The sequence below is a fragment of the Euleptes europaea genome, chromosome 3 (assembly GCF_029931775.1).
Source record: "Euleptes europaea isolate rEulEur1 chromosome 3, rEulEur1.hap1, whole genome shotgun sequence".
Classification (NCBI taxonomy): domain Eukaryota; kingdom Metazoa; phylum Chordata; class Lepidosauria; order Squamata; family Sphaerodactylidae; genus Euleptes; species Euleptes europaea.
Window position 1 is genome coordinate 87701648 of NC_079314.1, and position 72089 is coordinate 87773736.

The 72089-nt window shown below is 40.1% G+C and overlaps 3 protein-coding genes and 1 non-coding gene across 5 annotated transcripts in view; all 4 read left to right on the forward strand.

Annotated features, from left to right (window-relative positions):
• Nucleotides 1-230: 230 nt before the first annotated feature.
• On the forward strand, nt 231-46576 carry UBN2 (ubinuclein 2). Its single transcript, XM_056847187.1, has 17 exons — nt 231-719; nt 7795-7884; nt 14343-14444; nt 14952-15089; nt 15805-15917; nt 16554-17052; nt 18376-18446; nt 19194-19323; nt 21397-21515; nt 22532-22645; nt 25492-25635; nt 36485-36535; nt 37823-37865; nt 40231-41769; nt 44555-44801; nt 45335-45424; nt 45961-46576. Exons 1-17 carry the CDS (start codon nt 231-233, stop codon nt 46008-46010), a joined length of 4029 nt encoding a protein of 1342 aa, XP_056703165.1. The 3' UTR covers nt 46011-46576.
• A 10762-nt stretch (nt 46577-57338) lies between these two features.
• TRNAR-CCU (transfer RNA arginine (anticodon CCU)) lies at nt 57339-57411 on the forward strand. Its single transcript has one exon. It is a non-coding gene; the product is annotated as a tRNA-Arg (tRNA).
• Nucleotides 57412-58368: 957 nt separating this feature from the next.
• On the forward strand, nt 58369-59731 carry FMC1 (formation of mitochondrial complex V assembly factor 1 homolog). Its single transcript, XM_056846181.1, has 2 exons — nt 58369-58525; nt 59474-59731. Exons 1-2 carry the CDS (start codon nt 58388-58390, stop codon nt 59675-59677), a joined length of 342 nt encoding a protein of 113 aa, XP_056702159.1. The 5' UTR covers nt 58369-58387; the 3' UTR covers nt 59678-59731.
• A 4416-nt stretch (nt 59732-64147) lies between these two features.
• LUC7L2 (LUC7 like 2, pre-mRNA splicing factor) overlaps nt 64148-72089 on the forward strand; it is a 25392-nt gene continuing 17450 nt past the window's right edge. Inside the window, exons 1-2 of one of the 2 annotated variants that reach the window (XM_056846180.1) lie at nt 64187-64359; nt 70930-71000. In XM_056846180.1, the coding sequence (XP_056702158.1) occupies nt 70943-71000 (58 nt within the window). In that variant the 5' untranslated portion in view covers nt 64187-64359; nt 70930-70942. Of the gene's footprint in view, nt 64360-70929; nt 71001-72089 lie in introns of both variants that reach the window. The other variant, XM_056846179.1, reaches the window with a different exon arrangement.

Consider the following 72089-nt stretch of genomic DNA (forward strand, 5'->3'; position numbering starts at 1 on the left):
CGCGTCCGTGGAGGTCCCGCTCGTACGCATGCGTGCCCTAGTGGCCTGCTTCTATTTACGTGGGGGGGCTCCAAGATGGCGGCGGTGTTAGCAGCGAGGAGAGCTTAGTTTTTTTTGGGGGGGGGGCTGCTTTCACCGGTTTAAGGGGAGGGAACCGGAGGAGGAGCAGGAGCTGTGGGTGGTGAGGGAGGGACACCGGACGGGGGGGGGGTGGGTGGGGGGTTTGGAGGATGGCGGAGCCGCGCCGGGTGCCGTTCATTAGTCTGTCACCCGTGAGGCGACGGGAAGGCGAGAGCCCGGCGCCTGAGCGAGAGCCTGCAGGGATTCGCGAGGCGGAGCAGCCATTGGGGCGTGAGGCCCTGAAGCTGCCAGAGCAGCAACACCACGAGAGCGGTCGGACGGAGCCGCCACCGCCGCAGCCCTGTCCTCGGACGGAGCCCCAGTCGTTACCCTTGCTGCCGCGAGAGATCAGCCGGCCCGAGCCGAAGCCGCTGCTACAGCCCCAGCGCGAGCCCCCAAGGCCAGAGCCGCCGCCCCCACCCACATCGCCGCCGCCGCCGCCGCCCCCGCCACACCAGCAATTACAGCGCGAGAGCAACCGACAGGAGTCGCCGCCGCCGCGTCGGACGGTGCGCCTGGAATTGGTATTGAAGGATCCCACTGAGGAAAGCTGCGTGGAGTTCAGCTATCCCGAATTGCTGCTGTGTGGCGACCCCCGGGTATGGATCTTCACTCCCCCCCTTTGCTTCTCGTGTTTTGTCACTCCTGTCACGCTTAACTGCTTTTTTCTAGGTTGAGAGCTATGTGTGAGAGAGGGGTAACATGGAGGTTGTGCTCCCAAGGTTCGAAAACGCCTAGGAAGAGATGAGGGATGGCCCAGCTATACCATGGTAATGTTCTGCAGAGAACTAGTTTCTCTACTTGGGCAGTGTCGGGAAGCACTCTGACCCATCAAGTAAACTAATTATCTTTTGCCAACCTAATGCGCTTGTCTGAAATGCCAGGTATCTTTTTTCAAGGCCTGCCCATGAGAAGTATTCTCATCTTCAATCAGTGTTTTTTTTTAGAAACCCTTTCCCCCCCTGCTGTATTAGAGTTTGTTTGTTTGATGCATGTAGGTATGCATGCCCCCATGATGAGTTGTATCTCAAATCAAACACATGTTCTGTGTATCTCAGGAACCAAATGGTACTTGTAAACCATTTACATGGATTCCCACCCTACCCACATGTCACTGCAGGGAATCATAGCCCGCAGTGCAGATACTGAGAAAGAGTGATGAGGACAAGCAAAACTGTGAATCTATATATCTTTTTACAGGCACTGGTTCCCACGTTTCAGATTGTGTTCAGATCAAGATCATGGGGAGACTTCCTTCTGCATATACCCTCATACAGGGCAAGATAAAATTAATAAAGATTTTTCAAATAGCCAGTTTGCCAAAGTTAGCTGGAAGCATCTGTCATATAGGAGGTCTAAGTTTATCAAGGCTATTCTGTTAAAGTGCTTAAAATATATTGTGACATCAGTCTGTTATATTATTTAAAGGGCCTATTGATTTAAATTCGATGTTCAATTGATGTAATTCTTTGATGGATGTGAAAAGTGTGGTCATGTAGCACTATGATTAGCTGATTGAATTACTATGAACTGCTTTCTTCTAAAGTGCAGAAAAGTAGTTCAGAGTAAATTGTGGAATAGCTGTAGTAAATACCAGTTGACACAAAGTCACAACCAGTAGTTGATAGTACCACTTTGTTTGAGTAGCCAGCATGAGCTCCATGGAGCCACTTAGTTACTTTGTTTGGAACACATCAAAGTAGTTATGCCAAATCCTCTCATGTGCTGCTGATCCATAGGGAGGAATGCTAGCATTATTACGGTACCTTCTAAACAGAGAGAGGCTTCAGTAAATATACTGCTAATCATTAATCTGGTGAAGATGATGTACACTCCTTCCCCAGTTTGTTTGGGAACAAATGCATATTCAAGTTATTGAGATATCTAACTTGTACTTTGTTCTCTGTTTAATTTCCAGTCGGTGTTTTAACTATTGCATCTTATGGTTTTTAGGATATGCTAATCAGTGTTAAACTCTAGTAATGCAATTATTGCTTTATGCATAAACATTATGTGTTTGTGCTGCTCTTTTTTTATCCAGTCCAGCCTGAGCTGTATTCAATCCATCATCCCTTTATGATGGTAAGAATCTAAACAACTAGTTGAGAATATATTGTCGAAGGCTTTCACGGTCATAGTTAATTGGTTCTTGTAGGTTATCCGGGCTGTGTAACCGTGGTCTTGGTATTTTCTTTCCTGACGTTTCGCCAGCAGCTGTGGCAGGCATCCTCTGAAGATGCCTGCCACAGCTGCTGGCGAAACGTCAGGAAAGAAAATACCAAGACCACGGTTACACAGCCCGGATAACCTACAAGAACCAACTAGTTGAGACTTCATTCTGGGCTACTTTGTTCACTCACAGCAAAGTCCATGTGAGCAATGTAACACATAATCAGAATTTTATGGGTGATCCTTGCAGCTGTGGCTGAATGTATATTCAGCAGCAAAGAAATTGATACTGAATATCTGTGAACTCCTTAAGTACATTGTATATTATACTGCTTGCCTAAGTAGCTGCCACTCAGTGTGGCCCCTGGTCAATAGTCAAACAGTGTTCTGGAGATACTGTTCCAGGTCTAAACTGAAGTAACTCCTACTTTGACAACAAAGGATGTGTTCACACAATCTGTTCTTTCACTTTTACATTGCAGTCTTGCCAAGTGAATCTTTACCATGTTAAGAATTGTAATACTCTTGAATGCTGTGAGGAAGATTTGTCTTCCGCTTATTTGTCTGTGCTTCTTGGTAGCTTTCTCTTGCTGCTTCTTTATTCTTCTGTGCAGGTCAATGTGCCTGACATTGCAGGCCCACATTTATCTTTTAAAAAATCAGAAATGTGCTTGTAAATTAAAGCATCTGAACAGCTTCTTACATCTTTTCATCTGAGTGCTTTACCAAAGAAGTATGAATTTATTAATATTTCAAGGTTTTTTTAGTGGTAGTAAAATACTGAGAACATAAGATTTTTTGGAAGTGTGGATGCAGACATGCCCATGAATTATTTGATAAAGGCCACGTTAGATCAGTGGCCATATGTGTACAGCATAGTACTGAACAATTGTGAACTGTGAGTGAAATAAAGTTATCAAAAGAGAGATTGTAAATAGATTCCAAAGGGGCTAGGAAGTTGTGAATTCTGTAGAACTCATTTCTGTGCAGGCATCAGCCTATTCTAGCGGGAAAAAGACAAAGACTGGAAAATAATTGCAAATCTGTGTGCAATATCCTATATGATGCTTGATTTTTAGCATGACTGGTATTACAACTACTACAGCAGGGCCATAGCTCAGTCTTTTTTGGGGGGTGGGAGACCAGTTCCATTGTCCTTGATCTTGTGGAATTGCTTAATATGAAACTTGTCTGAGTGTGGGTTCCGTGGTTGAAGAGCACATGGTATAGTAAACAATCAATGCTGATTCTATGACCTTAGGCAGATCATGAGAGGGAGGGCACCTTGGCCATCTTTTGCGCATGAAATATGGGTCACTGGGGGTGTGGGGGGGGGAGGTAGTTTGAAATTTCCTGCATTGTGCAGGGGGTTGGACTAGATGACCCTGGTGGTCCCTTCCAACTCTATGATTCTAAACAAAGTGCATTTTCATGGTAAGGCAGGACCTGGATGGAGATTGGGAGTTCAGCTTTATTAATTTTTTGGTAAAGTATGTGAGCCTGCACAGAGCTTCCCAAACAGCTCTATGGAGAGTGAGCATGGGCTCATATTCTCCCTCCCTCTCTGCCAAAAAAACAAGAACAATAGATAGATGCAGTGTTTAGAAATGTCATATAATAAGACAGCATGTATACTTTATGACTCTGACTAACATCTTTTTCATTCATGCAGCAGATGCACAATTATAAATTCCTTGATGGTGATCCAGTACCCTTGTATTACTGGTTGTTTATCTGGTCCCTAATGCAATCCTTCTGTTGTGGGACACATCATTTTTCCAGTACTTACATCTCATGACTTTCTATTCCTTGGCTCCATCATCAACCAAAAGGGAGACTGCAATCAAGAAATCAGAATGAGATTGAGACTGGGAAGGAAAGCCATGAAGAAGCTAGAAAAGATTCTTAAGTATAAGGATGTGTCACTGGCAACTAAGATCATGTTAATTCATGCCACAGTATTCCCTATTACTATGTATGGGGGTGAAAGTTGGACAATGAAGAAAGCTAATAGTAAGAATGTAGGTTCCTTTGAAATGTGGTGTACTTTGGTCACATTATGAGAAGACTAAGAGTCACTGGAAAAGATGATAATCTAGGAAAAATTGACGGCAGCAGGAAAAGAGGAAGATCTGACATGAGATGGATTGACTCTATAAAGGAAGCCTGACCCTCAGTTTGCAAGTCCTCAGCAAGGCTGCTAATGATGGGACATTTTGGAGGACATTGATTTATAGGGTCGCCATGAGTTGGAAGCGACTTGATGGCACTTAACACACACATAGAGAGATAAAATAGAGTTGCCTGTGTGTCATTGGAATAAGTGATATCACTGATAAGAAGCAATATTCTTGTCATTTCATCCCTATGCATACACAATTTTATGATCTTATATATGCACACAAATTTATATTAAAATATTTATGCTTAAAAAGCAATTTTACTGTATTACCAAAGCTACACCTCTATGTAGCAGCAGTGTCAGTCATTTAGTGAACTCTTTCTGGGCTGGTCCTCTTGTTTTTCAAAGGCATCTTGGAGTGCAAATTTCCTCCTCTTAAAAACAAGGAAAGTGGTGAATGTTGTTTCCTCGCATTTGGTCTCTTCCCTCTCCAGCACAGTACCACCCCCATAAGCACAAAGGGACAAAATATATTGCTGCCAGCTCATTTGTACCACCATCCCCAACACAACAGATGCTTCTGTAATATAAAAATGTATTTAGATGTTTGCACTTGAATTCTTGTTACTTTGATTTTTAATTTGTCTTGAAAATAAATAAAATAAAGGCCATCAACAGAAGTTTTCAAATACCATGCCACCGTTTTTGCCAATTTCTGAAAATTATATACTTAACTGCCAACTACTCCTCTCTTATTAAGAGGCCCTCCCGGCTCAACCCTGCAGTAGATCTTCAACTCCCTAACCTTTAGCTACTATGCAGATTTGCTGCTGGCCTATTCCCCCACCCCATCATGACACCTCAAATTCAAATTTCTGTTATTTTATCCTTTTTCATTTAAAATAGTTGTCTTAAATAGCAAAAACCCAAATCCCTGATGATGCCAAAGCACCTTTCCCAAATGGCATAGAAACTTGCTAGTACTCCTGGAGGCCATTTATAGGAAGCTGTTTCCAGAATGCCTACTCACAAAGGGGAAATGGGCTGAGCTACTCACAAAGTCAAGGTAGAATTGAAATATACCTGCGTAGAAGCTGATGCATAGTGCCCTTAGAAGTGATGGAATCTGTAGAGCATGCTTGTTCCTTCTCTCAAACCGCACAGCTGCTCATGAAGATGGTAGGAAGGATTTTTAATCCTTATGAAACAACTTATTAAGCTTTCTGTTCATGAAATATTTCAGCACATCTTGATTTGCACTTTGGCTCTTATCTGCCGGGACTTATGAAAAAGTCACTAAACTAATCAAAAGTTACTTTTTAAATTTTTTGTTGCTTTGTTGATTTTGAAAGGCTGCAGCACTTGAGAACTGCTGATAATTTAAGAATGAGATATTCATTGTCTCTAAAATAAATTATCTAAAGTTTCATGATAGGTTTTATGGAAAGTGGCGAACTCCATAGCTAAACTACTATAAAACATAATTCAACGCCCCTCAATATGTTGGTGGCGTTACTCTTTGTTCCGAGTTTGGCCAAATGTCACTCGAAGCTAGGGCATGGTTGGCCGCCTTTAAACTACACCTTAAACTCTGCTTTAGCACTGAGAGGTTCCTAGCTTCTCTGAAGCATGACCCTTTTAAATCCTCATGGCAAAAATCTTAGATGAGAAACTGTCATTGTTGGGCTTCTTGCAGGATATGTTATTAGATCTTGGGAAAATTGAAGCTTTCACCAAAATTAAAAAGTGCATTAAAGAGCTTGATTATAACCATTACTTTTTGTGCTCACCGCATTTGTTCATCCCAGTTCTTCGGAATACCACCACCATGTGGCTTGCCTGCTTATACATATTATTTGACAACTCGTCTTTCTAGAACCTTCTGTTTAGCTAGATTGAATGCTAACCCCTCTATGGTTATGCAGGGCAGAATTTTGAATATACCATATCCAGACAGGACCTGTCCTTGCTCTTCTGGCTCTATCACTAGCTCATGCCCTTTTGGAATGCCACTTTTACGAGGAACTTTGATCACATATCTCCCCCCCTTTTAACATACAAATTTAATGCCTCTGTGTCTGACATAATGCCTTTTCTACTAAGCGATAGGGATCCCAAGATTACATTGTCAGTGGCAAGATTTGTTTCAGTCCTTATATCCCTCAAACACTAGATATATGCTGCTCAAGATCAATGGATCAAGGAGCTTCTAAGGGATAAAAGGATAAAACATAATTCTTCAGTTCAAATGTTTACTATTTTGCCCAAGGGGTAAAGGGATTTTGGCTGCAACTTGAAAGTTCTTTCTTTATACCATGATATATACATAGTTCTTATATTGTAACTCCTTAATGTTTGAAAGATAAAGGACCAAGGTAAATGGCTTTGGGTTGTTTGTGCCTTAATTATATTTAAAACAAGACATATTTTTTTGTGCCCATTATACTGCTAGGGTCCATATAACTAACTTGTCCGTATAGTAAAATTCCACAACCATGATAAGTTGCATGGCCACCCCCATTGCATAATTATATCAATGTAAGCACTAGTACTCTGATCATGTAGAGTTACCTCCCCTATCAAATCTACACCCCAGTAGGGTTATTGGTATTGGCACAGATGTAATCATGTTAACTGGATGACCATGCAGCTGCCCAAAAGGTTCATTACCACTGACATGAAGCTAGATTACATGGAAGTTTTTTAACAGCTATGCCACTTTATTTAAAACATTCCCTCTCCCCTTTCTCTTAAAGCGTAAGGACTTTTTTTTAAGTTTGGTAAATTTACAAATCAATATTTTTCTGCATATCCCTGCCTTGGGGAGACCTAGTTTTGCAGCTTTTGTGTGTGGGGGGGGGTTGCCTGTTTACTATTGGATATAGTGATGGGCGGGTTTGTAATGCAGGTTCATTTGTAAATGGGTATTTGAGGTATAGGAAGAATAATTTAAAATTGATAAAGCTTGAGGAATAACTGGAGAATTAACTTGCTGTTTATCAGCTTTGAGCTTAGATCATTGTTTTCTTTGTATGGATATTTCATTAACATAACCTATTCACTTTTGTGTTACAGATGTATATGTGTAGCTTTGCCTTCAATGTGTGTCATGCTTTGGAATACTCTACAATGGCATTTTAGTGTGCTAGCAAATTGATCTCATTCGCACTTACCTGAAAGTGAATCTTAATGGTTCTTGAAGTAAATTTCAGTAGAGTTAGTAGTGGTGCATTTGAAAAACCATATATGCTACTGACTCATTTAGCTTTCTAGCCAAAGCTGTGTTCATACAATTAAAGCTATGTACTGTAGTGATGCCATAACTCCTTATTGCTATTATGCAAGTTTTTCTGTAAACAATGACTGATCTTTTGCCTCTTCAGAAAAAGTCCGTACTCGTTGATCCATTTAATGATGAAGAGCGTGAGCGACATGAAGTGGAAATGCTGGCTAAGAAGTTTGAGGCAAAATATGTAAGTACACATCAGTTAACAATTTCACTCTTCTGGTGTTATGTAAGATGAGTTATAGATTAGATAATTGTTCCTATGTTCACTATAGAAGTATACAACATATTTTCAAGAATATGTTGTTTAAATGTAAGTTTGGGCAACAGTCAATATGCTATAAAGTTTTTGATAATACATCGTTGAAGAGTTCAGTGTTTTCAGTGTTATGAAGATCATATTGATGTCCACATATGCTGGAAGTCTTACTGCAACTGTTTCTGTCCAAATAATACTTTCTTTGGTTTACTACAAAATCTGTTTTATAATTTCAATTGTTATTTTTTCCCCTATCCCTCAGATGGCAAAAATTAAGATGTGTATGCTAAGGTAGCATAGGATGCAACAGTTAGCAGCTGTCTCTCAAGAACTGTGTATATTTGCAATTTTTGTTTGTAAAAAATGAAGGCATTTATAATTTTAAGTTTCTTAAATACACCAAATAGTATAATTTTATATGCTAACTAGGTGATAACTGATGCACTGTGTTGTTAAAGTGGTAAAATAAGCTTAAGCTTGATAAGAAATTAAATATTGCATATTTTTTAATTCCCCCACCCCCAATCTAACTTTTCCCCATGGCTTTAAAATTTGGAGATATTTTACATCTCTTTGAAGATTATTAGTACTGGATAAATCTCAGTTCAGGACCTATAAGTAAACGTAATCTGTACCAATTCCACTTTTCCAGAAATTTTCCTGTAGGAAAAAGTCCTGAAACATTTGCAAATTGGTAGGTATGGAGAGATACTGAAGGAGAACTGGAATTGACAGTTGAGGTCAATCCATGAAGGATTTAGTTTTAGGGGAATTAAACCCCCCCAATTAATTTTTTTAAAACCTTTTTAGATTTTTCTGCCGACCCAGGGGATCCTCCGAGTCTGTAGAGAATCCTGTTGGGTTCAGTGTTCTCCCTGTCTGTGGATTTAAGTATCCGCAGGCACACCTGGGAATTAGATATATAGATGTATACTGAGACCAGTATTTATAAATGTTTTAACAGGTACGTCCTGTTCACAGACTCTGCTAGTCCTGTTTCATACTGGACTGGTTGAGCAAGGCCTGCTTGCAGAGGCTCAAGTTCACATTAAAAAGTCCTGTATATGCAGTGGGAGAGGCCAGCCCAAACCTTGCTTCACTGCTTATTCTGTGTATGTTACATCTGTGCCTGAACAATATGTGAATTGCCTTTCCACCTACAACAAATCTGTTCTCATCTTCAGTACTACACATTGTATTCCCAGTGAGTGGACAACAGCTTGTATTGTAACCACTCTGTTCTTTCCTGCACAATGACCTAGTATGGCAATCACAACTGAGTCTAAAACTAGATCCTTCTTGTTAATCCCAAACACAAATGTTCTTCAGAATAAGCTAGTGCTATTGTAAGATGAATTTATATAATGTTTTGCGTCTCTAACCAATTTCATGGCATGTTGGTATGAAAATTGTGGAAGTTGCAAAATCATGCCTGTGGTATGTAATCAAATTGAGATAAATGGAAAACTCTTATGTAAGCAACAGTACTTTTGTGTATCACCTTGTGGAATACTTTGCACTTGCTATCTTTCTTGTGTTTGGTTGTATGATTATTTTAATGCCTACTTTTCTGAAACTCAGGCCCTGAAAAATTCCTTTTCTCTGATTTGGAACCTCCTGAAGAGGCTGTATCCTTTCAGCCCATTTGTAGTCCATCCCTCACCATGTTATATAGCTGGGTCTAGCTATCAAAAGCAGCCAGTGCTGGTACTTTGTATAGCAATGTGCTTGCAGCCTCAGATCTGCTTATTTTACATAAATGATTGATTGCATATATGAACTGAGGCTGCTACTAGGTTGCCGTGGTGTGGGCTCTGAGCCTCACGGCTGCTCTTTGAGTCTTCCAGTGGTTACTCCTTTCCTCCTTGCAGTAAAAAACCAACCAGAAAACACCCCAAAAACCCTTCACTGATTTTATTCAATAAACGTTTTCCTGAACGTGTTGTTTCCTTTTAGTATATGTTTTCTTTATCATATTTGTTCTTTGGTTTATAGGAGTGAAGTGCTATATTTTATGTGAGAACTGTTACCTTCTCTCAAAAAACTGGTACATGAGACTGATTCCCACATACCCTCTTCCCTTGTGCGGGGATTCATACATTTAGGTTTTAGTGTTACCGTGTGGTTTGGAATCTCAAAGAAAGGAGGAGCAGACACCCTTGCACCTTTAAAAAGGAGGAGCAGACATCCTTGTACCTTTGAAAAGTGCCACAGCCTTGCATATTGTTTTCAGAAAGTTGTCCCCTCTATTAGGCAGAGGTAGCTGTTGCCACAGTAAGTGATATCCTGTTGCTTTCTTAATAGCTAGATGCATCTGCTGAGGAAGTGTTGGTGTATGGCAATGGTAGCAGCTTCTGTTCAGGAGAACAGAGGAAGATAAGATCACAGCTCTCTGCTCCAGCTAGAGGAAAGTAGCCTGTTCTCTTCAAGATTCCAAAACAGGCAGAGATAAATATGTTTCTTCATTAAGAGAGAATAGTATTGGAATCATCCCATTACCACTGGAAGATTTTTCTGATTGGTCAGTGTATGTATTTATTTTGGCCCTAGCCTGGATAGCCCAGGCTGACCTAATCTTGGAAGCTAAGCAGGGTCAGCCCCGGATAGCATTTGTATGGGACCACCAAGGAAGTCCCGGGCTCCATAGAGGCAGACAATGGCAAACCACCTCTGAATGTCTCTTGCTTTGAAAACCCTATGGGGTCTCCATAAGTTGGCTATGATGTGATGGTTCTTTACACACCCACCGTTATTTATTTATTTGGAATATTTCCATGCTGCCTTTTCAGAATCCTACTTGATATGGTTTGAAACCACAGTACTAAAAAAAAAGAAGCCAGTAGAAATAAGCAGTATAAAAACTGTCCATAAAACAGATGCAGACCATTAAATCACTGATAAGATAAACCCCCTAATTAAAAGCCTAGGTAAAAAGATATGCCTGGCTGGCATCTAGAAGAAAGTAACGTAGGTACTAGGCAAGCCTCAAGGGGGAAGGCGATCCAAAGGTAAGGTGGCACCACAGAAAATGTTCTGTCCCTAGTTGCTATCCGCCTCAACTCTGAAGTCAGGGTCTCAGGGCTTGAGAGGCAACTGGTGGGCTGGATAGTATCGGAGGTACCCTGGCCCTAAGCCATTTAGGGCCTTAAAAGTAAGAACCAGCACTTTAGATTGGGACTGGAAACAGATGGGTAGCCAATGCAGATCTTTCAGCACAGGGGTGATACGATCAGTGTACCCAGTGCATGAGAGTAGCTTGGGTGCCACATTGTGCACCAATTGAAGTTTCTGAACCATTTTAAAAGGCAGCCTTATGTAGAGCACGTTATAGTAACATGACTTGGATTTGATCAGAGCATGGGTTTCTGTGGCCAGATCCCTCTTTTTGAGGAACAGCTATAGTGGGCAAACCATCCGGAGCTCCTAAAAGGCACTGTGTTCTACAGAGGAGACCTGAGCCTCCAGCCATAGGCCAGGATCTGGTAGCACCACCAAGCTACAAACCTACTCCTCCCCCAAGTACAACCCCCTCCAGGACAGGCTGGCTCCGCAGTCCCCAAGCAGCTTCTCCATTGACCAACAGCACCTCAGTCTTGTCTAGACTTAGCTTCAGTTTATTGGCCCTCATTACCTTCTCCAGGTACCCATTTAGGACTTTCACAAACCCACCTGGCTTAGGTGTCAAGATGAAACAGAGCTGGGTGTCATGTGCATATTGGTGGCACCTCACTCCAGATTCTCAGATGATCTCTCCAAGTGGTTTAATATAGATGTTAAATAACATGGCAAATGAGCTAGAACTCTGTGGGATCCCACAGCTTAAATACTACGATACCAAGCAGCAGTCCCCCAGCACTAACTTCTAGAAGTGGTTGGTCAAGTAAGACTGGAACCACCGAAGCACGGTGCCCCTACTCCCAGCCCAGACATCCTCTCCAGAAGGATACCATGGTTAGTGGTATGGAAAGCTACAGAGCGGAGAATCAGCAGGGACACATTCTCCTGTCAATCTCCTGGTAAAGGTCATCAATCAGATGAACCATGGTCATGTCCATCCCAAAGGCAGATCTGAATCCAGATTGAAAAGGATTTACATAATCTCTCCTTCAAGGCTGCATGAAGATGTGTAGCCATCACCTGCTCAAACATCTTGCCCAAGAACAGAATATTGGCCACTGGGTGGTAGTTGTTTAGGTGATTTGGGTCCAAGGATGTGTTCTTCAGGAGGGGTCTCACAACGACCTCTTTCAAAGCAGTTGGAACTACACACTCTTGCAGAGAGGCATTTATTACCTCCTGGACCCAGTCAGCCAACCAAGCCCAGCATGGTACAATCATCCATTAGGGGCAAGGACTGAATGTGGTGTGCCACACACTTCAAAACACCTTACAGCTAGGACCAGAAGGCACTCTGGAATCATCATGAGATTAAAGCAGTTCAACTGTGATGTCTAAGTTGTGGCAGATGCAAGCAGTTCTCTGTAAAATGAATTGCAAAGGGATCACAGTGGGAGTGTATGTTTTCCAGGTCAAAATTCTCTTGGGCTTGAGATAAAAGCCCCTTCACCACCCAGAAAAGCTATGGCAAATGTCATTGTGCAGACACAATGGTGGTAAAAATAGTAAGCTTGCTTCTCTGCCATCACTGCCACATAGTAGGCACGATAATGTGCCCTTACCTGTGTTCAGTTGCATTCAGTTAGAATTTTTCTCCATTTGAGTTCTATAACTATCTGCTCTGTCGTTTCTTCATCCAAAGCTCCCTAGTAAACCAGGGGGCATTCTGAACTCGATGGAAGGAGAGAGAGCTCTCAGGAGCTACCATGTCCACAGCCCAGGTCAAATACATAATCCACAGGTCAACCAGGGCTGCAACAAGAGCACCAATCTTATTGACTCGAAAATCCCCAAGAATCATCAGGAAACCTCTCTGGATCCATGAACCTGCTGGGGTGGACCATCCTAATTGTCCCCCCATTCTTGTGGAGGTTCCAAGTGTCTGTGAGTCTACATTTCACCAGATAATGGTTGGTTCATGGCAAGGGCAAAATGGAAAATAGCCCCATTACCAAACCATGTACCTTATCTCCAGAGAAAACCAGATCAAGTGTATGACATCCTTATGTGTAGGTACCAGAATGTTCTGGAACAGTCCTATGGGGGTCATAGTGGCCAAGAAGTCCTGAGCTGCTCCTGTCGGGGCAGCCTCAGCATGAACATTGAAATCCCAAAGGACAGCAAACATTGGATCCTCAGTGCCACATCTGAGATTGCCTATGTTCTTATCACCTAACATATAACTGGGGGACCTGCAGGGATGTATGAGGGCATCTCATTTCCCCCTTTCCAGCTATTTCTTCTTTCCATTCCCTGAAAACCCCCATAGTCTGTTCCTTTTCCTGCTTCCTTCTCTCTGTCCCACTCATCAACCAGCCTACCTTTATGTGCTCTTCTGTCTTCAGCTTTCCTTTCTTCCCTCCCCTGGCAGCCTCTGCCTGGGAAAACTGGCCCAGTTGTGTGGTGTTGGCTGCTAGGCCTAGCATAGTGGGGAAACCACAAGGACTTGTGCAGGGCACCTCACTTTCCCCTGGATCCCCCTGCTAACTGGCAACCCCCATATCCTCACCTTTCCTTGCTTCCTTCTTTCCTTCCCACCAACCAACCAACCTACCTTTTATCTGCTCCCCATTTTCAGCTATATTGATTATTTATTCACTTCATTTATATCCCATCTTTCTCTACAGTAGGGACCCAAAGCAGTTCACGTCATTCTCCTCCATGTTATCCTTACACCAGCCAGATTAAATAGGTTACACTGAGAATATGTAATTGGCCCAAGGTCAGTAGTAAGCAGCCAGGCTCAGGTGAGTCATGCAAGTAGCATTCATTTCTTAAAGCTACAAGTACTCCTTTATTATATGAGGGGTGACCTCTGCAATTTTTTCTTTTTTGTTGGTTTGGTCTTTTGCTGTAGATTTTAGATTCTTCTGCAAATCTGGAGCTTTTTTCAGGTTTGTAGAAAGATCTGTCTCGTCTGTTCACGACTCCAGTCTCTGGATTTAGGTAGCCACAGATATGGCCATGTTGCAAATTAGATGTAATTTATAGAATGAGCAATATATTTCTTGTGGAGCAAGATTATAGAATTAGCAGTGATTGGTTGGCTCCATTACTTGTATTCCTAAGAAACCTCTATTGTAAATTTTCACAACTGTATGATGATCATGGACTTTGATTTGAATGTTTCTCATAGCTCTTTTGAACAAGTCAAATAGCATTCTGATAACACTACTTTAGTTTTATGCAGACTTTGAAGCTGCCTCAAGCTCTCGCTTTTATTTTAAATGATCTTTTGCCCTAAAATGCCTATTTCTTTTATATTTCAGGCAGGAAAGACCCACAAGCATCGGAAGGACCGCCTTCAGGATCTCATTGACATAGGCTATGGCTATGATGAAACTGATCCTTTCATTGATAACTCAGAAGCCGTGAGTTAATCTTATTTGTTATATCTGTATCCTTCTCTTCCTCGAAGAGCTCCTGTGGTGCCCACAAAGTCTTCCTTCCAGGCATCAGCTATTTGTAGACCTACTCAGCTTTGGAGAGGAAGCATTAAATGCTATCTGCCTCTTATTTAATGTATTACAGTCGTAAATCTATTTCTCAGAAAGATTTCATCAACTTGTATTAACATTCATGTTTATCCTAAAAAAATGCACATTACGTCACAGCTAAGCCATCATTCTGGAGACTTTGGTGAGAGTGCTCTAATGCTGTTGGCACTGTAGGACTCCTTATCTTAATTCAGTTTGCTTTTAAGCTTTGCTTTGTGGTGTTGTAGACTTCTGGCAACATTTCCACCAATATGGTAGCATAAGCATATTTGGTTGCCTTTATATACCCTGTTCGATGCTGCATTTTGCGGCACAGCAAATCATTTCATGTTAGTAAAGTGGTAGCTACCTGCTAACCTGACTGTTCCATTTCCTTCCCAGTATGATGAATTGGTTCCTGCATCATTGACTACTAAATATGGAGGATTTTACATAAACACTGGAACTCTGCAGTTCCGCCAAGCATCTGACTCTGAGGAGGAAGACTTTACCGAAGGCAAAAAGCATAGGCCATCTAAAGTGAGCAATCGTAGTTTCTTCAGAACCAAATGTTTACAGATTGGTGTGGTTGCTTTGAAACGTCATCATAAAGTATATGTTGCTGCCTAATCCTGAGTGGCATATAGCTCTACAGTTTACTTGACTGGCTGTTTTTTCCTGCTGTTTTTCGAGATCTTCCCAACTGGGGATGCCAGTGATTCAAAATGGGACTGTATGTGTGGATTCCATATACTCTACCATGAAGTTATAGTCCAGCTGATTGTAATGGATGTAATGGTAAAATGGGGAGAGATTATTTGTGAGGCTTGTAGGCTCAAGTTGTTAAGATTGTATTCTACCACCATAACAGCATTTGTACTATGTCGCTATTACCTTCTAGGAACAATTCCAAGTTTGGGTTTTCACTTTGAAAGCCCAAACTTGGAATTGTTCCTAGAAGGTAATAGTGACATAGTACAAATGCAGTTATGGTGGTATAATACAATCTTTGCAACCCACCCAAGCTTAATTAAGTCTAACATCTATAAAATGGCCTATAAAATGAAGAACGATGGTGAGCAAACATAGGTTAGCTATCATCATCGTATCTCGTGTGTAAGTTTCCAAATGTACCTGGCTGTTGAAAACAAAATGCCAGAATAGATGTATCTTAGTCTGATCCTAAAACATTACTGTTAGTATTACGTTATAGAACTGTTTCACTGGTGAAGTAATTGTTCTTTGTCCACTCTAGGTAGCTAAACTGAAAGATGGTGAGGAGCGTGGAATGAAGAAGCGCAAACGGAAAGAAGAAGAGGCAGAGAAGGAGAAAAAGACACGAAAGATGAAAGTTTCTAAGCAGCTGGGGTAAGATTATCTATGTTTATTTTAAGGACAGATTATGGGTAAGTGGGTTCATAGCTAATGGTAAATCATTTATGTCCGAGCTTGTCAGTTGTGAGCTACTTTTTGCTGGGTATATTAAACAAAGCTGTGGCATAGTCATTAATTAAAGCGTGGATTTTGTAATGATTTCTTTAACACAACTCTACTTAAAACTGCCTGCCAGTAAAATAGCAAAAGAGCTTCTAACACCTGCTGTCTCTAAGTTTATATAGACATGATAGTGCTAAGTGTGTTAGAGGAGCACAAAATGCTGAGGAAGCCTGTGCATAATATTTATTTTGCAATTTTCAGCCCTTGTTGAAGACATTGTGAAACAAATTATTTAAAAGTAGCTTGAAAAGCTTTATAAAAAAATGTGATTACGAAGTGTCTATTGCCAACTTTACTGTGGAATTGCAACTGATACCGGTTTAATACATGGGAAATGGTACATTCATTAACAATAATTGGTAAATGTTCTACTACAAGTATACTGAAGATTTATGATGACTAACTAAAACTAGGCTCTTATTTGAGAATAAATTGTTGAGCTGTAGTCAGGTGTGGTTGACTGACTCTTTAACCCTTATCTCTCTCTCTTTTCTTTTTTTTTTGCAGAGTGATGGCCTTAAATTCGCACAAATCTGAAAAGAAGAAAAAGAAGCAGTACAAAGATTCTTTCTCATTGTCTGCTATGATTCGAAAGTTTCAGAAGGAGAAGGAAGCCTTCAGGAAGAAGGAAGTGATCCAGAATTGCACCATGGCAGTTTCCAGCTCTGCACCTAATAAACTCCCTGCTGCTCCAGCCACTGCTGGAAACGATGTCTCTGACTTGAACCTCAGTGTTGCAGACCCAGTTCTTTCTATTTTTGGCAGCACAAATGAGCGTGAGCTCCTGCAGGAAACCGAAAGTGCCCTAGAAATGCTGGGAGACATCGACTTGGATAGGCTGCTTGATGGCGCTTCCAGTGGTAGCCCAATATCTGAACCATCAGGGGAAAATGGAAGTACCACTCAGCCCTCTCATACCTCTGAGGTCCTGACACTGAAACAGGTCCCTGCCCTGCCAGAAGGTCTGCCGGCACATCTGGAAAAGCGCATTGAAGACCTTAGGGTTGTAAGTATTGGCCTCCCTAGTGCTGAATTTTGAGAAGAATTATTACAACGTGAATCAAACTTGGACAGTGTGTGGAGTACTAAAGGCTACGTGGGAAACATTCTTTTTTTTATTAAAAGATTTGTATTCTGCATTTCCATAAAACATGTTCAAACATTATTAGCTGAAAGCAATAGCAGGCTTGTTCACTTTTAGTTATCCCTTATATAATTGACACAGGTTGTATTAAACTTGCAAATGCTGCAGTTCTTCTCAGATGATAATTGTGTTATTACTTATGAGAGAACATGAGTGACAGTGCCTGAAGATCATCTGTTTGCTTATTAAGGTTTTATGAAAGAGAACATTTAATCAGAACTATATGTACTACCAACTAGCAATTCTGTCCTACCTTTCCAAAATGGCTGAAGTGCCACTAGTAGATATTCCAGCTGTCTGTTACTAGAGCCTGGCAAAGATATTTATGTTTCTGATTCAGTACCACTTTCATTAAATGGAAGAGCTCTTTTTTCTTAGTTGAAGGCTGATTTGCACCTGCACTTATTGCTTGATACATCAATCTTATATGATGTACAGCAGAATTAATAATCTGCCGATGTTTTTTAAAAAAATTGTGTTTGAGACAATGCAACAACTATACTGGTATGTTTTTGTGATGGAGGTTTTGCATATGCCCTCCCTTGATGTTGCAGCTAAGTGGTGAAATATAAATTTGACTCATTGCTCTCTGAAATATACTTTTAGATAAGCAGGGTACGTTTTGCTCTTTATCAGGAAGCATCTTGGTATGGTGGGAGAACAATAAGCTATTTTGTTAACTTCATCTCCCAACTACCTGACAAGATCCATTTTCAGAATCAAAAGCAAACACGTAATTGCCATTTTCAGTTCCATTTATTCTTTCACTCCCTTTGGGGTAAATTGCCATTTATATGCAACTAAGAGACCTAGAAAGGCTTTTTTTAATAAATCAAAGCTAGGGTTTCCTGGGTTTCAGTAAGCCTGTATGGTGGACAAAAGTTCATTTGGTAAGAAGCAAGTGATTTGTATGTTATGATGCCTATGCCTGACTTTTACTAAGTGCCAGTGAATAAAATTCAAGAAATATGGATAATTCACATGACTGAGGAAGAAGTAATAACTGTGTGGCGTTGTAAGGTAACAGTGTACACACATAATAAATTGTGGTATTGATCTTTTTCTAAACCACACTGTGGCTTATCCAAGCAATTAAAAGCCAAACAAAGGGCAGCTCAACAGAGAGGCCAGGCATTGTGAGATAAAGTGTACCCAAAGCTGTCTTTTTGTTTTTGCTCTTTCTAGGCTGCCAAGCTTTTTGATGAAGAAGGCAGAAAGAAATTCTTCACACAGGACATGAACAATATCCTGCTGGAGTAAGTGCTTTATTATTGTTGTTGTTGTTGTTGTTATGAGAATGTTTAGTTTAGGAAAGGGAATAAGAGTAAGCTGATGTCCTGCTAAGTTTTTGGATCATCAAGTAGGTGAGTTTTTTTTAAAAGTTAAAAGTTCTTCAGCTATGCTTATCTGCTCAAGGTCTTTCAAATTGAAAAAGAATAATGTGTATGCAAATTTCTGTGGAAGAAGGCTTCCCAGTGCTGTCCATTTCACAGAGAAAAGCCTCCCCTCTGAGCTTTGCTCTGTCCTTGGTCTGTATAAATTGTGTAGTCTAGAATCAAGGCCAAATATTTACATAGCTATGCCTAAATTCACCTACTCCTTCTAGTCATTTAGCTCGCTGTTCTTCCAGTGGCTGTATGATGCAGTTTGGATACTTTCCAGCCTGGTTACAGGACTGGAATAGTGATCCCTTCTTCCTACCCAATATATTAATGGTCTTTAAGTTTTTGTGTGTATATTTTAGCATTGGAATTTATTATTTTAATGATGGGTTTTGTGTTGGTTTTAAAGTTTTTCTAAAATATGTTTTATGGGTGTTTTTAATTTGTTAGTTGCTTTGTTAGTTTTAATTTGTTAGTTTTGCTCCATTATGAGAGCAGAAAGGGGTATAAATTTTTAAAAAATAAATAAAATGTGAAATGTCCTTAGGAAGCCTTTTAAGTAAAAGCTTTGCCTTCCTCAGCTATTTCTCATTTATTGTAAATTTATTTTCCATTTGTCAGTATTGAGCTGCAGTTACAGGAGTTGAGTCCTCACATCTGGAATGGAGTATACTCGCACCTGGAAGCTTTTGTGCCATGCAATAAGGACACGTTGATAAAACGTTTGAAGAAGCTGCACCTCAATGTTCAGGTAAAAGGATCTGCAGCATGGTTATATATGAGGGTGGGCTATAAGGTGCTGTGGAACACAAGCAGGATGCTGCTGCAGTTGTCTTGTTTGTGGGCTTTCTAGAGGCACCTGGTTGGCTCCTGTGTGAACGGACTGCTGGATTTGATGGGCCTTGGCCTGATCCAGCATGGCTTTTCTTATGTTCTTAAGAGATGAGTCAGACATGGTTCTCTGTACAATGAAGCTTTCAATCTAAAAGGCACTGTAGTTTTTATGTATGTCAATTTAATTTTGTATTTTAAATATATTAGTAGCCACAAATTGAAGGAAAAGTGGGATCACAGTGTTTTAAGGACGTCTCCCTGTTGAACCCTAATAATTGTAATTTAGTGAATTTCAAGCCCTTTCACAGTGAAAGTTCACCTGACGAGAACTCATGAGAGTTTAGATTTGAAACTGGCTTAAGTTTGTTTCCTATGTGAGTATTCATGGCTTTTTAGCAATTTTGTCAACATCTTGATAGAAATTTTAGGGAGATTTTTGGGATTAAAAAATATCAAGTGCTCAGTTGAATAGGTTAAAAGGACAATGCTAAGTAGAAAGCATAGAGTTCAGTTGACCAATTATATCTGGTGAATGAATACAGGATTTCCCCAGTTTTCTTTCAAGCTTATGTCCAAGTGTTTAGTGTTTGTTTTTATTACTTTTTTGTTAAATCAGAGCATTTTTTGTCCTGTTAGAGTGGCACCATGGTTTTGAACATTTGACCCTCATACAGCAGCAGACAGTCCTCATCTGTTGCTGCTGTCCTGTTTTTCTTGTTTGCAGCCTCTTCAGGAAAGAAGGAGAAAAGAATATATGCATGTTCTTTCTTATTGCCTCTAGATTATCCAGAACGGGTATGAAAAATGCTGGATGTTATCAGACAGTTATCTTAAGTGATTTATCCAGTTTAACTCTCTGAAGTTGTTAAAGTGGTTGGGATCGCTTCTGATATGCTATTAGAACAGTAGCCAGGGAGGATCCAGCTGCTGAAGTTACCTCATTTCCCACTGGAAGGATTCCTGCAAGGCAAAAAGCTGCATGCCCCTTTATTATAGTCTCCCCCGCATCTCCCTGTACCAAACTGAGAGGCTAAAACTTGATACCATTTCTTAATCTGTGAGGTGCATCCTATGGAAAAGAGTAGGGTACTTGCCAAGTTAGGATCCGTGCCATGCACCCAATCTGGAGAAAGTTGGTGGAGGCAGAGAATAAACTTTACGAGCCACATGCATCCCAGAAGTCAAAATTTGAACATCCCCAAGTAGATATTATGCACCCTCTTTTCTAATATTTTAAAATGCTTTTGATGTAGATAAGGAAAGGTTGCACTGGAGCTGCATTAACAGTGAGATCCACTACCAGGTATGGAAGGCATACAGTTGAAAAAGTGCACTGTCCCATACCTAACAGTCTGTATGACTCAGATGCACTGCGATAATCCATTGCTGGATTATGGAAAATACATTTTTGAAATATTATCACAAGCATATTTTTGAATCAATTCCATTTTGCATTACAAATGTTTTTCTATGTCAGTTTGATAAAAGGCTTTCCAGTTCTATATAATGTTGCTGCTGCTGTTATGCTTTTATTGCCAGTGTGATGGTGGAAAGTGCTGTCAAGTCACAGGCAATTTATGGCAACCCTGTAGGGTTTTCAAGGCAAGAGGTGGTTTGCTATTATGTGCCTCTGCATAGGATCCTGCAGTTCGTTGGTGATCTCCCATCCAAATACTAACCAGTTCTGACCCTGCTTAGCTTCTAAGGTCTGATTAGATCAGGCTAGCCTGGGCTATCCAGGTAAGAGCTTTATTGCCAGTACAGAAGATAATTTCATATATTTTATTTTCCTTTTTGCTCTGCTTTTGGCTAGAATGAAATTATTCAAAGTTTCATTCTAGGCAGGAGCAGAGCAAAAAAAAAAGTTTAATAACCAAATTGTTATTTCAGGCGATATATTTGAGGTTGTTCAGAACAGAAGGGACCATTTGGTAAACATATCAGTTGGCTAGAGTCTTGCATCACTATTCTAATATTTGTGTCTTTTCAGGATGACCGCTTAAAGGAGCCACTGCAAAAACTGAAATTGGCTGTCAGCAATGTCATGCCTGACCAGTTATTCAAATATCAGGAGGACTGCCAGGCACACAGTCAGGCCAAGAATGCCAAGTATGTACTTAAGCCATGGGATATATTTGGCTAATATACAGGATTTATGGAAATGTAAATAATACCCAGGAGAGGGTGTACTTATTGCTTTCTGAAATTGTTTTATGATCGCTCTTTTGAAACTTGCATTTGAAGTTCTGTTCACAGTATATTATGTAAGGAACAAGGAAAAACAGCCATAGTGAAAACCTTCAAGAAGTGGTGGGAAACCAGGATACAAACTAGTTATATTATAGTCCTTGATCACTTGTCATTACCTCTTTGTAGTGTTTCACACAACAAAGCACTTGGAACTCGTTAAAAGCCTTCTTCAGATTACTGCCTGCTGTTTCTTTCATTCAGTTATCCTGTGGGCATTTCCCCTACAAGTTGGAAATGTGGCAGATAGTTGAGATGGAAACACAAAATGTTATTGAAATCTGGGCTGTGTGTGTTCTGCACAATCATCACCCAAGCTCAGAAATTGACATTTTGAATCATTTTGACATCTGAAATACCCTTTTCTCTTAGGGGGAAAACAGGTTTCATGGTATTAAGGTTGTAAAGCAACTTTACACTTTAAGTACATGAACACATGAAGCTGCCTTATACTGAATGAGACAATGGTCTATCAAGGTCTACTCTGATTGGAAGGGGATCTCCAGGGTCTGAGGCAGAGGCCTTTCACAGCACCTACTATCTTGAGCCTTTTAACTGGAGATGCCAGGGATTCAACCCAGGACCGCCTGCATGCCAAGCAGATGCTCTACCACTGAGCCATGGGCCCTGAATGCTCAAACAAGAAAATGTTTAAATATTACTCCCAGGTATCAGGGTGGAATTACAGTGCTTTGGACAGTTCCTTGTCTCCCTTCCCAGTTCACTACTATCTAGGTCCTTACTGACCAGCTCATCTCTGTCCACCCTTTCCCCCCCCCCTTCACACTGATTCAGAACTTTTAACTTCTGCAAACTAATGTTGGGAAATAAGTACACCTATTTTTTTGCCAACAAGGCAGTTACTGGTTTTGGTCTAGATTGCAGGCAGAAGATGAACGAGACAAGAATGGCTCAGAAGAGGAAGATGATGAGAAGCCAGGAAAGAGGGTTGCGGGACCAAGAAAGAAATTCCACTGGGATGATACAGTGAGGTGTGATACAATATTGCCTGTTTATCCACTGGAATATATATTTTAATGGCATGTGGAGACATTGTCACAGCACAATCTTTTTTTAATGATAACTGCTCGTTTAGCCTACAGGCCTTAAGCAATGATCACAGAACAATCAGATGCTAACTGCCAGGAAAATGAATGTTTGCAAATATTCTTAACTGTTTTTCAGACCATGCAGAATAATTTGAGTTGTAGTCAAATTTAAACTTACCGTATTTTTCGCTCCATAAGACGCACTTTTTTCCTCCTCAAAAGTGAGGGGAAATGTCAGTGCATCTTATGGAGCGAATGCAGCGGTAGCGGGGTGCCGAGCCGGGTCGCCGGCCCGGCTGGGATGCCGCCAGCCAGCTGGGGGGGGTGGGAGGCCCCTCCCACCCGCGCAGCGGCAGCGGGGCGCGGAGTCGGGCAGCCCCGGGAGCCGGCTTAAATGGCGCCAGCCAGCTGGGGAGGTGGGAGGGGCCTCCCAGTCGCCCAGCGCAGCGGCAGCGGGGCGCAGAGCCGGGCAGCCCCGGGAGCCGGCTCGGCTGCTGCCGGCCAGCTGGGACGCCGTTCAAGCCGGCTCCCGGGGCTGCCTGACTCCGCGCCGCGCTGCCGCTGCGCTGGGCGGCTGGGAGGGGCCTCCCACCCCAGCTGGCTGGCTGCGTTCAAGCTGGCTCCCGGGGCTCCCAGCCACCCAGCGTAGTGGCAGAGTGGCGCAGAGCCAGGCACCCCCGGGAGCCGGCTTGGACACCTCTGTGCTGCCATCCCAGGCAGTGAGGAGTTTAAAGACCCCCCCGCCCGGCTTCCAGGGAGTCCCTGGAAGCCCGGCGGGGGGGGGGGTCTTTAAACTCCTCTGAGCTGCCTGGGATGGCAGCGCAGAGCACTTTCAAGACCCCCCCGCTGGGCTTCCAGGGAGTCCCTGGAAGCCGGGTGGGGGGGATCTTTAAACTCCTCTGTGCTGCCTGGGATGGCAGCGCAGAGCACTTTCAAGACCCCCCCGCCGGGCTTCCAGGGAGTCCCTGGAAGCCGGGCGGGGGGATCTTTAAACTCCTCTGTGCTGCCTGAGATGGCAGCGCAGAGGAGTTTAAAGACCCCCCCCCCCCCGCCGGGCTTCCAGGGAGTCTCTAGAAGCCGGGCGGGGGTGGGGGAGGTCTTGGAAAGTGCTCTGCGCGGCCCTGCCCACCTCCCAGCTGGCGGTCGGCGCGGGGAACGCGGGCTTGCGCCATCCCGACGCACCCTCCATAAGACAAGTTTTAGAGGAGGAAAACAAGATTTTTTCTTGTTTTCCTCCTCTAAAAACTAGGTGCGTCTTATGGAGCGGTGCATCCTATGGAGCGAAAAATACGGTATATATACCTATAATTAATGTAATATACTTATACGCTGCTCTTCCTAATATATGATGCTTGGAAACTTCAATTGGTACAGTCATGTTGTTGTCTGGAGTAGATTGTAGGGTCCATGTCACATGAGTCTTAGTCCGTCTACCTTAGTCCGTCTGGCTCCCAATTTATTTTTGGGCTCAGTTCAAGGGGGCTGGTGCTGACCTTAATATATGCTGGTTTGGGACTAGCAAACCTTAAAGACTGCTACTCTGATGCAAGGCCACTTGACCACTATGATCCTCTTATGAGGGCCTGCTTTGGGTGCCCCCCCCCTTCTAAGCTTAGACATGTGGGAACCTGAGAGACGTCCTTCTTGGTTATAGCACCAAAATTATGGAACTCCCAAGGAATGTTTGTCTCCTTCCATCACTGTCTTTCCACAGTGGATGGAGACTTCTTGTTTCATTTGGTGTCTCCTCACTGACCCTTCCTTCCTGCCCTATTTTTTAATTGCTTGTTTCTGTGTTTTTATATATGTATCTTAGATTTGATTTTATTGGTTTTCTGATGTGCTTTTATAATTATTTGTTTTTAATTGTTAGCTGCTTTGGTAATCCTGATTGGGCAGAAAGACAGAGTATAGATTTTGTAAATAAATGCAATAATAAATAATCTCAAAATGGTTATTAGGTGATTAATGTGGTGCAGCTCTTGAATAGATGAAAACTGTATGAAAGTCTATGTATTAAGTTAATGTTGCTAATGAGATACTAGTATCATTAACCCTGCCTTGCAAACTAACAATGTGGGTTCTGTTTTACTTGGCTACTCAGTATACTTTCCAGGTGCTGTGCCGTGATCCATTTGTGCACCCACTGAGTAATGGTTCCTGCCTTTAATTATATCAGCAACCTTATCCTAGAACTTTTTGATTTGTGTACCATCCTGTTGTGCTTCTTGAGTATATTTTCTTCCTAGCACAGTTTAAATGTTGACAGCCTGCTGCTGTCCCTCATCTTTTAGGTGGTCCTATCTCCTATTCCAGTTATTGCAGAATAAAACTGCAAAAAATATGTGGATGAACAGCAAACTGCTAATTTAAAAGGTAAAGGTAGTCAGTCCCGTGTGCAAGCACCAGGTCATTACTGGCCCATGGGGTGATGCCACATCACAACATTTACTAGGCAGACTATGTTTACAGGGTGGTTTGCCATTGCCTTCCCCAGTCGTCTACACTTTACCTCCAGCAAGCTGGTACCCATTCTACCGACCTCGGAAGGATGGAAGGCTGAGTCAACCTTGAGCCAGCTACCTGAAACTTATTGCCTAGCAAAATATGGGAATCTTCCATTTTAATTTTTTTATTTATTATATAATTTACAATAGGATGCAGCAGTGTAGATTTCTGTGCAGGGAGCAGGCTGGGTTTTAGGGCATGGAATCTGCACCGAGAATAACTTTGACATACTAATGGTGAGGGCTGTTGAACTCAAGCCTCTGTCCACTCTTTTTTAACAGATCCTTGCTGTGTAATCTTGTCAAGATAAAACTGGGTTGTTACAAGTTGGAGCCAAATAGAAGCCAGTCTGCAGAAGATTACCTCAAGACCTTTATGGAGACAGAGGTGAAACCACTGTGGCCTAAAGGCTGGATGCAAGCTAGGTATGGTACCTGCTTTGATTCACTAGTTGCTTATTCAAACTTCAGTATAACTTTGACTGTATTAAATAGGCCTTAAGAATATAAATAAATAAATCACAGTATATTAACTTGTTAGTTTTTGGGCCACATCCCTAAGATCTAGGATATTTTCAGTTCTCAAGCAGCATATATGAAATGACCAATGAAATCAACTAGTGCCTCACACCCTTAAAAGTCTAACAGAAAATCAACCTAAATAAAAATGACTTGTTTGGAAGATTCTGGGGGTTTGAGTCTCCCAAGTAAAGAAAGTTCAATAATTATTGCTCAGAGTGCCTTTTGCATGTCCTTCTCTAAATGTTATACATAGATGGAATAATCAAAAGGGCATTTTTGGTTGATTGATCAGTGAGTCGTGGGGAGGAAGAACCAATGTTTTGTGTACTAGAGTACCAGATAAGGTGGCAAAAAGGAGGGGAAGATTCAAATCCCCACTCATCAATGAAGTTTACTGGGCGATCTTGAGAGAGTCAGCCCCAGATTAACCTTCAGAAGATTGCTAGGATGATAAAATTGGGGGAGGTGAGTGGAACAGGTATACCACTCTTTGGAGGAAATATGAAAACCTGAAGAAAGTGTACGTGCTCATGGAGCTGAGGGAGAGCGCTCCTTGTCATCACTGCAGCCTGTAATTCCAGGTATGGCCATGGATCTAGGAGCACCTGAAGACTGCAAACATGAGTGATCAAAAACGGCTCAGCACGTTAATTATGAGAAAGGTATTCTCTCATGGACCGGATGATTTCTCACATTTTACAAAACAACAGTTTTGTGTGGCTTCAGTCTCAGCTGGCTCTCACAGTTCATCTAACCAGCTATTGAGAAGCCACATGATTTCAATATCTGGGACATTTGAAAATGTCGCATTGACGGTAGGGGTGTCAACTCCTCAATTTCCCTGAGGGGGCATAGGGCTGCACCTGGCCCAGGACCAAATTTGGGAATTAGGGTTGCCTGGCCACAGTCTGCAACTCCCAGGAGCAGTTGGGGAGCAAGGTTTGGCATACTGGTGCACCTATATCACTTCCGGTTTAAAACAAAGTGACATGGGGATGCTCTGCATTTCACAGAAAATCTGTGGTTATGCCAGGCCTCACCCCCCCCCCCGGTGCCTGAGGCACCAACAGGCATCAAAGGAAATTGCTGACAATGGCCTGGCATCCCTAGTAGTAATCTATATGAAATTATTTCAATATGAGACTATATATATATATTTCCAGAAACCTCTTGCCATCAACAATTAATCGTGTGGTTTTAAAAATATATAGTGTTTTTTTCACTCAGAATAGTTTGAAATTCCGTACAAGAAAGAAGACTGTTGTCAGATGAGAAGAAAAATGTCACGAGCTCATTCAATGAGACCATCAGAATAAATATTTCATTTGTGTATGAAAGGAAATACTTATCACTTTTGCTCACAACTACCCAATGAAGTAGGTTAGGCTGAGAGTGTGTACCGGCACAAAGTTCCATAATGAACTTCATGGCTAAGTGGGATTTGAGCTTTGGTCTCCCCAGACTTAGACCAACATTCTAACTACTACACTGCTCACATACTGGATACTCAGTATGAATCTCCACTTGAATCTCAGAATCCAGAGTATACTGGCTTCTCAGATACCCTGACCTTAAAATATGGGAGCATTTGTTGGGTTGAAGTAGGGTCCGAACAGCAGAATCACCTCATTTTCCATATTTAGGGAACCAGCTTCATATCTCTCATCTTCAAACACTGCACAAAAACAAACAAAAATGGCTAAAGACAGAAATAGTCCCATCTTCTCCATTTCTTTTTATCTAAAGCAGGTCCAGGATACCAACATCAATTTACTTTCCACTATTTCAGCCGCAGGGCTCTGCTCACCCTCCCCACACACACAGCTTCCAATATTTGGGCAACAATCTTTTGCACCCCTTCCAAATACACCAGGCTAAATATAAAATGGAACTGGAAATAAGTATTTATTCAAAGGAATGTCTGCATCATGGAATAACCTTGCCACCTTCGGGGAACCAGTTTTTCCTCCCCCCACCCATAGCTAAAGATAAAATGGAGATGGGACCATTTCTTTGTCTAAGGCAGGATCCACCACAGAGTAATATTGCAATTATTGTTGTCCTGTCTGCAAAGGTAAACCATAATTCTCTCAATCCATTACTTACATCACAGTTTATGTTATAGGCTACAAGAAATATAATCTTCAGTCCAACCGCTGAGGCCATCTGATTGCTAGATGGATCCCACCAGTTCTATTAATCTTTCCTTCCCCTCCTGTCCAGGCTCTTTCTCTCTGTGTTGTTTCTTTACAGACAGTATTAGCAACTGAAGGTCCCCTCCCCCTCTTCTCTTTATAAAAACAAACAGATCCAGCTCTGTAGGTCCTATGAACTTTTAAAGTTGCTACAAAGACAAACATGACTGACTAAACTTGACAGCCTGAGCAGTTTCAAGATTCTACCTGGCAGTCCGGTGGGGATGGGGAGAGACATTGCCCCGTTGGAAATCCTGGATGGGGCTTGAGCCCCGCCCCCCAGTTTACTCCCCTGATTGAAGGGGAGAAATGAGTAAACATCAGGGTGCTGCTGGTGGATTATGTCACATCTCCATAAAGGCTTTCCTAATTTTTATAAGGACATGCTGAGCAGAATGAGGATTGAATGGAATACTGGGAAGCTCTCCAATGGAGTCTGAAGAATTGCCAAATGCTGTTTTTTGGGACTACCATCCCGAAAACGGCACAGCCCTCTGCAAGGCTCCTCAGTGATATCTTATTATAAATGTGTTGGGTAATATAGGGAGACAGTTTCCTGTATCAATTTAAATTTCAGTGTTTTATTTAAAGGTAAGCAAAATTTGCCAAATCACATAAACCAAATTTATGTGAGTGTGCCGAAAGCTGCAGAACAGCCACTACCTCAGTAGGTCTTTCTTTCTGGTGAAGTTAGGAGGAAAATAAACAGAAAGTTGAGGGATTTTAAAAAATTGGAGTAGAGACTGGAAGGCCACAGAGTTTGGCACTGATCCTGCAGTGAACCCTGCTTTTTCTGGCTGATTCTCACCAGTTACGATAGGTAGGGGCTCTGACATGTAACTCTGACATGTAAACTATTTTACTCATGTTTCCAAGTACATTATGCATTAGTGGCCAATACTCATGCAAGTTTTCATCTAGCTCTGAGAATCTGAAGCAAAGTACTAGTAGTGTAGATTTTCAAGTGACTCCCTAGGGATAGTCTTTTACCTTTCAAGAGAGTTACTGTAGTCTAAGAACCTGTCAAAATGGAAGGTATAGGTGAAAGATAGAAGCAAGGCAAAGCTAGGTCTTTCCCCCCTAAAAAACATTTTTAAAAGGTTCTTTCAAAGAAAATTATTAAGATGGAGCAAAAAAGGAAATGACTTGAGGGACCAGACTGGAATTATTGCCTAAGCCTCTGAAACATAATGGTAACTATTTATAAAGGCAGTTTACTATAGTACATAAAGCCAAAGCAAACAGTTATTTGTAGATAGCTGGCTTTACTTGCACTGACCTACCCCTTTAAACATGTCATTCAGTGGTTTAATTTGGTCTAGTGTAGAATTATCCCTAACAAACTGTTTTTTTATGCAGTCTTACATCATTTGTTTACTAGTCTGTCTTATTTTAGAAAGGCCAACTTAAGCTGATTCAACCGTATATAGTCTGACACAGAGGTAAAAAGCCGTATGGCTATGTCAACTGCAGCGTCCAGTAAAGCAAGTTTGATAGCTTGAAATCCCAAACTTTGTAACTACAAAAAACTAAGGGAAGCTGTGAATCAGCTGTTCAGACTACTGTTCATATACGTTGTTGAATATTTTGGTCATCATGACATAACTTACTAAGTCTTAATGTGTATATGGTGCTGTAAATATACCTGGCTCTTTATGAACAGTGAGACTCCTTTCCTGCCTTGAAGAGTTGCAATCTCAGATAGACGAGACAAAGACAAGCCACAGGACTTCAGCTTAGGTAAGAGAGGTTGTGAAGAGTTTGAGGAGAGTGAATTGGCATCCTTAGATGACCTAAACCAAATTTTGTAACTTAAAGTATCATTCTCCTGATTTTTCTGCAGGAAAAGAGAAAATATTAAAATTCCTTAGTGTTAAAGATAACACCCTGATCTATCAAGATACTTGTGGATAACAGCTTTCTGGGGGCATTGTCTTTGTGGATGCACACCCCATCCCTGTCCACATTGTGGGTTCACCTGAGTCCCATTGAGCTGACTGGACATATCTTTTGCTGTGAATGAGGATGCACATCTGAGACCCATAATATGTAGCTGTTGTCTGTGATTACAGCTGCATTGGTACCAGAATGTTTTTTTAAGTTATACAAATATCTTTGCAAATTCCACAACACTGATTGTGTTCCTTTTGACAACGTATAGTATTATGTTGAAAAATTCAAAAGGTATACCATGTTCCTCAAGGGATGTATTCTATGCCTTTTCAAATCAGACTTCAGTACTAATTACTGTATCTATCTAAAGACAATTTCAGAAGCAGCATAGTCATACTTCCAAAACCAGTCCATTACTAGCTGTATCAAATGCGTAATAAATAACATTTTAGTCACTTTAAGGTCTAGAAAAATGGTAGCATTTGTCCGATTTGCTCCATTAAAAAAATTAAATGTTTTCTGGATTATATGAGCCATATTATAGCAAAGACATAGATGGGATTCTAGCTAATGAAAATAGCACACGTTGTTGAATACTTCTGTGTGTGTTCCAGGGGACCACTTAAATACAAAATATTCCAGGAAGCTCCTCTGCTGCTTTTCGTATGTTGTGCACTTGCCTTAGCTTTTAACAAGATGTTGCTAAAGATTGATCAAGTCTCAAACTATACATTAATGGTTCTTGTAGGTTATCCGGGCTGTGTAACCGTGGTCTTGGTATTTTCTTTCCTGACGTTTCGCCAGCAGCTGTGGCAGGCATCTTCAGAGGAGTAACACTGAAGGACAGTGTCTCTCAGGGTCAAGTGTGTAGGAAGAGTAATATATAGTCAGAAAGACTACAGTCAACAATAGCCATGCAGATTAGCTTTGGATTTCACACATTAACAGATCACTTCAGGATACAATGGTTCCATATTAAAATACCACACCGTCATTAGCACATTATCTTGATACTTACAGGACAATGATTAGCACATTACCTTTGGTACTTTTTGCAGGACAATGATTCAGCTCAAACCCAACCCCTTTCTGACTATATATTACTCTTCCTACACACTTGACCCTGAGAGACACTGTCCTTCAGTGTTACTCCTCTGAAGATGCCTGCCACAGCTGCTGGCGAAACGTCAGGCAAGAAAATACCAAGACCACGGTTACACAGCCCGGATAACCTAAAAGAACCAATGAACTCTGACCGTGAACGCCTTCGACAATATTTTGTACATTAATGTTTCTGTTCTGTGATCAAAAATCCCAGCTGCATAATTAGTTCTGTTTGCAGGCATTCAATTTTTTAGTTTTAAGTATGTGAACTATGCTTTAGTAGCAGGACAGTTTCTAGCATCTTAAATATAACTTCTATGTAAATTGTTCTGATCATGATGATGCAGTTCTCAAACCTTTGAATGTTCAAATTGTGTGTATTTCTCACTTGAGATGCAGTGAATATTTTGTGCCTAATAAGCTGTTTTCTGCTAATATGTTTCTGCATGGAAGCATATATTCTCAGAAAATGTTGAAATTAGCAGCATTTACCATCATGATTTAAAAAAAAATTGTATCCATGCAGAAGGTGTAACAGTTGTAATACGTTGTAAAATGTTCTGAACTGCTTCCTTCTTCAAAAGTAACTGCTGCATATTCTGATATTCAACATTACACCCACATACATGTTAAAATAAAAGTCCTACCCCATTCTTAAGGATAGTTAAAAATCTCTTGGCACTATGCTGTCATTAATAAAGTTTGTGATCTTGAGTCTCTTCATCCCTTTTAGACAGTATTTTAATGCTGTACATGGATTTCTTTACTATGATTTCCTGATGGAGAAATGCCCTTTTGGTATATTTTGAACTATATTAAAACTGACCCTAAGATTTCCATGACAGCATGCTGGCATAGTGTCTCTCTTTGAGCATGTCTTAGCCCCTGCTTAAGGCACTGACCAATAAATGGTCAGCCATGTGGCATTCCATTAAAGGAATTTTATTATTATTTATTCATTTATTTACAAACTGTGTATCCCACCTTTCTACCCTCACAAGAGCCACCAAGATGGCTAGCAGTTTAAAGCATACATGATAAAATCACCTTTTAAAACCATTAAAATCAGCACCCCCAAATACACATTAGAACAAATTAAAAACACAGTTAAAATATGTACAAAGACAAAAAAAGCAATTAAAACATTGGTCAGCAAGGAAGGATCTTGTTTGTTGTGACAGGTAGCTATTTTTACCTGCCCCACTTGCCTTGACTGATTAATTATTAATATTAATTAATCCCACACACACAAGAAGCAGATACATCATACATACTTTGACATGCTAATCCTGATTAGCTGCTTGCACAGAATGACAAAAAGATGTTTAGCAGTATAGTAGATCTGTATTCAAATCTGAGCAAGACTTTTTGGTTCAAGCCATTCTCCATATTTAACTAGTTCAGTAGGATCACAGGGTCCTACTATCATGATGGCCTACTTGATTCAAGTTTTTTCTCTACACATTTAAGAAGACCCACTGATAAGATGACTGTCACATAACAAAAGTATGAAGAAGAGTACAGAAATGTCAATTTATGTATCATTACAAACAGTAAAAAAATTGCTTTTTATAATGGGAATCAAAGGAAGCTACATACAATTCACAAAACCCTCTGCAAACTAGTGGAGCACTTGTACAACTTCACTTTGTTCCAGTTTACAATGGAGTTTATACATTTTTATTTTATGTAAAACATTTCTGTGTTGCCTTTCCACCCAATTCAGGGTCTCAAAGGGTCAAACTTTTCAGACAACAGAACATTTCAGGCATTTTTATATATTTTTATATATATATATATATATATATATATATATATATATATATATATATATATATACACACACACACACACACACACACACGTGTGTGTGTACTAAGTATTCATATATATTTAAAGCAATTAAATAAAACATAAACACATAAAAAGTCTTTGTCTGCAGTTGGAAGACAATGATAGAGGGAGACAGACAAATTTCCCTGGCTACAATGTTCCAAATTTTCAGTATTACAACTGAAAAGGCCCTTTCTCAGCTTGCCACCTATTTAGCATCAGATGGCATGGGACCAAAGCAGGGCCTCTGAAGATCACTAGAGTGGTCAGGTAGGTTCACAAGGGAAGAAGACAGTCCTTCAGGTATGCTGACCTCAAGCCGTATAGGGCTTTAAAGGTCAATACCAACATCTTGAGTTGGACCCAGAAGCAAATTGGGAGGATGGAACAAGACTGTAGTGATATGGTCTCTTCAACCCACTCCAGTCAGTATTCTGGCTGCAGCCTTCTGTACCAACTTAAGCTTCTGGACAGTCTTCAAGGGAGCCCCACATACTGCGCATGGCAGTAATCTAATCTAGATGTTACCAGGGCATGCAATACAGTGGCAAGATCTTTCCTGCTCAGGAACAGCTGCAGCTGGTTCACCAGCTATAGCCAATGAAAGGCACCACTACTGCCACCTGTTTATCCAACAGGGTTTCCTGGTCCAGCAGCATCTCCAGGCTACAAATGTGCTCCTTTAGGGGGAGTGCAACCCCATCCAAAACTAGAAACTTCCCAGTTCCTGGGTCAGGCTCCCCCTCCCCCCGCCCGCCACACACACACACACACACACACACACACACATACCAGTAGCACCTCTGTTTTGTCAGGATTAAATTTCAGCTTGATAGCTGTCACCCATCTCAAAACTGCCTCTAGGTACCTGTTCCCAGGGCCATCTGCTGTAGCAAGGCAGCTGGCAATCTTGCTGTTAGCTGCCCTTTTTTGAACCATTCTTATCCTTGCTATCTGAATAGCAACCATGCAGAACATTTGGAGGATTACGATCTAAGTGGGAAAATGTTACTGAGAATGTACTAAGGACGTAACAGGATAACTGTGGCCAGTTATGAAATGGTGAGTCTAACAGGCTTTGGATTACAAAATTAATACAAGGACCAAAGGATTTGAACAGTGGCACATTCAAACGTACCATGTAAGCACAAGAAAAGGATTCAGAAATAGTGCAAGCTGTCTCCTTGGTTCCTGATGCTAGACAAATTGTGATAGCAGATAAGATTATCAAGTTTGAGCATGTTCCATTAGCAACACCAAATGATGATATATTGATTGACAAAAGAGAGCTTCCTCCTGGGGATGGGTGGTCCAAAATCATCTGTGTACATCTGTGTGATGATTCATAGTGAGATGCATGTATACTGATTTGATTTGTAGCTTAGTATCATTCTAAGGCTGTGTATCAGACATACACTAGAGAGAGAACATGTACTTTGGTATGTACAACTATAACATATTACTGAATCAAACCCTAATATTAATTGAAGCCAGTGGTTATCTGACCCATCCTTGCTGCTGTTGCCTACTGTTAGGGAGTGGAGCTTCTGACACCATTTTGCTGTAAACAGGAGGAGGTTGTGCCTCTGCCATCTCAGGCGGTCCGTTATGGACCTCTTTGCTTCTCTGTTGTAAGAAGTGGCAGCAGCGAAGCAGGTGAGGAAGCAGACAAAAAAAAATGCCTTAGAAAGTCCCCCCCCGCCCGCTTCTTGCTTGTTTGCCTGGCTGACTCTTTGCTGCTATTGGTGACTGTTTCATGCTGGGACAGAAAGTGTCCTGTAGCAGAGATGGATGTAGTTGTTCTTAAGCATCAAGCTATGGGATGCTTGATTCCCTAAGACAGAGATGAGAAAAGCAACAGCATCTGAGTAGCCAGGTGGTAGCATATGGCAGCATTTACCGTAGTTTGTCAATAATGGTACAGTCCAGTGTACATTTAAAGAGAAAGCTCAATGTGTTCGCAATACTACAAGCCTCTTACTGATTACATCTGCTTCAGTGTAAAGTATAGGGTCAGAAGAACTGCTATCAATGCAAAATCAGAGTGGTGGTGAGAATTATGTCCTTTTGAGTTCTTTTCTCCGTTTTCTCTACTAAAGGTCTCATTTCTCTTCCTGCATTTAATGAGAAAATGACTTTTTGTTGTTTAAATGGATTAAACTGGAAGAGTTCAGCAAGTCTAGACACACTGATTGGAAAAGGAGTCGGGGGTGAATGAGGTTGGGTGGAGCCTATTCCCACAGTGTTGGATCAAGGTCATACCTCCAGGGTATATCATCATTCTCTCCAAAGTTGATCCTTATCTTGGAGCAGAAATAGCCTATAGCTGGTAGAAACTGGACTTTGTGGTAAATCCAAAGGAATAACTTTTAGCCAGAACTTACACAACTCTTTGTGAAAAGGGTATGTTCATACTCTCTCAGATAGCCTCTGCCTTTTTAATTTGTTTGTTTAAAATTTATTTATGACCCTTCTAAGTTGCCATTCTCCAAAAAGGACTCAAAGCTGGTTACGTTGTTTAAAATCATGGTAAAACAGAAATAAAAATTATTATAGGCCTCCTTTCCCCAGTGGGCTAGCAAGTAAGCTAAAATATAAAACAGTGAGATAAAAAATATATAAAAGATCTGGGGGGATGTGGCTTAGTAAGAAGCAGCAGTTTTGTATGAAGAAAGTCTCCGGTTCAGTCCGTGGCATCTCCAGTCAAAGGATCAGGTTATAGGTTAAAGACGTCTTCCTTTGCAGCTGTGTTTTGCACTGGCTGAAATTTCCAAACTCTCTTGAAGGGCAGCCCCATATAGAGCATGCTACCTATCTAGCTAGTGCATTTTTATCCCATCCTTCTTCCAAGGAGCTCAGGAAGGCATACATGGTTCTTCCCTCCATTTTATCCTCAAACCAACGTTGTTAGGAAGCTTAGACTGAGGGGGTTACCACACTTGTATTCCCAGCGATGTATTAAGAGTTTGAAAATGTTATAAAAAATACTGTTCGCACTTTCTATGTATTCCCACTGATGTATTAAGAGTTTGAAAACGTTATAAAAAATACTGTTTGCACTTTGTTTGGCCCCTTTAGCTGTGAAGATGTTTTCCAACCATTTATATAAGCCGTGGTATCCAAAAACCCTTTTAAAGCGATGTTTTTTACAACATTTTCAAACTCTTAATACATCGCTGGGAATACAAAGTGCGGTAACCCCGAGAGTGTGATTGTCCCAGGTTCACCCAACTTCATGGCTGCAGGGGGATTTGAACCAGGGTCTTCCTGGTCAGATGCTGTAACCCACAACAATCCATTTGTTCCCAGTAATATTTGTTCCCAGTAATCTGATCTGGATGTTATAAAGGTACATGTGATCATGGCCATGCTTACTTTTTCCAGGAATGGCTGCAGCTGGCATCTAGAAGCCACCTCAGAGCTGTGAACCAGAACTTGCAGGGGGAGTGCAATTCCGTACAGCAATTCTTGTTCCTAGATCTGCCTTATTTCCAACCACAATACTTCAGTTTTATCTGAATAAGGTTTTTTTTTAATCCTCATCCAATACTCCACTATCTCTCAACACTGAGGATTAAAGATGTTCAGTTTTAAAATATCTTTTATTTGCATGGTTGTGCTGAGTGGGTTTTCTTAACTATAACAATTATGGAAATCAAATTATCTGACCTTTTTTTCTGGAGTAATTTGTTGATAGGGTTGAATGGTTTTCTTTCCCTCTCCTACAGGATGCTCTTTAAAGAAAGCCGGAGTGTTCATAATCATCTTACATCTGCTCCGTGAGTATGGCATCAAGACATATATTTTGATTTATCTGCCCTTCTCTAACTGTGCCTGTCATAAAATGACTTGTTTGTTCGTTTACAACAGCTGTTTGTGATGAGATTACAAATTCAGTGGCTTAAGTGTGACCTGTTATTCTGGTGGTGTTGATCCAATGTGTTTTGTAACATTCATATGTGAATACCTGCTTTAGCTTTCCTTGAGTGAAATAACTTTGACGGAAAGCTGGATCCTGTGCATTCCCACTCAAGGGAGAGTTCTAGCAAGACCCTCCCCCATTCCCAAGCATCCACAGGATGGAGCAGGATTTCAGGGAGCATGCCACTTTACATTAAATAGTTTTATTTCCAATGTTAAGCATATTTACAACCACAATACTGGAATTGCTAATGAATTAATTTCCAGAATGCTGTTTTCCCTACAATGGCAGGTAATTGACCAGTGTTGCTGCTTTACTCAACTGAAACAGAATTTGTGTCACAGGGTATAGTTCAAACATTTTCCCTGCCAAAGCACTGACTTATAACCGTGTAGTGTGGGCATTCTCAGTGGCAGCTTCCATATTGTGGAACACCCTTCTAAGGGATGTTTGCCATTCTCAGTCAGCTGTGTTTTGCTTCAAGGAGAAGACTTGCTTTAAAATCCTTTTCAGTTTATTTGATTGGTGTCTTTTAATCTCTTTGGACTTTCAATAATTATTTTGCTGCTGCTGTTGGTGTGATTGATTCTTTTAATAGTTTAGAATTTATCTTACTTTAATTGTATTGTAGTGTTCATATTTTGCTTTTTTGATTTGTAAGTCATCTTGTCCATTTTTGAAAAGGTGACAGAGTAAGTAAACACATCCTTTTTCATTCTTATAACTAGACTATTTCAGCAAAAGAGCTAAGGTTCAGAGCGGAGCATGCTTGCAATCCACATAAAAACACCTGACTTTTTTCTCAACTTTTTTCTGAAATGCTTTACAAAAGTTCAAAAACATTTTACAATGTTGTATGAATTTTTTTTTAACTTGGGAGTCTGAGAAGCAGGGACGGAGGCAGAATTGGGTGCATTCATTGTGTGTACCTATGTGTGCAGAAATTCCCATGGATTTCAGTCAAATTATTTTCATTTTGCTTTCTTCCTGATTATGTTTGCTCTACACTCAGAGAGCAATTGGTGTTATGTTCATGGCCAATACACTTTTAATTGGATTTAAAGTCTTTGATGGTAGTTGAGCTCTTTCCCACACAAATTATTGATTTGCCCTCTAATTATAGGTCTGTGCCTTTTTTCTTTAGGGCAAAAAAGAAGGTGATTCTGGCACCTAAACCCAAAGTGAAGGTAAGTAGTGAAATCACAGAAAAGGTGTAGAAATAAAAGGTTCGCCTCAAGCTGTGCAGAGCAATTGTTTTCATAGTTTTTATTTTTAATGGTAGTGGCTTGCTCAAGGACTCTCAAGACTTTCTAACAAAAAGTGGAAAATTGCTGAGCAGTAATGTCCTCATGAAATGTTTCCTGCAGTGGGGATTGCTCCATAGCTAATGGTTTGGAGACTGATCATACATTTCAGGAGCTTGTATATTCATTTATTTTTATTTACAGAATTTGTGTCCTGGCTTTCTGTCCTTACAAGGGCTACTAATTTCATACATGATGAAATTACATTTTAAAACTATTAGAATCAGCCCTCCTTCCGAACACATATTATTAAAACAATGAAAAAACAATGTGGATACAAAACAAAGGTGAAATACATACAAAACATTACAAACTTTGATTAGGAAGGAGGGACGATTGAGGGATAGCCAAACGAAACAAAAAGTCACCCACTGGCAGAAGTCGGCAACAGAAGGGGACTGATGAATCTCCCTGAGGAGAGAGTTCCAGAGCTTTGTTCCCATGACTGAGAAAGTCCTCTCCCAGGTTGACACCCATCTAATCTCTGAAGGCGGGGGTACCTGCAGCAGGGCCTATGAAGGTGACCGTAATGGTTGGGCAAGTTCATAAAGGATTAGGCGGTCCTTCAGGTATACTGAATGTAATTGTAACTGGGCACTTGAGAGCATGTACCTGGGAAACTCCACTGTTTCCTACCGATTTTAAAAATGGCAACATTTGGTACAATGCTACCACTTTCCAGCCCAGAGACTGCAATATTGACAAATTAAGTAAATTCCATAGCCTTTATATGAGAAATGTTAACTGGGATGGTTCATGGCACTGTTGATGATTAATCCTAAACTAAAATATTTAATAATGTTTGTTAAGTTGAGCCAACAAGCTCAAGACACATCACAGGGCTGAATGTTTGAAAAAACGAGGAAGAGGAGAGAAAGTTACTTGTTTTATATTTACAATTGGAGGCTCCCATTGTTTTGCCTCCTTCCCAGAATGTCACAGGTGCATTCCGAGACTATCTCTACCCAGAGCCTGTTAAATCTGCAGGGAATTATATACAGGATGCAGAGAAAATACTTAATTTTCCTCTTCTCTTGCCCCCGTTTTTTGGAGAGGGGTGTTGATATACAGCCTAATGAAGAGTTCTGGAGAACCTGAAAGCTTGGCATACATTTAGATATCTTTTGGGTTAGTGTTAATAAATGCTATTGCATCGTTTTAATTTTGGGGAACTTCTTTTTACCAACACAGCTGACTGGAATCTCTGTTAATGTTTAAGATTTTAGAACACTTTATAGTGCTTATCACCAAAGGTTGATACAGTAAAGAATGTTTATTTGAACACATGAAGCAGCCTTACACTGAATCAGACCATTGTTCTGTCAAGGTCAGTAGTGTCTACTCTGACTGGCAGTAATTCTTAGGGGCTGAGTTTGAAGTCCTTCACATCACCTACTACCTGATCCTTTTAAAAGTGGAGATTCTAGGGATTAAACTTGGGGCAACCTTCATGCAAAGCAAGTGCTCCTCAACCAATCCATGGCCCTATCGCTTTACTTTTTACATGTGAAAAATAGTCCGTGAATAAGGCAAACATGTTATGCCATGAACATTCTAGAGGTGGGTCTAAATGGCATTACATGGATTTGTTTCCCTTGTGTTTTTTCTTAGCCCAAATTATAGGTGATAGCAGGAATTAATTGAAACATTGGTTTGTCCCAATGACATTTCACAGAGGAAAAAGGGTGTGGAGTGCTGAATTCTCTCCACGCCTGTCAGTTTTTCTCAGTCCCTTTCCTGACCACTTTCCTTTCAGCTGAGTTCCCTTGTAGTGTCTGATCCCTTCTGGGGAGAAATAAGATTATTGGGGAGGGGAAGGAGAGGGACTGAAGCGTTAACAGCTGTTTAGTGAGGGAAGCTCATTGTCCCCAACCATAGTCCTGATAGTGCTTTGTATTCCTCCCCACCCCAGCACCGCTTGTGATAGGATTGGAGCAGATACCGGTCAGCTGCCTGATACATATAGGGAATAGATGTTCTCTCTTCTTAACTATAAGTATCTTGCTGTTTTAAAAATCCATTTCATATTTGGCTTTTCTTGTAAACAATGTGTTACCAGCAGTTAATAGAAAGAACTTGCTTAATAAGCAAATGAGCAATATATTTGCAATATCAATATTTTGATAGCATCTTAAATAAAATCACACTAATAGATCTATGCATGAGTACAGACTTCCAGAGTGACCACTGCTTGAAAATTATTTCTGCTTTAGGAAAAGCATTTTAACTTTATTTTTTTCTCCACTAGGACACTAGTCCAAAGAAGGAGCAGAGAATCTCTACCCCTTTTACTTCATCTTGTGTTCCTGCTTCAAGTACCACCACACCTGTCAGTGCTCTGGCTAGTTCTAGCTGTAACCCAACTCCAGAGACAATCTGCTTGGATGACTCACTGGATGAAGACCTCTCCTTCAATCCACCTTCATTAGATTCTATTTCTGATGCTCTGGCTGTTATTAACAATGGAGCTAAAAATTCTCCTGTTGGAACCTCTGCAGAAACACTAACTTCAAGACCTCGGCCTGGGTTGAGAGAAGAAAAGTTAGCAAGTATAATGAGCAAGTTACCTCTATCATCCTCAAAAAAGGTAGAGGCTGTTCAAACACCACACTCCTCAAGTCTTATAGCTGGGCACACAGCACCAGTACCAAAGAAATCCCAAGATTTGCTTCAGACTGGTATATCTTCAGGCCTTATTGCTGGATCTTCAATTCAGAACCCCAAGGTTTCCTTGGAGCCCTTGCCAGCCAAACTTCTACAACAAGGATTACAGAGGTCAAGCCAAATTCAAGCTGCTTCCTCTTCGCAGGCCCATATTTCTTCCTCCTGTAAGGTCCAAGCCACAACTACCCCTGCTTCACAGAGGCCAAAGGAGACGACTGTCCTTATAACCTCTTCAGAAGGCCAAAGTTGCGGCTCATCAACCTTACAAATAACCAAGGTTCACCAGCAGTCAGCTGTCCAACAAAAATATGTGTCACCTCTACAAGCAACTTTTAGTAAATCTCCAACCAACTCTGTTGTGAAATTAAGTAGCAATCCCAGACTGTCGTGTTCATCTCCAGTTACCAAGACTTCAGATAAGCAAGTAGTATATCGCCTTCCTTTGCCTAACACCACCTCTGGAAGTAGTTCTCAAATGGCTCACCCACTTGTGTCTCGGACAATGTCCAGTACCTCTACCTCTAGTAACTATTTAGCCAAGGCCATGGTATCGCAGGTTTCTGCCCAGGGTTTCAAGCCTCCTTTCTCCATGGCTCCCTCCCCCAAACCTGCTGCCTCTCCCAAGCCCACAGCATCCAAGCCTTCTGTAACTCCCAAGCCTACTACATCACCTAAATTGTCATCATCCAAATCCACTCCAACACCCAAGCCCACGTCATCTCCCAGTTCTTCCAGTTCAAGTGCACTAGTATCCCAGAGTAGTCACTCCAGCAGCAATTCCCTTCATAAACAGCCCAGTGGAGTAAATGTCAGTAGGCACTCCCCTACACTTAACTTACTGCCCTCTAATCGCACCTCAGGCCTTCAACCAGCAAAGAACCCTCAGGCCCCTTCAAAATTGTCCAGCTCTTCTGCCTCTGGAACTGTTGGCAAAAATAATTTGAGTGGAGTTGGAATGAATGTACCTGTCAACAGGGGCGGAAACCTTAATACAAGTGGAGCTAGCAGGACTAATCTCTCTGGGGCAGCAGGAAGTGGAACACAGGGTGCTACTAAACAGTTGTCTGCTCCACATAGACCATCTTCTGCCTCAGGGTCTACAGTTATACCAGCCAGTGTGCAGGTATGTGAAATGTGATAGGCCTAATTATATCTTATGTACATGCTTTAACTTCATTAAGCCAAAATGCGTATGTAATTGCCTGCTCAAGTATCCCTAGACAAGACTGCCAGAGGAAATATAAAATACGTTTGCTAATTATGACATGAAAGGAGATATTAGTACAGTTATAGTAACAGTATTATTTTCACTGCCCTGACCTGGATTAGCTCCAGGCTAGCCTGATCTCATCAGATCTCAGAAGCTAAGCAGGGTTGGCCATGGTTAGTATTTGGATGGGCGACCTCCAAGGAACACCAGGATCGTGACATGGAGGAAGGCAATGCAAACATCTTCAAACCCTATGGGGTCACCATAAGTCAGCTTGACGGTACACACACACACACACATTATTTTCACTTAACCCAGAACTAGTTTTTCCTGACACCATGCTAATTTTGTTAATTTATTGGAAGCTCTAAAGTGGTACACCCCCATTTAGTTCAATACTGAGTATTCTTGAGAACAGTCATTCTGCCACAGATTTTCTTCCTGTTATGATAAACTCTGAAACTATTATTTTGCTGACTCCTAAAGATAATAATGGGAAGATGTTAGGATTTCATAGCAGACATTAATAGTGGGCGGAGCTTGTGATATCAGTAGGCTTTTTGAACTGGCATTGACCATGGGTGCTAACAGGAGAATGTAGGTGTATCTTAACTTGCATTGAAATCCAGTGGAACTTGTAGCCCAGGGGTCAGTATCCTTTTTTTATCATTGAAGAGCCAACCTACATCAAAACTTAGAACAAGAGGTCAACAGAACCAGTATAAAAAAGAAAATATATGGCTTGACATTACTGAAAATTGACCTGTGAATTAACACTTGATATGTTGACTAATAATCCATAAAGTTTCTGGAGCCCAAACACTGGCTGTTGTGAGTCCTTCATTAGGAAATGAGTCCTTCATTAGGAAATGGGGCATTAGAGATCTTACAATAACAGCCCATTCCTGAGCCTCAAGGATGAAAGTCATTGGAAGGCCAGGAAGGGGCTGTGCCAACGTTCGTGCCCCCTGCGCCGGCACCCATGCCACTTATGCCATCCAGGATGGCACAGAGGCTGGCAGGGGGACCTGGACGCCATTCTCCCGGCACTGCCGCAGCAGCACTACCCAGGGATGCCAGCTGGGGCTTCCACCGGTGTCCCACTGGCGCAAAGCCTCACGGTGCTGTCCTGGGGGTGTTCCTGGGGCGTGCCGGGGGGGGGGGGCTCAGCTGCCAGTAGGCAGCTTCCTGAGCCCTTTCACACCGGTACACCGATGGTGAAAACAGCGTTGGTGTGCCAGCTTTTTGCTGGCACAGCCTTGCTGTTTTCAATGGGGCAAAATGCCCCATAAAAAAAAAAAAAAAACCTTCCGAAGGCTTTTTAAAGCCTTTTGGTGGCTGGGGAACAGCTTTGGAGGTGCCGCAGTGGAGCCTCGGCCACGCCGTCCCCGGCCACCGAAGGTTCAGGAATGGGCTGCTAGTAATAAACGCAGGAGCACCCTGCACAATTGTTTAGTGCATGGGTATGCATTTGCTCATCGTTGCACTTAGATTTCTGGCAGCTGTTCCCCTTTATCATTTCCCTTTCTGTAAAGCATCTTTGAGAAGCCTTTTAGTCCCATCAAAGTATTTTCTTGCCATTCATTTCACATACTGGTTGTTCTAGCATCTCTCCTACCCTTGAAATATATTTTACCATAAAAGAGTAATTTTCTTGTTTTTGGTTCTGTACTGACGCACAAGTTTCAGAGCCATGTTGTAGACATATCTAACCTATTTTGGATTGTACCACATGTGCGCTATTCCATGTTAGGATTTTGTGTTCTAGTACTTTGTATATTTATGTTGCTTATAAAGAATACCTAAAAGAGTTTTAGAAACAAGTAGCTACATTCAGCTAGTAAACCATTCCAGTATTTTTGATTACAATTACTGTCATAGGCTCTTCCTTTCTCCTTCATGGAAAGTGATCTTTAGGTTTGGTCCAAGATGAGTGAGCTTGGTTTAGTGTAGGGAAGGTGATCTGGCTAAGAGGAATGAATTGCACATATTTTGGTAATTTTAACACATTTTCATAAATTGTTGTATTTCACTTTCAGATGTTTTGTTTCTACATTTAGGATGAAAGGAACAAGTTTGGATGGTGGGGTTTGGCTGACGGCTATAATAAATTGCAGTTGCTGCAGAACTGCTTTGTTTTACACACACACACTTTGATTTCTTAGTTGTGGCTGTCTTATTCCCTAAGCTGAAATGTCTTCAGAAGTTGTTTTAAAAACAGATGGACAGAACACAAATATGTCTCTGGTGAAACAGTATGAAAAGGGCAAATATTAAAGTATTGTAAAATTTCCCCCCAGTGTGATGCTATCAGACAGTTATGGAAACAGCAACAAAAGTAGAGCCATTATCTGCAAGTTTTAATAAAAGCAGAGCTTTAGACACACGTAGTTCTTACGCTTGGAACCTAAGTAGCATAAGCAGAATCATTGCTAGAAGAAGGCAAATTATCTGCTTCTACACTCTTATTTGCAGCTTTCTGTTCCCCTTGAAATTGTGTCCTGGGTTGGTGGACACCCAGGAACAGTATCTGAAGAAATGTAAGAGGAGGAGGAGACTGACAAAAATTACCCTCTCCTTCAGTGGAACTTCTATTAAGTTGATGGAATAGCAGATTAGGATCCAAGCCTCAGTCTTACTTTTGGATGTGCTTCAGGCTATAATAACAGATGTATAAATAATATCTGTCTCTATACAGTCAACAACAGGTGCATCATTGCTGGCAAATGCTTCACCTTTGACTCTCATGACACCATCACTGTCTGTAACCAATCAGAATGTGACATCTGCTCCATTGGCTCCTTTTGGGATGCTGGGTAGCCTTGTTCCTGTGACCATGCCCTTTCAGTTCCCATTGGAGTTACTTGGCTTTGGAACAGACACCGCTGGAGTGACAACCACCTCGGGATCTACCTCAGCAGCTTTCCATCACAGCCTGACTCAAAGTAAGTGAGGCTAGATTTTTTGTTGCCGTCCAAGCCCAAAACATCCCTTTAAATGAAAACTGTCTTTGGATGAAAAATGGCAAGGAAATATAATGCTTCAAAATTAATAGAGAAGGATTTTTTCATAACTGTCAGACTTCCTTGAGACATATTTGTGAATGGATGTGTTTGCACATATATATGCATACTTTCCTTTTTGGATGGTAAAACTGGCACTATGCTAATTTTAATATGAAACACTAACAATTAAAGGCTGGACAAATATCTAGTATTCATCTCAGAAAACTTATTCAGATGATCAGTAAATTTTAATATCACATAAAATGTTAAATAAATAAATAAAATGTTAAATGGATTGTCTTTTGTTAGTATAGTCTTAAGAATAGATTAATCTGCAAGTTAAAGCGCTAGCTATTACTATATAGATGCCTAATAGACCATCTTTTATATTGGACAAAAATGAGTGAAGCTATATTTGAATCCATTGGTACTTGCATCTTGTTGATTTCTTCCTTCTGTCTGTGCCACTTCAGATTTACTGAAGGGTTTACAGCCAGGAGGGCAGCATGCAGCAACACTGTCTCACACACCTCTGCCTGCTCACTTGCAACAAACGTATACAGGTATGGAAATAATTTTGTCGCTCTTAGTTTTTATAAGTGAAACACCAGCTCAGATGATAATTGCATTGCATGTTGTTCAGAGTTGAAGACAGAAGAAAAAAGATGATTTGTCAAACTGTGTTGAGCTCTTTTATCACCTGCAGTTCTTGGGCCTTTCTTAGAAAGAACTGGAATAAAAGGTCAGAAAAAGGGAAATGAAACAATGTCCATTTATATCAAGTTCTAGCATCTGATAGTAAGGATTTTAGGCTGTCTTGCATATAAGAGATCTCATCTCCATTGTTTGATCAAACTTTTGTCTACTCTGGTTTTGAATCTAGTTATAGAGTTTGTGTTCTGGTTCTATAAATACTGCAGTGAGTTCCAAAAGTTCATTGTATTTAAATAATGTTTGTTCTGAAGGCTGTCCGGTGGGAATACAGCTCATTATCCTGTAATGTGCAGCTCATGAGTATAACTTGCATAATTAAAATATTATTTTTCTTAAGTTATATTTTTGTTCTTTTGTGTTCTTTCCCCCCCTATTCAAATTGCAGATGGAGGCCAAAGTAAAGGGGATACTAAGTTACAAAGGAAAACCCAGTGAGATCCGGATGAGCAAGGGAGTTAAAGTGGTTCTGCTTTGCTGATGGAGACTGACCAGTTGGGAACATGCTTAAATGGACACAGAGCTGCTGTTTCTGTCAATGTTTACATATTCTGATCCCAAGCACTGTGGTGAGAGGAAGAAGGAAAAGAAAACCATACTTGATCAGAGAGAAGGAAAAGGAGGAAGGGTGTTCATGTAAAAACTACTCATAGTTTGAGCTCTCCTAAAGAACTCCCAAAGCCTTTATCCTTTCTGAGTGGTTCAGAAAGGGTTGGCCAGAAAGGTTCAGTTGTCAAACCTACAGCAGCACAAAAATCTTCTTTCAGGCTGATATCTGAAAAAGAGGATCTGTGAAAGGAATCTGAAATAGACTTCTCCATCCATCATGCAAGTGAGGCCATCCCATCCTGTTGGCAAATGGGAGGTCCCAGGAATGTCTACAGTATATACCAGTTAGGAAGATTATGTACAGCTCTGAGTCACATGGAATGCAGAGCAGAAAACAAGAATGTTCAGAAACCGAAAGGAAGAAATTGCTTTCTCCTCCAAAGCCAAGGCCACTTGTTCCCCATTTCTTTTGTGAAGAGCTAAAAATAATGGTTTTCTTGTTCGATGGAGATTGTAGTCGTAGGTAGTGTTGTAGACACTATATATATATATATATATATATATATATATATATATATATATATATATAATATATATATATATATACACACTATATACATATAGTGTTATAAATAGTGTTACTTCCTCCCCCCATCACTGATAATCAAAAGAAGAAAGGGAAAAGTTGGTTTGTTCTGTAACCTGTTTAAACTTCTTCTAAGTGGAGCTTAAATGGGATATTCTGACTACAGATAGTTATATATAACATGGGGACTAATTTGGCTTCATCAGAGCAGATCTTACTTTCACTATCTTCTGAAGGAAGATTTTCTTTTTGCCCTTAGATGTGCTGTACTACTACAGAGTTGCCTTGTTTTGTTTTGTTAACATTTTAACAAAATCAAGAAACATCCAGTTTTTATTTCCATGAAGATATTTTTGTCTCTGGCCGTCTCCTTCTCCTGATAGCTCTGAAAAGTTAAGCACTGTATTGACCTTGCAGCTAACAAGAAATACACGTAGCTTGCTTCTGTGCACAGTCTTTTTTCCTTTTCTCAGTACTGTTCAAAGCTTTCTCCAAAGAGTGGTTGAGGTGCCTTCTGCCTAGACTTAAAGTTCATATCTCAGCATTCCTAATATTTGCATAGCTAGGAGGTGTAAAAACCTGATCTCTTTGCTGCACACCAACACAGAACTTCTAGGCTAACTTTCAGTTTTTATAGCAATACGTTAGATGTTTGTTGAGCTAATTAGGACAGTTTCATCTTATACTTCATAAAATAGTACGGGAAAATATTGATGTCAAAATTTAACTGAGGCATGTTTTTGTGTGAGAAAAAAAATCAGAAAGGCATAACCAATTTTGCTATGAAATCATTCATGATCTTCTGATCTAGAAACTAGCATCCCTGATGTGAAGCATTTTTTCACTTAAATCTGATGTCTCCCATGAATAAAATCTTACTAGATTTTCTCTTTCTTGAACTAAAATCTTTCAGTTTGCTTCCATTTGTGAACATGCAAGTTCATGATTCATCAAAAGAATATGCACTTACAGGAGGGACTAGGTACTACTGAAAGTGTCTTTGAGGTTTGTATTGCAGCTGCACTAATTACAGAAGAGGCAAGATGTATTTTAAACTAAAAAAGCAGCTTGCCACTTGAGTAGCTGCAGTGGAAATGTCAGAGATCTATGGCTGGGTGTAGTATTACCCCCATATATGCTTGTGACTTTGTATAAAAACCGAGATCACATTTCACCTTCCTTTTGTTAGACAAGTTTGTTTTCATTTAAAAGATATGTTCTTTTATCTTGGAAAGGCAGATTACTTATCTTTACACTTAGATGCCTCAGTAATTGTATATGTAAAAGCATACATATATTTAAATAATATATAATATAAAAGCAGTAACTGAATGTTGGGTTGAGCCCTTAAATAAAGAATTTTGCACAGAACTGTGGATGAAAAATAAGCTCTATTAAACCTTGAATTTTTTACCTCTTTTCAAAGGTACATTAAGGGCTTTTCTAAAACATTATGTAGTTTGGATAGAAGAAACTACATAGTTAAGTAGTCAGTTCAAAAGATGTTTTTTAGTTGGTACGTTATCCAAAGCCTTAGATTCTACAAAACAATAATTGCTTTATTTTCTGCTCTGATTCAGTTTGCTTACCTGGCAGTTCCTGATCCCCACAAACATCACTTCCATGCATAAACTGACAAATTCTTCCTTTCTCAGATGTTTTGCTGCTACTGTACCTTTAAGATGTCCATAAAATTTAAAATATACTTTTATTTTGCAGTAAAACAGCTAATGTTCACTATCATACAATAAAATCATAAATGTAGATACACCCTGAAGTACAGGAGTATATTTGCAAACTGTAATTGCAAGAAATATCTCAAAAATATGAGGTTATAGCTGATTACATTTTATACCAGGAATTATGTGAGAATCTGGCAAATGGTGAGACTGACATTTCTGTTTGCCTTACAGGAGCTAAGTCTTAACTTCCTTGTTATAGAGGAAGTCATGGAAGGGGCAAACATTTTCCGGCAGGGCCTTAGCTTTTGCTTCTGAATATTTATTTCACTTCTAGAAATAATGCTGGAGCGGGGAGAGAGTGAATAGAGCCACTAAAAATCACTATTGGGGAAAATCTCGGCTTTCCCCTGAAAGCTCCACATTATCTTTGATAAACTTTTTTTCCATCTCTTCCATATCTTTAAAGTAGTTTTTTGTTAGCACTGATGCAAAAATTTCACTGTTTAAAGTAATGAAGAATGAAACTTTGGAACAGAATAGCACAAATTGCCTTCTTCCTGCACTCTAATGTAGTTCATGCTTTTTCTGCATATATTAAGTACATGAATAAGAGGAAGAATTGGGCCACATAGCAGATTAACTTGGGTCTTTTTTGTAAAATAGCTACATTGGAACAATCCAGTCATATGATGAACGTTTTCCTCCCTTTATATCAAAAGCCAGTTGGAGGTATCTGGGGACATTGTCTAGTAAAATAATGATGGGTGCCGACTCTTCCTGTATGTTAAGTAAAACAAAAACATTAACACTGGAATAACTCTAGCACTGTTGTGATTCCTAGTGTCTACCTTTTGAAGGGGGAGGACGCAGAATCGTCAGAGACAAGAGTTGTCCAGGTGACTTGATGAGGGTGAGAGGAGAGCAACATTCCAATGCAAATTTTAATTTTGTGGACTTCCTGCAGAGTAAGTCCTCACTTAAGATACTTTTTGAAGAGCCTGACTTCTTTTAATCTGTTCTTTTGTACAAACTCCCTGAGTATTCACAAGCAATAAGAGTGAAAGCTGTCACTGTAAACAGCTGACCTGAACTTATTTTGGGGACTGTGAGCTAAAATGCCAAGCTCACTCTGCACCTCAACAACAAGCAATAATTTCAAATACAGGTTTTAAAGTTATATCTTTTAAATTATGCCTTCAATGTGTGTATAACCATATTGGGACAAAGTAGCAGTTACTGAGTTATCTGGGATCTTTACAAACCATTAAGAACAGATGTAGGCATTTTTGTCTTCATTATTCATTGCTCTCCATCACCTGCAAAATAGAAGTTGGTGGCCTGAATAATTCCCTTTTGCTCAACCTTCTATATCAGCTTGTCTCCAAGAAGATGGATGGGAAATGCTGAGTCATAAGTCCCAGGTGTGGGTGCTGTGGGTTTGACATCTGTTTCCATGCAATCAGAAGAAACTTGTAATTTACCTTTGTAGGCTGTGAGTAAGGCAGGTAACCAAGGTATGCTACCTCTCTTCTCAGCTGACTGATCCAACCACATAGCCTCTCCATTTGGTCCAAAGCGGCTGACATAAAAGAGATCCTGCAACTCCCAAGCTACCATCAGTTACATTGAACCATTATCCTCTGAAGGATTAACCTCTTAGGGACTCCCAACTATCTTTATCATGTTTGCTGCTACATTCATGAAAAGAGCTTATGGCTATATTTATAAGTAAATTTAATTCTAGTTTACAGATTGGTTTTGGAGTTGTTTGCCCACAGGAAGGTTAGATACTAAGGAATGTCTTGGTTTCTTAGAGTGTATTGGCAAAAGATATAGTGATTCCTCTTATTTTTTTATTTTGGGACTTTTCAGGATAGTATTGCAGGAAATAAGCAAAACCTGCAATCAAGCTAAGCTTTGGAAGGTTTTCACCCAGGTCTCCAGACTTCCCTATGCTTGCTTTTTCTGATATTTTTTCAAAAGCTAACCCGAAGGTAAACATGCTAGTCAACCAATATTTTATGCAATTATAATTTTATGTCAGCTTTTTAAAGTTTTTTAATATAACTTAGTTCTGTCACTGAATGGTGTTATCCCTCCACAGCTTACTTGATTCAGGCCTTTGTCCTTTGGTTAAGTGCCTTTTCTTTGTTTTGTTTTCCCCTTTCCCCACAAACTATACTCAAAGGTCATAAAGTGAGGGAGGCATGTGGGTGAAAAATCTTGAGCTTGCCAAGATGACTTTATGCTGTTAAAACTGTTTTCCCTTCTGTAATTAGTGTTTAATGTGTGTAATGTTATAGCTGCTGTATCATGGCATTCATTTTTATGTGCTTGCTTTCACACTGAGCAGTATTCCCAAGAGTCCTAATGTTCCATCTGTTTTCTATAGCATTAATGTTTGCTTATGAAGGTAAACATTTGTCACAGGTGACGATACAGTAAGTAGGTATATTCGAGCAACTTGTCAGGAATCAGTTAGAGGGAAAACAATTCCCATGGAATTCTTGGTTGTAAATGAAATTAATGTAGTGGCTCCTGTCTGATAATGTATAAATACTGAATGCTCAGCCCCTCTTAAAATTTAGCATTTCCCCTCTTCATAAAAGACCTTTTCCAGCAAAGAATAGCTGAATAGAATTGAATACTATGTTTCCACAGATCACAGTACAAATTATATTAAGAAAACTAGTGTGATATGCTAATGTATGAAAATTGTTGTCTGTTGTGGAAGCATAGTGATTTACATTACTGCAACTGCAGTTGGTGAAAGTGGAGGGAGTTGTCCTTGATAAAGAAACCAGCTATCCAATCGCAAGGGTATGATGACTTTCTTAGTTGTCTAGGATTATATGCAGCTGGGTGTTACCCACCCTGAATGTTACTACATACTGATTCAGCTGAGCCATGGCAGGTGGATAAGGGGAGAAAGCTGCAGCACCATCAGTATCTGCACAATTACAGTAAAATCCAGGTTCTGGGTATCAATAGTTCCTTTATGCTGGAGTTGGGATATTTGAAGCCAAATCACAAGAGTCTAGTAGCTCAAAGGATTGCTTAATAGTTACAGTAGATATTGGATCAAGGTTGTCACTTTCCATTCATCAGATGAATGCTTCATTATATCACTTGGATACATATCTTAAAATCTGTGTCAGAATTAGTCAAAGCAATTTTTTTGCTATTAAGTATTACGCTTGTTCAGTACAAGAGCAGCAAAATAGTTTTCTGCAAACACCTGCAGCAAGATTGCATTTAAGGCAAGATTGTTTTACAAAGCCTACGACTATAAATTAATGAACTGTGAGAATTTGTAAGAATGCAACTTAGCGATCACAGTAAAGGATCATGTACTTTAAAAATCGGTATATATTTGCAACATTTAAATCCAGATTTCATTAACAGAATAATACTTGATAATACTCTATTATATCTTCAAAACAAACCTAAGTTGCATTCTGCTTAAGATAAATCTTGAATGGATGGTTGGGCGCTTGGAATAATGCTGAAGTTTGCCATATCCAAAATATCCAATGTAAGCATATGCAGGTGAAGGTAGCTCAATGTGATGGAGGAAGATGCCTCTTCATGGTAGTAGTTTTGTGTTCTGGTTACAGTGGACATCTTGAATGAGACTGCCTTGCCTGCAATCAAGAAAGGGTTTGAACTTCCATGTAGCAATGGAAAGCACCATTAGCAGGTGTGTTGTCATGCTGTGGTTTGCTGGAGGAAATCTCAGAGCTATGGCCTTAATTTGGGTTTTAAGGTCTTTAATCCATTTGTTTAAAAATGAGCATTCTCTGCATTCTATTCAGTTTCATTTAGTACAAAAATGCCTTCAGAGGTGATATTCTGTATGTGTGAAGGTAGCAGGGAAATGTTATGATATAGAACTAGTGCTACAGTTTATAAATCACTTTCCATTTGTTCAACCCACCAGAGCTTTATAGTTTTTTAAATTATGTGTTTGGGACTTCTCAGGACCCTATTGTTGAAAATTGCCTTTAATATCTCCAGCCAATGTTTGGTAGTTCAAGTAATTTTAGAGCAGCTTTGAAACTAATTTAAGGAACCAGCTCAACTTACCCCTGTTCTAGAACTTGGAGATGCAAAGTCCATCTTTAGGTCACTTAAAATCCGTTCAACTAAACAAATGCTGTGTTTTCCTTTGCCAAAGTAGAAAATCGGGGCTCTCTATTTTAGTTTCATCTTATAATAAATATGACAGTATGGAGCATTGTTGTGTAAGAGAGACAGTCTTTGTTCCATGGTACAAAAATAATTTCTAAAGCTTTTAAAAAAATGCACACTGCAGTCTGTTAATCATTCTGATGCCATCAGCATAATTTAAATATAATTGTGTACTGTACACTCTATTTTATATCTACATTATTCAGCACTGAAGCTTTCTCATTGTGATGCTGACATTTAGCAGTAAAGATAAGTGCATGGTCTTGACTGCCCAGCGTAAAAAATAAATTGGGAGAAACCAGCAAGTTCATAACAAACTTTAGTCATGGTTATAGCATTCAAACCTTATTGAGGGCTTGACTGTCTTTCACTATTAGAGGAAAGGTCTTGTAATCTGCCCTTTCACCACTCTATAAAGCCTTGGTTGGATTATTGGAAGTAAAATAAACTATGCATACAGCTGACTTCACACCCTAATGTTATGTATAATCTTCCCTCTGCAACATAATGCCTGCCCTAACAATTATAGCTGTTTGAATATGTATGCTGCAGACATATAATTTCAACATAGAAATTAAATTCAATATAGAAATTAAGAATAAGCACTCCAGCTAGTGCAAAGCTAATGTCATGAGAGACTGCATGGCATAGGAAAGATCCTGCTATCAGATACGCCTTAGTTGGGAGAACATTTTATATAATGGCATAATCAAACATGCATACTCAAAATATGTAACCACAGGAGTGAAATTCCTCTCTACTACTGTAATCAGAAGGCATTTAATAAATCTGGAAGTGAATTAATACCTCACCTGTATCAGAAAAAAAAATCTGTTAAACAATCCCTCTCTAGGCAGATGTAAACAAATTTAGGGTTCACTTTTTTCTGCCTCTTCCTCTAGCCTTCAGTGTTGGACTTAAAGGATCTGAACCCCCCACCCCCAAAAAAACCCTCTCTGAACTTGATGTAGACATTGGTGTGGTTTCTTTGCCTACATTACCAGTGTTGAGAGCACATTAATTTAGAAGTATTTTGACAGTTAGTTAGGAAAAAATTGGTTGCATTAACCTTAAAATAAGCTTCACTTCCTAAAAATCTGCTGAGCAGTATTACATTATTAACGTTATAAACTATCGTCACCGTCCCTTCTTTTTCCTTTTACCATACTCAGTACCAGGATACTATATTTCATGATTAAAATCCTAATGCTGATGTTTTCTAGGTTCCATGATATAAGTGGACATCTTTGTGGTGCCGAAAGTCGTCTTTCCAGCACATGCAAAAAAGATGCTTTACTTGTGCAGGGAATTTAATCAACACTAGAGCTTCCAAGTTTAAAGACTAGCTTTCTGTTATAGTATTAGTCGTCCCAGAGAACAGCATCTTCTGTAGTTGCTTTCTTACATTTTATTCAGGGAGTGGGATCAGCTTTTAATACCTGGCTGGCTATAAATGCTCTACAAAAATAAATATATAGAATGAGAAGCATGGAGACTTCCCATGGGGCTAGTTCACTATTTGGACCTTCTAAAAGAGAACCCAAATCATCATTATATCGTCCTCCTTCATGTAACAAAATTAGTGGTGCTATAAACCATGCTTAGCAAACACCATCAATAGCACTAATTCAGTTCAGTATACAATTTGGTTCCACGCGTGAGCTTAACTTGCTGCTAAGTACCTGACTGTTTCTAAAATTCTAGGGGAAAGCCTGTGACTTCATATGGAGAGTAGTCTCCTAAAACATCTTCCATATGATACATACTCTTCATAGCTTCTCCGTAAGAGAGGCCAGAGTAGCCAGAAACGGCTACTTGATGAGTGATGGTGCCAACTACTTTTGGTTTTGTTTTATTTAGGAAGATGTGTTCTACTGATGTGAAGAGATTCTGAATTTATAAAGAAATCTTTTCCTCCTCTCAGACTGAATCTGAACACAATATTTGAATTAACTTTTTTGTAATAATCTCAGGACCTGAAAGATTGTAGCATAGTGTGTCTTAAATGATGTACTGTACCAGCCATGAATTTTGTAAATACCCGTCACCCTACTTTTGTATTTTTTTTAAAGTATGTGAGGCTCTTTACGGGAAGAACTGGTGCCTGCTTAACTGTCCATCAGAAACTGGAGTAGGAAAAATGGGAAAGCTGCTGCCACAAAAGCCTGCGCCAGTTTTAAATGTGCATACGGGGCCTGTTCTGTTTTAAAGATGCAATTTAACTGGGAAGAAAAACAGCTTCCCCTCCTAGCACATGTTATCATAGTTTGGACCAGAAGGATAAAATAGTGAACAAGGAATATTTGTGTCAGAATCTCATTGTTCTAGTTCCTCTATATGAGAGAATTGTTTTACTTCCCTGGCCTTCCTCTGGGTCCATTCCTTATTCTCTACTAGTTTCACTTTCCAAACAGGGTGCAGAATGTGTTTGTTTTGTTTTTGCAACAGACTTTCTCTGAGAATCCATCTGTAGCTAGCTAGGAGATATCTGATCTGATGTGGGAGCCTTGTTCAACTGAGTGTAGATGTACGTGTCCTTAATTTGAGGCAGGAACTTCATGAGTGTTTTTCTTTTGTATGTGTCATGTGTCTGTGCTGTATTAAATAAAGAGGAATGTACATATTAGCTTGTCTGGTCTTTGTGCAAATAATTTTAGTGCTGTGGGCTGTTCTCACATGTGTTGTACAGAATATCCTGCTTTGATCTTAGATGACATTTAGCTTCAGTCCAGACTTAACAGTGCTTCCATTTAAGAATGTAAAGTTGCCTCTGGCTTACTGAATATAACCAACGGTCAGCCTTATCAAGCACTCTTACCTCCACTAATGGCTTGCCAGCTGTCCCTTGGAAGGGATATATGAAAGCAAATGTGAGAAATAGGATGAGAGAATTCTATAAATATTAAGGTTGGGAGAAAAATTGGAAAATTCAAGGGATTGTTCCCTACACGTTTTCTACACATTTTTTCAGTTTTTACAACTGAAAATTGGACATTTGAAGGACCTCAGAAAAGAAATTCCAATGTAATGTTTCCTGCTTTAGAATGAGTAACATACTTCTTACGGTAATGGTTTTCACTTGCTCCAGTTTGAGAGCCAGGGGAAATCATCTGTGTAGAAAGAAGCCAACATAGAAATGGATTAGGAGAAACATACTATTCTCTGCCTTCAAGGATAACATTAACAATTTCTTTGCTTGTGTTCAAGTGCTACTTCACGCATGTATGTTTACTTTCTTCCAGAAAAGAGATGCAAGCAAAAAGAGGAAACAAACCATAAGTGGACTGAAATGGGTTGGTGTCGGTTAACTGTGCAGTCACGAAATAATACTAATGAATCAGGGTAGCTTTAGTAACAGAGTTTACCCTAAATCCACCCAACCCACCACTGGCACATTTACTCAGATGTTTCTCTCAAAATAGAACATTCCTGAATATTCATGGCCAGGATTAGGCTGTCAGTATCCATTATTGAATAGCTGCAATTATTAAACAAGCACAAATATAATTGGCAGGCAAAATATACTGCAAAATCTCCCGAAAAAAAGTACTAGAATGGGTGGAGGACATTGATACTAGTTGTAATAGATTTGCGACAAGATTCTACTTCTGATATTTTTCTTTTTAAAAGCAAGTCTGTCAATTAACAAAGTGCCTAGATCTCAATGTTTTTCCTCAGCCATTGATAAAACCTAATTAGCAAAGTAACCTATAGGCCTTCGAACCTTACTCAGACCTCAGCCTATGTTCTAAATTGAACTATAGTAATACACAGCTGTGCTCAGATTACTTCCTGGCACATAAAGTATACAAAATGTGTACTTTATATAAGGGTGTTGGAAATACACAAGTTAACACAGAAGCCAAATAAAGAAAGTTTGCCATGCATTGTTCCCACATCAGGATGACATTTTATACTGGGCTTTAAATGCCTTATGTCACTGCCATACCAGAAAGAAGAAAAACAACCTCAAAGACAACCTAACAAGTATGAAAGGCAGAATAACTAATTGTATATGGAAAATGTGGTTCAAGAAGATAACAGAACACTTTGAAATAATAAGGATAGATTACATAGGGGTAAAATTACTAAGACGTTTTACGAATAAAATGTAGGCTATTCACTTATAAGTGATACAGACAAATGATCTTTCCACAATTGAGCATATACAAGTTTTAAATCATGACAGAACAAAAATGAGATCCTGGATATACAGTCACTTTGATAATCTCACAATATGTTTGTGAGCTTACTTGAAGAATATATAGACCATACTGAAACTTTCTAATCCTATTGCATTGCTTACTGTTCACTGTATTGATTTACACTGTCCAATGTGAGAAAGGCATACTATAATAACGCAAATCAAATAAAAATTTAATAAACTGGTTTTTACTTTTTTATTCTCTTCTTCCTTTCCACATTCACCAGGAGTCTAAGCCACCCAGTTTTCTATTTAAACGGGCAATGCGAATTATCAAGTGAACAAAATTACTAAAAGTAGCGTTCCACGTGACCTTTTGTTATCAATAGTTTCACACTGATGCCAGTTATTTCTAACGCGAAGGACTCAAAGCATAACTCGTTTTATGTTACCTTGGGATACAAGGCGTACACCTGCCAAAAAAATATTTGAAGCAGCTTTCTATTTTACGAAACTTAACCGGAATCGTGACATACAAAAGGAGGTGGAATTTAGCCATAAAAGACTGCCACATAAGCTACAAGTACACAACTGAAAGAATTTTCCCTATGTCAGCCCCAGTGGCCTAATGGATAAGGCATTGGCCTCCTAAGCCAGGGATTGTGGGTTCGAGTCCCATCTGGGGTGGACTTTTTCCAACCCCTCCCCATGTTCCTGAACTTCCTTTACATTTTTATACATTCCAAGGCCAAGAAAAACAATTGTGCTTCTTCTCCGTGAAAATCTAATGCGTGTGTACTCTCGAGTAATTAAGTCTGCACACTTGTAGCCTTGTTTCGATTATGCTGCATTAATGTGTGTAAAATATTAGGAACGCTACTTGATCAGAATCCAGCTTATGTGTACACCGTTAAATCTTATACAATCGTTCCACTGGGGTAGCCGCGTTAGTCTGCTGCAGCAAAAATAAACTGCGGCTTATTAGCTCCTTAGAGACTACCATTTTCTTCCGTCATATAAGGGACTATGCAGACCTTATATAGGAAGAATGAAATTTACTGTAGAGTAAACTGGGTATCTGGCTTTGTTCATAACACAGAATTTATATTACATTATTTATTGCATATTTATTTACATTATATATGTAGTTTTTGCTCCAAAAAACGGACTCCAAAGCAGCTCACATGGATTGAAAGGCTATAAATTCTCAGCTAGTTGCTTCCTGCTTTTTCACTGATTCTCTCATCGAAGACGGCTGGAGGAAGAAGCCTCTCTAAGCGGCCTGGGTCCATACCCCGCAGACGAATACCTTCCGATCTGCTCGTAATTGATTTGCTAATAAGATACACTTCCAGTCAACAATAACACTCAGGGCGAGGGCTACAAAAAATGAAAACAAGTCTACCGGCCAAACAGGCAAGAAAGACACCTCCAGCTACAAAACAAAGAAAGGGAAACTTCAGCACCCCAAAGGAAAATGGCGCCTATTTCACTACTTGACCGGAAATCAGTGGCTCGGAAATTGACATGCCCCGGGACTTCCGGTGTTGGATTGCTCGGGCCTCTTCCGCCACTCTTGCGGGACTGAGGCGGGGCTTCCTCTCCACAGGCCAATGGGGCGCCCGCATTGGATGAGAACGTGAGAAACGCTCGCAGGGGGAAGATGGCGGCGCTGGGGCCGCCGCTGCGCACTTTCCGTTGCCTCTTGCGTGAGCTTCGTTCTGCGAAAGGGGAGGCTGGCGGTTCGTACCAAGGCACGGCGGCTTGTCAGTACTTGAAGGAGGCCTTCCGCGCTCATCGGGTATATTGACGAGGGGGGGGGGGAGGTGCAGATACCTCGGGACTGGCTCCTGCAACACCTCCCTTTTTAAAAAAAGGTCCATTGCCTTGGCAGCTCCGCCTCTGCAGCCCTGGCCCCACGCTTGGCAAGCCGCGTTTTGTAGGACTAGCCGTACGAGAATGCTCTTACGTCTAAACGCTTAGGTCGAAGGACATTTTTGCTCTCGTTGGACAAGTGTCTTGTTATGGCTACGCGACGGCCAGAATGTGACACCTACACAAAATTGAAATCGAGATGCTATTGTCATTCATTCGTAGAAAGCGCCGCTCATGGGGCTGAGCCGTTAATGGCTATAGCAATGTTCCTTTCCCCTGGGTTTTTGCGCATGAAACTGGCGACTTGGGCAGCTAACTCCATGATGCCGAGACTGCTTTCATTGCTTTGTCAGTTAAGAAAATCTTGATATACTGCATCATGGGGATTAAAAAAAAAGAAGTGATCTCACTGGTATCCCCACAGCTAAATTTCCCTAAAGCAGCCTGCTTCTTAAGCCTAAATAGGGAAAGAGTAACTCTTCATTCAGATAATGCATTATATAGTATGATCACAAGTATTGTTACTCTGAGGTAAATCCTACCAATTTCAATGGGTCTTAGGGCCTAAATGTTGTTTATGTTGCTTTTAATAGTATTACCTTTCTGAACCTTCAAGACAGGGTGGCTTAGAAAGATGAAGTACATTTTCCCCTCTTCCAGGTTTAAATTTCCTATTTCCCATGTCTGTTCTAGCTCCTTCCCTCCAGTGTAAAAAGTTCTTGCTAAGTTTTGGCATTGTGTTGCAATACAGTATGTGTCCTTGCTTGCGGAGCAGTGTGTAAAAAGTTATTTAGCTTTTTGAGTGGAATTCTTGAATACAATTTCTGTGCTTGTTCCAAGTTTCTTGTGTTTATTTACCTTTCTCTCTTTTCAGGTAACCAGTGAAAAGTTATGCAGGGCCCAACATGATCTACATTTCCAGGCTGCCACCTATCTCTGTCTTCTGCGCAGCGTCCGTAAGCACCTAGCACTGCATCAGGAATATCATGGCAGTGGAGAGCGCTCACCAGAGGAAGTGGCTGGGCTTGTGGGCCTTAAGCTACCCCACCAGCCTGGAGGGAAAGGGTGGGAATCATAAATATGAAATAACTTGCTAATCTTAAAAGAACTTTGTTTAAATAAAAATGATTTTATTTAATATACTAAATGCTGTTATTTAATGATACCAGTCATTGGAGTTTCTGTTATGGTTCATGTATAGGGAGAGCAATTGCTTGCAAGTTCTTGTTGTGTTACTCATTCAGTGCTCATGTTCATCCTGTACTGACAAAACAAACTAGAAGTACATGTAAATGACTGTTCAGTTGCCTTTCCAACCAGGATCATCTTAAATAGCCTGGGGATCAAATACTCTATTTTGGAAATTCATGTTGTTATGGGTCACAAATGTTAAACTTTTCTAAAAGGAAAGACATCTAAAAGAAAGCTTATCCCAATTTTAATTGTATTGAGATATATTCAATCTTGCTCCTGCTTCAAGGGTGGCATATATGGAATCCCCATCCTTATTTTGCTGTCTCAGTACTTTCCTGAGAGACAGTCTAGCCTGACAATTATTTCCCCCAGGTCACCCAGTGAGTTCTGTGGTTGAATGGGGATTTAACACCGCTTGCACACACAAAGGGGGGAAGAGCACAAAGAAACAGGACAATGTATGATTATATATATATATATATATATATATATTATTTATTTATTTATTTATTTATTTATTTATATACACACATTTTCCTGTTTGTGCTCTCAATCTATCTTTTTGATATATATACAAATTACACTATGCACACAAAGCATGACACCAGTAATTTAATATATAAACAAATAAAAAACGAAACAATTGTGCACATACAATAAAATAACACACACTGTCAAATACAATAAAACAATGCCCAATGTGTTTTGGCGCAAAGCTTTCATCAATGGCTTATAACCATAATTACCCCAATCTTACGTAACTCACACCATAAAGGACGTAACAAACCAGCAAGATAGTCAATTAAATTCTTGGAGTGAATTGAATACTCCTCGTATAAAATCAGTTTTCACGTATTTCCACATCTGAGAATCTCTGGACCAAATAACAACATCAATGTATGAGTGTCTTGCCATGCTTTATCAGTGTAGTCTGAGACAGCAATGGTCCCAAGTTCACCCAGTGAGTTCTGTGGTTGAATGGGGATTTAAATCTGCATCTCTGTAGTTCAACTAAGATCGTCTATGTACATATACGAAAATTATATAACCCAAGAAGAAAACCACTGGTTTGTCCTCAAGGTGGGAGTGGAGTAGCGCAGGAAAATCAGCAGCATAATGAATGCATCCAGCAATTGGCCTTGATTTCTTATTAAAAAATCCATACAGTACATGATTTTCAAGTTAAACATTGCAAAATAATCTCCATAAACAAATTTAAATCAAGAGAAACATTAAGCAAAGCTACATTTTCACTGGAATAATGTTAGATACCACAGTTATATATTGCAACATAAATATTCTCAGAATAATGTATCTTGCAGAGGAATGAAATAATGAAGCATATAAACATGAGATCATTGGTTGGGTTATAATAAGTGGTATTTCCCTATCTAATGCTAATGATTTTAATTTTATGCATGCTGTCAGAGCAGTAACTCTGAACTCATCAGAAATTATTTCTATATAAAGACAGGAATAGGCTGCTTGTCTCATTAACACCCATCAAGCACATTTTTGTCCTTCCTCTAATGATCATAGAACGGCATTTGTGGTTCTTCACTATTTTATCCTCACAACTCTGTGAGATGGGTGGTTGAGTGATTGAACTTCATTGTCAAGTGATGGTGTGAACCTGGGTCTTCCTAGTCTGAAACTAACCACAATACAACACTAGACTTGCAGAACAATGCCAAACTCACAGGCTCAAGTCCCACTGAGTTCAGTGGGGCTTGCTTCCTAGGAAGTAAGTCTAAGCATTAAACTACATTTGAATTTATTTATTTCAGAATTCATGTCTTGCCTTATGGCCCTAAAGTGGTGTTTTGGGGCATACTTACCAAGATACTTCAAAAACAACTGCTGTCTGAAAAATTAACAACAGCCTTTGCATTACAACATTTTCATTAGGTTTCTATATATATATAATAGTGTACAAGCTTTTGAGTCTTCCAGAGTCTTTTTTGTCAGGCTGGATGTTATTTAAAAAAATAGGAAAAGGAAGGTTCAGGACATGATGTAAAATCCTAGTGCAATCTGCCTTGTCCTTTCGATGCAGAGCTTATGCTGGTATCCCAGGAGACTTGCTTTTTTAAAAGCAAGAAGGGGGTTACTTTCACAGAAAACAAAGACAGCAAAGGGCCCTTTCTCTGCTTAGGGAGAAGTGAGAGGTAGTGACTTTGTAAGTTTCCTCCCTTTGAAAGAAGGGGTAGTTGATTCCATCCCTTTTCCCTGAGGCACAGTGACTGAGCTCTTCTGTTGAAAACTACTTTCACATTAGCTAGAAAGACATGAAGGGCCTCATCCACTATCCTTACAAATAGTAAGGATTGTGGAGGGCCTGGAAATACCCTGACAGACACCCAGGGGTTCATAGGACCCAGACTAACAGGATAGATATATAATAAAGTATATTACATTATGTTCATTTGTCAGATTGAATTTAAAGTTTGGGTGTACTTTTGGACCCAGCTCTGCCCTTGGAAGAGTGTGTTGGTATGGTATTTAGAAACCTTTAATCATCAGAACTTTATTTGTAGGTTTCCCCTCCATTTAGTCTGAGCTGATTTAATCATACTGAGCCATGCTTCTGTAATCTCTAAATTGGATTACTATAATGCACATTTATGTGCAGTTGCCCTTAAAAATATAACAGAAACGTCAACTAGTATAAACTGCAGGTACACATCTATTGATGAGTGCAGGACATCAGGTACCTATTCCACCATCCACAGGATAGCTTTGCTGTTTGCCTATTTTTCAATAGAACTCAGGGTGCTGGTTCTTCCTTGTAAAGCTCTTCATAGCCTTGTACCCACTTACATAAAGAGTAGCTTTTCTGTACAAGCCCACAAGCTAAGGTCCTCTGTGCAACTGCTCTTTTTAGTGCCAGCACATAAGGAAGTGTGAACTTCTTCTGCTAGGTCTTAGGCTTTTTAAATCTTTGTGGCACAGCTCTTTTGGAGGGCTGTAAAGTACGATCTGTTCCTACATGTTGAAAGATATGCAACAAAATCCTCTTACCATGTACTTTAGCATGCTAGTTTTGGTGCCAGGATTTGTGATTTTTGGTATTTATTACCAGTGGAAATGTGGTTACAAGTATTGTTTAGTGGTGGTTGTTTGATTATTTTATTTTTGAATGTATATGTGAGCTTGTTTCCAACACAGCCCAGAATCAGCATATACATTTTGAAAATATATAAGATCTAGATGCAGCTTAAAAGCCCATTAAATGCAAGCAGCATAATCTGATATGTTTCAGTTTTGAATAGGCAAGTCACAGACTATGCCTTTTGCAGTTCATAACATTTAATTGCAAAGGGGTAGCGGTAGTTGTCCTAGAAAAATAAAAGTCCAGTGGCTTTTTTTAACACTAACATTTATGAGTAACATCTCACTTGTTCAGATCCATCAACTCTTCCCTTTTCACCTTGCATCAAGAATGTACAATTGAAAGACTCATGGTGTAATTCACATCGAGCCTTGGCTCCTTACCCCCAGCATTCCCCATATTTCCCAGTACGATTTCCCCTTCACATAACTGTCTGAAGAATGATCTGCAACTTGTGGAAGCTCAAATTGAAATACGTTTTCTTAGAGTTAAGGTGCCACTGGACATGGTTTTTAAGCCACGCTGTTCATACAGTAATGTTTGTCCATATATGGATATGTTGACTGAGGTTTTACGGAAAACGTGATGAAGAGCACTCTAGTCTACAACAACTTAAGCTACAATAAATCATTTAGTCCTTAAAGTCCCAACATAGCACTCGGTTTTGTTTTGCCGCAGCAGACTAACAGGCAGGCCCGTTGGACTTTGTAACCAAACAAAGGAGAAATCCGAATTCTTCCACGTTTGAGCCGAAGCTTCACCCCACTGTATGGCGACAGTTTGGCTAGGGAATGAGCTTTGTGGAGCTTCTGTACAAATGGACTGGTTTTGCTAAGTGCGGGGGAGGGGGTTCTTAATAACTCGATCAATTGTGACCAGTGACGCTCCACCGATTCAAAGGGAAACGTCACAGAAAGAGGCCGGTGCTGCGTCTCCAATCAGCTTGAGCGCCGGTCCGCAGGGCGACGGTTTCTCCAGGCCAATCAGCGAAGACGCCTTACGTTACAGGCGTAGCAAGCACGGCTTGGCCAATCAGTGGGTTACTAGTCGTCAGGGAAGGCGGGAGAATGGCGCGTGCGCGCGGATGTCCGTTACCGCCTGGCAGCGCGCGCGCCTAGTGAGGCAGGCGTGAAGGGGGCGAGCACTGGGGACCCGCGGCCCTCAGACACAGACGGGCAGGAGGCGGTCGCTCGCCTTCGCTTTCAGCAAGAGCAGAAGGTGAAGGCGTCGCTGTAACTACCACGGCCTTAAAGAGAGAGCGAGAAAGACCGATTCCTCCCGAGCTTGTCCCTGAGAGAAGCAACCGCCGCGTCGGATTCGACACCTTCTAGGCCGCTGTGGGCGGGGCTTACGGGGACTAGGCCGGCCCTCCCGGGCCCCGTGCGCTTCCAGGATGTCGGCACAGGCCCAGATGCGCGCGATGTTGGACCAGCTCATGGGCACCTCCCGGGACGGTAAGAAGTACTGCCTGCCCCTCAGGCTTGAGGAAGGCGGAGACGTGCCGGGGGGGGGGGGGAGAAGGAGAGAGACAGGAAAGGCCTGGTGCGATGATTGGCAGGGCCTACGTATCGCCTTTTTCTCCTCCCTTCTAGGGGCGGGGCTTAAGAGGGGGTGAGATGCCGGCGTCCCCAGTGCCGCCGCTGTGAATCGCTGAAGAGCGGTGTTGTTGTTGGGGGGGATGATGAGAGAAACGCTGCTCGCCTCCCTTGAAGGCAAGCGCGGGACAGGGAAGCTGTGCCTCCTGCTCCACTGAAGAATGGGTGTTTCTGCCCTCCGTCACGTAAGCAGCATTGAGGCGACACTGTCTCGGCCAATGGATCAACTGGATCAGGACTTAGTTAACACCGAGACACGAAATTGTCCCATCCGTAGTTCATCTCGGCTCAGTGAAACAGCAGTTTGCCTTATTATAAAGGGGGTCGGGGCGGAGACGTGGATCGGCTTGATTCGGCCGTGATTCCAAACGATGAAGTATATTTTTGTTCATGGCCAACCTATTGGAAATCTGACCCAAACCAGCATTTCAAACCAAAATCTCTATAGAAATTTCGGCATAATTAACGGGATCTGTTTTTTTTTAAAAAAATAATAGAACAAAACAGAAAGTCGTTGTGTGGGAGCATTCTTATGTATTCAGAATTTGTCCAGATCCGTTTCTGGTTTTGCTGTTATCGTGTATTTAATTTCTTTAAACATGGATGACTTATTGGTTCTTGTAGGTTATCCGGGCTGTGTAACCGTGGTCTTGGAATTTTCTTTCCTGACGTTTCGCTGTGGCAGGCATCTTCAGAGTACTCATAGGGGTAACTACTCTGAAGTGTTACTACTCTGAAGATGTGTTACTACTCTGAAGATGCCTGCCACAGCTGCTGGCGAAACGTCAGGAAAGAAAATACCAAGACCACGGTTACACAGCCCGGATAACCTACAAGAACCAATGAACTCTGACCGTGAAAGCCTTCGACAATATTATGGATGACTTAGTTGGAATAAAAATGTTAATAACAAGCATTCTCAGGAAGCTACATGTCAGCATAAAACTTTGAAATTAAAAAAAAGTTAAAAAAAACTTTGAAATTCCTGTTTTATGAGACCATTTGTGTATTTCAGTGGAATTCAGAGCAGTCTCATTCATTAATGAGTTTCATAGTATAACAACCATTTATGCTGATCATGTACTGGGAAGGAGAAAGAGAGCAGTGGATTTGCTGTCATATGAACCATGTGAAAATCTGCATGTAAAGAAGACTTCTTCCCTTAACCTATGAAGCATTTTTTTCTGGCTTTGTGATCTTATGCGGCTTTCATACTATTTAACCTAAACTTGCTTCCTTTAGGTTAAGGTGTGTTATCCCTTTCACTATTTCTGGTATTTAAAGTATGTCCATTTCATCCTCCTTGGCACAGCATCTTATTCATCACTTAAATTCAGTTTATCCATTGTAACTTCTGGATCTCCTTCAGTTATGTGGCTACTTATTTGTTTATTGCCCTGGTTTCTACTTTTACACGTCTTAGATTATTTTATCTGTTATCTTCAGTTTGTCTAAATCACTTGGAATTCAGGTGGGGGCAGTGTCTTTATAGAAGAACTGTGAACTATACACAGAGTTTAGAAATGGAAGTTCAATATGGCTAGCATCAAAATTTTAAGTATATTTGCAAGATGTAGAGTAGCATCTGTGTATTATATATTTTCATGTCATTAGTATGTTCAATAATGATGGTAACTTAGAAAGGAAAACTTTCCAGAAGCCATGGAAGAAAACCAAGTTTTGTCGGGTTTCTTTTGGATGGAGGGGATGGAAATTTTGGGAAAATTTGAAACCTATGCAAGCATGTCTTAATCATAAAGCTATTTTACTGGTTGAATAGCACAACCATCATGTTTAATTTTGGATATGAAATTGTAATATTAGAAATATATAATTGGTTTTTGCTATTGAAGAGGTAAGGAAAAATAAAAGATAGAACTAGAAAACACAATTTTTGCAAGTAAACAGAAGGAAGTGATTTGCTTAGACAGAAATGATCTCATTCAACATCATACTTCAAATAAAATTTTATAACACTGAAAGCAGATGAACTCTTCAGTAGCATATTATTGCTGTATAAATCATGGCATGCAACTTGTGGACCAGATAGTCACATTTAAATAATCAATTCTTGAAAACATTGTTTATCTACATTATACAAATAATCAGATAACAATACTATTACACATTTGAATGAGTAGAACATTGTCTTAATAAGATTTAACTAATTCCAAATGATACAGTATTTAATAAGAGTTATTTTTGTAGTGCTCCCCAAATTTCCAGCTTTTCCTTTGGAAAATGGAATATTTGGAGCAAAGTGTCTTTAACAGGCTCACTAAACATAGTGAATTGTTATCGGTTCCTGTGTGTGTGTGTGCGTGCCGTCAAGTCACAGCTGACTTATGGCAACCCCCCTAGGGATTTCAAAGTAAGAGATGTTTGGAGGTGGTTTGCCATTGCCTGCTTCTGCATGGCTGAGAGAGTTCTGAGAGAGCTGTGACTGGCCCAGGGTCACCCAGCAGGCTTCATGTGGAGGAGTTGGGAATAGAACCTGGTTCTCCAGATTAGAGTCTGTTGCTTTTAACCACACCACCACGCTGGCTCTCATATCAGTACCTGTACTAATGTAAATCATGCAACCTTACTAATGAAATTGAAATGATTGTTTCTAAAAATAATGCTTTGAATGCCATCACCCTGTGACTGCTTTCACCTAATTCCTTCAGGTTATGACAAACTTGTTTTGCAGATTTGTTCCTGGTTTCTTGATACATGAATGCTTGCTAAAAAAAACCTGTTTAATAGCATAGGGTTCATTTCAGTGTTCCCTAAAACCATGTAATCAGGATATAATTGGATGCCTATGTGCTTAGAAGTTACCTTGATACTTATCACAAAAATTGCCATGGTTGAAAGTAGAAATATATGTGTAACTATTCAATGTGTTTGATAAACCTCTCACTCAAAATTTTCAGTGCAGTTAATCAGAATTGAAAAGAGCTAAGTAATATGTTAGGTTTTGGCTAGTTTGTTTTCTTGGTCTAGGGTTCCCCATGCTTCCAGACTCTGATCTTTCCATGATTGTCTCTGCACATCCTCTCACAAGGGTGTGTGTGTGAAAACAGGTAGGACTATAGTTAGATGGAAACAGGTAAATATGATGGGTTTCTTCAGTGGACTGATCTTGAAGATTAAGACAAATACTTCTATACTGCACAAATCATATTTTCAGTTTGTACAAATTTTGGGTTGTGAAGTAATAGGTAGCTTTCCTGCAGCAAATTTGCAGCAGTCAGAATTGGTGATTCTCATTTTCCAGATTCCTGCTGATCTAGTTCCCATGACCGAAAGTCAGGTGTGGGTTATGTCAACCTGTAGACATTGAGTACATTGTAACTCATACAATATTACAGTGGATGAATATTAGAGACCTGTATCTAACAAGAACTACATTGTATGCCTACCATATTTAGTGCTTTACTTAAGTTTGAGATTCTGGACACGTGTTTTTAATCTTTTAATAGAATCCATATGTATAATTTAAAATTACCTTGTGATAGCAATATTTGATGGGGTAGACTCCTGCTGCTGGCATTGGGGGCACATTTCTATCCTATTTGAACTGTGGGGGCAGAATGCACAGAGAAGTCTCTCTACAACTTTGCCGTTTTAGGGCATTGTTAATCTGCAAGTGACAGTGTCCTAAGAGTACAGCTTTCTATTTTATCTATTAGCTACCCACATTTTGTGGTTGCTACTGACCTCTTTCCTCCTGTGATTCTTATAAGTATGCCAGAGAACTTGAGAGAGGAAACCTGAAGACCCTCATGTTGCTTTATGTTTTGCAATGAGAAATCTTGGAGAGCTGTCTGTCCCACAGATAAGTACATAATAATACCCCTCCTCCCCTCTCCTGGTTAGTTTTATGGAGGCCTGGTCCAAGAATTTCTCATTTAATTTTCTTTCTGTTTTGCCAATGGAATTTTAGGTGTTGCCTTAGACATATAATTACTGGCTTTAAAAATATTCATACTGTGTCAGATTGTATAAAAATGTTAAAGAGCCCTTTAAAGATAGCCATATTCAATGCCTCGAGCAGATTCAACAAAATGCTCCAGAGTCTGTCTATAAGTTTTAAGTACAAATCATAGTCTGATGTTTTGGTACACAAAAACTCCAAATATTCTAGGGCCTCTAATATCTGGTAATAACAAGTCTTACTTTTTAAAGGGTTCCATGTCTTTCCATATTTTTAATTACAAAGTGGTAGCTAATGATTTGGAAGTAAAGTGACAATAGGGAGCAAGCAAGCTAAAACTTACTTCCAAAAGTGGGGTTTTCCAGTACAAATAACAAATTGGTTAGTTAGTCTTATTTATTTGGTATGTATGAGGTTTTTAAAATTTGATTAAAATGTAGTGCAGAAACTGAGGCTCTTGAACAGTTTTGCATTCTGGGAACATCAGGCATGAGAACGGCAATAGTACCTTTTCTGCTTTTGAGAGTAATGTATACAAGAGGACTATCTGATGAAGCTTTTCTCAATAGTTGCCAAAACATGTTTTCCTGAACTATTTGGAAAAGGACTAGGGTAAAAATGTAGTAGATAGAGATGGATCATGGAAGAATTACTATGCTCTTATTGAGAGTTGAGTCTGTATGAGTGGCAGAAGAAGAGTAAATTTCCTGTGGTGTCTCAGAAGAGATAGTGGAAAAGAGGATCACTGTTAGCTGAAAGTTTAATTCGCCTACAATTCTTGTATGTATAATCTATCCTGTTGTACCCATTTTGTAGGAAAGTAGGGTTAACCTTGGGTAATGTCAAGGCACAGCTTACTTGGTTGACATTTTGGGATGGTGTCTTTGAAAAGGAAACACCTGATGATTTTATTGTGTTTCTGTTATGAACAAATTAAGCAACTTTTTGAATTGCATTGTAGTCTCCATCAGTGAAATTACTTACAATACTGTATCTGCAGAAATCCAAGCTAGGATGCTTTATAAAAGAGGTGCATTATAATACATCTATCAGTAGCTACTAGCTATGGTGACAAAGATAACCATATTCAGAGGCAGTAAACCTCTGAATGCCAGAGGAAACATCAGGCGAAGGCCTCTGTGCTCTGTTGTTGGCCAGAGTAACTGGTTGGCCATTGTCTGAGACAGGATGTTGGACTAGATGGACCACTGATTTGGTTCAGCAGGGCTCTTCTTTATGTTCTTATGATATAGAGGTAGACCTAAATTCCATTTGTCTTATTTGGATATTAATCGCATTGCTGTTGATTCTTATCTCTTAAATAGCTAATAACTGGATGTAAGAAAACAGTTATAGCAGCATAATTATGCCGTTAATGTATGTAGGAGATATATATAGTGCCATAAATGGGAAAAATCATGGGTAGACCTGAAACCAAGAGTTAGCGAAAGGGTAGGGTTAAACATGCATTGTTGCAGACCTCCTCTTTAGTTAACCTATGAATCCATCTCCTCCTTTAAATAACCACAACAGTGTTGCATAATGTGTAAGCTGAAAAACAAGTCATTATAAAAGGGAGCTTATAGATTTCTAAATACTTTATTATGAACAAGAATTAATACCTAGTTGTGGTGAAAATAACATTTGGATATTGTTTTGGCATTTGAGGTTGGGTAGAGTATGGTTCCTTTAACATTGTACAGGGAGCTGAGTTTTAAAAACCAGGAAAATATGTAATATTTATGCATAACAATTGTCCTCATGGGTTTTATATAATTGCTTCCACCTTTGTTACAGAAATATGGTTTGGGCCAGACACCTTGCATAAAAGGAAGCTGCTGTTTCTAAAGATGAACTTAATTTTGTAATTGCATACGTTCAACGTTACTATTTCATGTCATACATAAATTAAAGGCATCTGAGGGCACTGGCATATGTAACAATAGGCTTTAGGATATCTGTATACCTGGGTGCTGATGAGCTAGAGTAGCAACCATGTTTTAAACATTTTCTTAAAAAATAAATGAGCAAAAATGATAGTTTCCATTATTTAAAATTTCACAGTTCTCCCATGAGAGTTCACTTTTATATAATGATTTACATTTTATGATCAAGCCACGGTTGCTGAAAACTATTTGTTTTTAAAAATGGAAACAGCTATTTTTGTAAGCAGGACTGGAAAATATTTCGAATTCTAGAAACCAGAATCAAATTTTAGGCCCAGCATCAAATTCATAGGTTCCTGGGTAATTTTAGAGGAAGAAGTATAAACAAAATAGTAATACCTAGGAATTAAAATATTTTTCCAGCCCAGCCCTGGTTAAGCGACAGCTACTTTAAGTAAACTCACACAAAATAGGCTAGTGCATTGCTGTCAGGCACAACACAATTCAGGTTTCCCTCCATTCTTTACAATCAACATGTATTTCTAGATGCTGTGATGAAAATGCTGCCAGACTTTATTATATACAAACTGAACAATCTGGCCCCTTGTTTTATTTATAAAGGTTCAATGTATCTATGCCTGCCTACTTCATTCTGCAAGGGAGTGTCAGAAAGGCCCCGCATTCGCCGAGCCGTGAGTTATTGCTAACTTTTCAGATGTGTTAATTAATGTGTAACGAGCGCACATGTGTCTTAAAAAGAGAGCAAGACTGGGAGGAAAATATCTTCAATTCCCTCAAGTATTCTGTAGTAGTAGGCATGACTTGTAAGGACAACTCTAAATTTTCATTAATTTAGATCTATTAAATTGAGAGACTTAGCATCTGAAAACCTACTGTTGAACTACTCTGAAGCTGTTATAGGATGTGAATTACTTAATTTAATTATTCTGTTGAGTGTTTGTTTCTGAAATGAAAGTTTAATTTAAGTGGAATATGGCCCATCTGAAAAAAAGTTTGCATTTTATCTCTACATAGGACAACTAGTTTAAAAACTGGAATTACACAGTGGAATGATTGGGTCAAGGATTTGGAGCATAGATTTAAACTGAGTGTTCCAAACTTAATAGAATGAAGTGATGACTACATTTGTAACTGCTACCTTTTCTACCTTCTGAGGTTAAAGTGAGGGGGGGGGAGTTGTGAAGACATCCTTTTTTGTTTCAGAAAGAAGCTTTCTTCTGCTTCAGTAATTCACCAATAGGTTTTCACTTTACATAATGGCAATTTTAAGGATTAAATAAAAGACGCGAGTTGTGAAGCTGCTGCTACATCTTTAGACAGGAAGTACCTCCTGAGAGGACCTCCTTTGCAAGTCTGAAAGAATGACCTTTCTATTGTACCTTGAGGGACAGTAACCCCTGCAGTAAATCAGTAGCCAGGTAATTGAGTTTACAATTTAGATCTAATATTTCCAACCTTGTTCACAGATGTGCTTGATTAGACTTGCAATTGGACTTCAATGTGTGGTAAGCAGGCTGATGCTTTTGTGTTTCTAGAAGTCTCATTTTGTCATTAATGTAGATACACTGTGTTCAGCTTACAGGGTAATTGTTTAATACAGCCGGTAGGCATTCTTGTTTCTTCCAGTGTTCTAGGTTTATAAACTCTTCCACCTGTGTTCATCCTGCCCAAAGAAAAAGGCCTCTGCAGCCATGCCATGAATGAAGTATCGAAGAAATGTCAGTGGCATTTAGTAGAAACTCAAGAAATGTAAACACTTG

Coding starts and splice junctions, on each gene's coding strand:
- UBN2 (XM_056847187.1), top strand. CDS start 231: ATGGCGGAGCCGCGCCGGGTGCCGTTCATTAGTCTGTCACCCGTGAGG. Junction 7,885..14,342: donor AGAAGTTTGAGGCAAAATAT/GTAAGTACACAT, acceptor TTTATATTTCAG/GCAGGAAAGACCCACAAGCA. Junction 22,646..25,491: donor CACTGGGATGATACAGTGAG/GTGTGATACAAT, acceptor CTTTTTTAACAG/ATCCTTGCTGTGTAATCTTG.
- FMC1 (XM_056846181.1), top strand. CDS start 58,388: ATGGCGGCGCTGGGGCCGCCGCTGCGCACTTTCCGTTGCCTCTTGCGT. Junction 58,526..59,473: donor AGGCCTTCCGCGCTCATCGG/GTATATTGACGA, acceptor CTCTCTTTTCAG/GTAACCAGTGAAAAGTTATG.